Source organism: Enhydra lutris, unplaced genomic scaffold, assembly GCF_002288905.1.
Source record: "Enhydra lutris kenyoni isolate GAN:26980312 unplaced genomic scaffold, ASM228890v2 scaffoldscaffold54, whole genome shotgun sequence".
In the NCBI taxonomy this organism is placed as follows: Eukaryota; Metazoa; Chordata; class Mammalia; order Carnivora; family Mustelidae; genus Enhydra; species Enhydra lutris.
Window position 1 is genome coordinate 326,588 of NW_019154138.1, and position 72,089 is coordinate 398,676.

The following is a 72,089-nucleotide window of genomic DNA, read 5'->3' on the forward strand; positions in this document are numbered from 1 at the left end:
GATCATGACCAGAGCTGAAGGCAGAGGCTTAACCCACTGAGCTACCCAGGCACCCCAATGCCTACCCAATTTGACAGGCTTGGTGTGTTTAAAAGTTTTTGAGTTTGCAAATAAGCATATTAAATTTATTGACGGAGCCTTCAGGCAGTGAACAGTTATATGAGGACCCTGCTCCTGGAGGCAAATCCCAAGATGCAGAGGCCAAAAAGCAAACAGAATCAGAACAAAAGTTTTATGAAATGCCCACAATGCTTTGGAGAACATTAATGTGATTGGCCAAGGTTTGAAGCATCTCTTCCAGCACCAGCACAGGAGGTCATCAGCGTCTCCACACAATGTGCAACCATTTCAGGTAGATCCAGAACCTGAAATGGATCTGGAAAACCAGAACGCATGTGCTGAGATTGATGGTGTCCCCACCCACCCCACAGCTCTGAATCGTGTCCTGCAGCAGATCTGAGTGCCACCCAAGATGAAGAGGGGGACAAGCTTACATAATAGGTGGGGCAAAGACCCCAAAGGGAAGTCCCCAAATCAACAGGAAATCTGGTCAGATGGCAGCTGTTATACTGCCGGGCAGAGCCAGGTCTTTATCCACAACTGATACTCCAACCAGCTCTGCTATGATGGAAATAGCTTGTGCTGCTGCTGCTGCTGCCTGTCTGCCAGGGGATGAGGCAACTGCAGAGCAGATCCAGCGGATGGAAATAAGCAGCCTCGCCCAGACTTCCAGAGCAGTGGCCTCCAGCACCGATGGCAGCTTCCACACAGACTCTGTGGTTGGAACACCAGACCCTCAACACACAAAGGCTGCTCTTGCTCACCTGCAGCAGAAAATCCTGAAGCTCACAGAACAGATCAAGATTGCACAAACAGCCCGGGATGACAATGTTGCTGAGGACGTGACTTGTCTGCCAACAATGCAGACAAGCAGCAGGCTGCCCGCATCGAGCAGGTCTTTGAGAAGAACCAGAAGTCTGCCCAAACCATCCTCCATCTGCAAAAGAAGCTTGAGCACTACCACAGAAAGCTCCAAGAGGTGGAGCAGAATGGGAGTTCCAGGCAGCCGAAAGTTGTCTTCAGGGACATGCACCGGGGTCTGAAGGATGTGGGAGCAAAGGTGACTGCTTCAGTGAAGGTGTGGTGGGCAGTGTCAAAGGTGGACTTTCTAGCTTCCCCCAGGTGACCCATTCAGCAGCAGGGGCTGTAGTCTCAAAACCCAGAGAGATTGCCTCACTAATTTGGAATAAATGTGGCAGTACCGACAATATCCCTAACCTGAAGGACTCTTTAGAGGAAAGGCAAGTGGATGATGGGGGGGAAGGGTTGGGGGGGTGATTTCAAACTTTCAATCAAGGCCAAAATATGGTAGTGAGGAAGATTGTTCTAGTGCCACTTCAGGCTCAGTGGGAGCCAACAGCACCACTGGAGGCACTGCTGTAGAAGCATCCAGCTCCAAAACAGATACCCTGGACATGCAGAGCTCAGGATTAGATGCACTACTACATGAGATCCAGGAGATCCAGGAAACACAGACCAGGCTAGAGGAATCCTTTGAGACCCTCAAAGAACATTATCAGAGAGTCTATTCAGTAATAATGCAGGCCTTCCAAGATGAGCGATATAGATATGAATGATTAGAAGAACAACTAAATGATGGAACTCCATCAGAATGAAATCTTAAACTTGAAGAAGGAATTGGCCAGCATGGAAGAGAAAGTTGTATTTCGGTCCTATGAATGGGCCTGGGACATCCAGGAGGCCCTGGGGCCGTTCCAGACCCGCATCTCCAGGATGGAGCTGTAGCTGCAGCAGCAGCAGGTGGTGGTATAGCTGGAAGGGCTGGTGAATGCCACTGCCCAGAACCTTCTAGGCAAACTCATCAACATCCTTCTGGCAGTCATGGTGGTCCTTTTGGTCTTTGTCTCCACAATAGCCAACTGCATGGTTCCTCTCATGAAAACTGGCAACAGGGCATTCAGCACTTTATTCCTTGTGGTTTTCTTTTTTCTTTTCTTTTCTTTTTTTAAAGATTTTATTTATTTATTTATTTGTGAGAGAGAGAGCAAGCAAGCACAGGCAGACAGAGTGGTAGGCAGAGGCAGAGGGAGAAGCAGGCTCCCTGGGGAGCGAGGAACCTGATGTGGGACTTGATCCCAGGATGCTGGGATTATGACCTGAGCCGAAGGCAGCCGCTTAACCAACAGCCACCCAGGTGTCCCGTCCTTGTGGTTTTCATTGCCTTTCTCTGGAAGCATTGGGATGCCCTCTTCAGCTATGTGGAATGGTTCTTCTCCTTCCCCAGATGATGCTGGAACGAGAAGGTGGTGCTCCCCTACCCTCTGGAGAGTGCATGCAGCAAAGAATTAGACAACAACTTATCTACTCTGAAGTTTTCTACAACAACAAAAGAGTTGAGTGAATCTGTTTGCACTTAGAATGTTTTTTTTTTTCTTCAAGAAACGTAATTGCAATAGTATTTTTTAGATTTTATCCAAGAAGTTTTTTGGGCAAAAATCTTGAATCATTTTTATGTAGCATGATATTCCTTGGGATGCAAATCTTAAACAGTCCTTTAATATGAACCAACAATCTGGAGCACACTGAAGGGCATTCTAAATTGTGGCTTGAAGGACTGCACTAAAACCCACTAAAAAGATGCAAAAATCTGATTAGGAGAAACCAGTTAAACCTAAAACCTTGCCTCATCTGGGCTCTCCCCTAGCCCAGACTAACTTTACTGTGAATTCCTGCTACATTCTATGGCTGAATTTTTGTATTCAGGGTGGACTGTCCTTGTCTGTGGAAGAACGCATGGATCTCTCCCTGGCTTTCTCATCCAAGTTGGCCACTCATGCTAACCCTGGAAGTATGATCACTTTTGAACCTCGTCCCTTAACCTTTGCTAGGATACAAAAGTGTCATGCCCCAAAGGATCACTGCAAAACCCTACTACAGTATTTTGAAGTATTTTGAAGTAGTCCTCTAAATACTTAATTTGAAGCAAAATCCCTTGGCCGCACTTTTAAGGTTTTTTAAAATATGTATATAGTCACCACCTTAAAAAAACAAAAAATCCAAACAGTATACTTGAAGAATGTAATACTCAAACTCTCAGTGATTGCTTATGGTTTCTAATAGGATTTTTTATTGTCATTATTATTATTGGGTTTTTTGGAAAGGTTCGGAGGGCCTTTTATTTTTCTTTTGAAATAAAGAAGTGATGTTTTTAAATGACAAAAAAAAAAAAGAATTCAAGGTTTTTTCAAGTCCTTACTCTTTCAGTTTAAAATTTTACTTTTTCCTTTTCAACTAGCTTATTTTATCAACTCTTTTTTATGTCTTTTTAAAATTTTCATTTTTACATTTTATAGATATAGTCTTCATTTTTGTGTTCTTTTCACTGTATTCAATTTTATTTTTGTATATATATGTTTTTCTTTCTTAATAATTCCGGGATGTAGTGTCTGTTAGATTATATTCTCTCTTCCCCCCAGCCCTTTTTTTTTTTTTTTTTTTGGTTTCTGATCTCTTTGGATTTATCTAGTATATATTCCTGTGGGGTCATGGTTTGATATTTTTTATTTTGTTCTCTCATTCATCTATTCTTCTCTAAACAAAATAACTAGAAGGTGAAATCTGCAACAAAAGAAAGAACCAGAGGCAATACTCTCTGCCATAGATTTAATAAATATAAATATAAGTAAAATGTCAAACCTAGAATTTAGAATAACGATTATAAGGATATTAGATGGGCTTGATAAAAAGCATAAAAAATGCTAGAGAATCCCATAGTGCAGAAATAAAATAACTAAAATCTAATCAGGCCAAAATTTAAAATGCTTTAACTGAGATGCAGTCTAAAATGGACGCTCTAATGGCTAGGGTAAAATGAGGCAGAAGAGATGGTCAGTGGCATAGAAGACAAGATGATGGAAAGTAAGGAAGCTGTGGAAAAGAGAGAAAAACAACTAACGAATCATGAGGAGAGGCTTTGAGAAATCAGCCATGCCATAACTGAAACAATAGTAGAATAATTGGGGTCCCAAAGGAAGAAGAAAGAGAGAGAGAGATAGAAGGTATATTTTAGCAAATCATAGATGAGAACTTCCCTAATCTAGGGAAGGAAATAAGCATTCAAGTCCAGGAGACACAGAGAACCCTTCTCAAAATCAGTAAAAACAGATCTACACCCGGAGGTGTAGATTTTAGCGGTGCCTGGGTGACTCGGTGGGTTAAGCCTCTGCCTTTGGCTCAGGTCATGATCTCAGGGTCCTGGGATTGAGCCTCACATTGGGCTCTCTACTCAGCAGGGAGCCTACTTCCCTCTCTCTCTCTGCCTGTCTCTCTGCCTAATTGTGATCTCTATCAAATAAATAAATAAATAAATTTTTAAAAGGTTAAAAAAAAAAGAACCTTGCAAATTTATATGAAAAAAGAGAAAATCTTGGAAGCAGCTCAAGACAAGAGGCTTCTTACCTACAGAGGAGGGGACATCAGACTAATATCAGACCCATCCACAGAGACCTGGCAGGCCAGAAAAGGCTGGCATAATATATTCAGGGCACTAAATGAGAAAAACATGCAGTCAAGAGCACTTTATCCTGCAAGACTGTTATTCAAAATGGAAGGAGAGATAAAGAGCTCCCAGGACAAACAGAAACTAAAAGAATTTGTGATCACTTAATCATTAATATTAAGGGAGATCCTCTAAGTGGAGAGAGAGCCCTAAAGTAACATAGACCAGAAAGGTACAGAGACAATACACAAAAACAGTGATTTTACAGGCAATACAATGGCACTAAATTCACATATTTCAATAGTTGCTCTGAATTTAATTGGGCTAAATGCTTCAATCAAACGACACAGGGTATCAGACTGGATAAAAACAAAAGACCCACCAATATGCTATCAAGAAGAGATTGATTTTAGACCCAAAGACAGCTCCAGATTGAAAGTGAGGGGTCTAGAACCATTTATCATGCTAATGGACATCAAAAGAAAGCTGGGATAGCAATCCTTATATCAGACAAATTAGATTTTAAACCAAAGACTGTAGTAAGGGATGAAGAGGGACACTATATCACACCTAAAGGGTCTATCCAACAAGGAGATCTAACAATTATAAATATTTATGCGCCTAACTTGGGAACAGCCAATTATATAAACCAATGAATAACAAAATTAAACACATTGATGATAATACAATAATTGCAGGGAACTTTAACACCCCACTCACAGCAATGGAGATCATCTAAGCAGAAAATCAACAAGAAAACAAGGGTTTTGAATGACACACTGGACCAGATGGACTTCACAGATATATACAGAGCATTCCATCCTAAAGCAACAGAATATAAATTCTTCTTTTTTTTTTTTAAGGGATATTCAATTTGTATTTTATTTTTTTATTAAGATTATTTATTCATTTATTTGACAGAGAGACAGAGACAGAGAGAGGGAGCACAAGCAGGGGTAGTGGGAGAAGGAGAAGCAGGCTTCCTGCTGAGCAGGGAGCCCAATGTTGGCCTTGATCCCAGGACCCTGGGATCATGACCTGAGCCGAAGGCAGATGCTTAATGACTGAGCCACCCAGGCACCCCACAATATACATTCATCTTGAGTGCACATGGAACATTCTCCAGAACAGATCACATATTGGGTCACAAAGGAGGTCTCAACTGGTACCAAAAGACTGGGATTATTCCTTGCATATTTTCAGACCACAATGCTTTAAAACTTGAACTCAATCACAAAAGGCAATTTGGAAGGAATTCAAATACTTGGAGGTTAAAGGGCATCCTACTAAAGAATGAATGGATCGACCAGGAAATTAAATAAGAATTCTAAATATCACAGAAACAAAAATGAAAACACAACTGTTCAAAACCTTTGGGGTGCAGCAAAGGCAGTCTAAGAGGGAAGTACATAGTAATACAAGCTTTTCTCAAGAAACTAGAAAATTCTCAAATACACAAGCTAGTCTTACACCTAAAGGAGCTGGAGAAAGAACAGCAAATAAAGCCTAAACCAAGCAGGAGACAAGAAATAATAAGGATTAGAGCAGAAATCAATGAAATAATAACCAAAAGAACAGTAGAAGAGATCAATAAAACTAGAATGGTTCTTTGAAAGAATCAGTAAGATTGATAAACCCCTCTTCAGACTCATCAAAAACAAAAGAGAAAGACCCAAATTAATAAAATCATGGATGAAAGAGAAGAGATCACAACTAACACCAAGGAAATACAAACTGTTATTTTAAGAATATAATATGAGCCTGAGTGTCTCAGCTGGTTAAGCAACTGTGCTTGGCTTAGGTCATGATCTCAGGGTCCTGGGATGGAGCTCTGGGTCAGGCTCCCTGCTCAGCGGTGAGCCTGCTTCTTCCTTTCCCTCTGCTCCTCCCCCTTCTTGTGTGCTCATGCACTCCATCTCTCAAACAAATAAATAAAATCTTATCAAAAAAAAAAAAAAGAACAGGGGCGCCTGGGTGGCTCAGTGGCTTAAGCCTCTGCCTTCGGCTCAGGTCATGATCTCAGGGTCCTGGGATCGAGCCCTGCATCGGGCTCTCTGCTCTGTGGGGAGCCTACTTCCCCCTCTCTCTCTGCCTGACTCTCTACTTGTGATCTCTCTCTCTGTCCAATAAATAAATAAAGAAAATCTTAAAAAAAAAAAAAAAGAACGTATTATGAGCAATTATATGCTAACAGATTAAACAATCTGGAAGAAATGGATAAATTCCTAGAAACTTAGAAACTACCAAAACTGAAACAGTAAGAAATAGGGAACAGTCAATAATATTGTAATAACATACTGTGACAGATGGTGGCTACACTTATTGTGGTGAGCACTGAATAATGTATAGAATTGTCAAATCAGGGGTGCCTGTGTGGCTTACTTGGTTAAGCGTTTGCCTTCAGCTCAGGTCACAATCCCAGGGTTCTGGGATTGAGCCCTGCATCAGGCTCCCTGCTCAGTGGGGGGCCTGCTTCTCCTTCTTCCCTCTGCTGTTCACCCTCCTCATGTTCTGTCAAATCAATCAATCTTTAAAAAAGTAAAGAACTGTCAAATCAATATGTTGCACATGTGAAACATGACATTGTATCTTTGTTATATTTTAAGAAAAAAACTTAAACCTGTGCATCAAGGACATTATCAAGAAAGTAAAACAACAACAACAACAAAGTAAAAACACAATGTACAGAATGGGAGGAAATATTTGTTAATCACCTGATATGCAGAAGATATAAAGAATTCCTATAACAAAAGACCATCCAATTTGAAAGAGGCAAAGGAGCTGAACAGACACATCTCCAGATATATAAAAATGGTCAATACGCACATGAAGATGTTCAACCCCATCAGTCATTAGGCAAATGTACATCAAAACTATAATGTGATACCACTACTAGGATAGTTATAATACTAAAACAAACAAAAAAGCACTGGCCAGGATGTGGGGAAAATGTTGAATCATGTACATTGCTGGTGGGAGTGAATCTGGGGTAATCAGTTCACCACTATGAAAAATAATTTGGCAGTTCCTCAAAAAGCAAATATAAAATAATCATATGATCCAACAATTCCACTCTTATAACCAAAAGAGGGACTCCAACATGAATTTGTATGTCAATGTTCTGTAATGGCATTTTCACAGTAGCCAAAAGATAGAACCCAAGGATCAATCAAAAAATGAATAGATACATGAAAATGTAGTAGTACATAATTACATATATATAATTGTACATTTAAAAATGGTTAAAATGGGGACACCTGGGTGGCTCAGTGGGTTGGGGTCCCTGCCTTCGGTTGTGATCCTTATTCAGGTTGTGATCTCGGGGTCCTGGGATCGGGCCCCGAGTCGGGCTCTCTGCTCAGCAGGGAGCCTGGTCCTCCTCTCTCTCTGCCTGCCTCTCTGCCTACTTGTGATCTCTGTCTGTCAAATAAATAAATATTTTTTAAAAAATAGTTAAAATGGCAAATTTTGTTATGCATTTTTTTTACTTTTTATTTTTAAACTTTATATATATATATATGTATATATATATATATTTTAAGATTTTGTTCATTTATTTATTTGACAGACAGATCACAAGCAGGCAGAGAGGCAGGCGGGGCGGGGGGGGGGGAAGCAGGCTCCCTGCTGTGAGCAGAGAGCCCCATGTGGGGCTCGATCTCAGGACCCTGGGATCATGACCTGAGCCGAAGGCAGAGGCTTTAACCCACTGAGCCACCCAGGTGCCCCTAAACTTTATATATTTTTTACTTTATCTTTTCAGTGTTCCAAGATTCATTGTTTATGCACCACACCCAGTGCTCCATTTAGTATGTGCCCTCCTTAATACCCACCACCAGGCTCACCTGCCATGCATTAGGCTCTCTGCTCAGTGGGGAGCCTGCTTCCCCTTCTCTCTCTGCCTACTTATGATCTCTCTCTCTCTCTCTCTCTGTCAAATAAATAAAATCTTAAAAAACAAAATCAATGTGACCTACCATACTAACATTCTAAGGGGAAAAAAAACTTTTCAATTTACATGAGAAATACATCTGACAAAATTTAACAAATTTCAGCAAATGAGAAGGGATTTTCCTCAATTTAATAAGGAGTATTCTACAACACAAAAACATCATACTTAACGCTGCAAAATTGAGTATGTTTCTCCCATGGCTGGAATCAGGCCCGGGATCTTCCTCTTATATTTTTTCAACATTGTGCTAAGGTCCTTGCCGGTGTAATAAGGGAAAGAAATAAAAAGCACACTGATAAAACATTAGGAGGAGGGGAGAGACACACTCAACAAGAGGATAAAATAGTCCTTAATAATACAAAAGGAAAATTTTTGAATGTGGTAAAAAGAATTATTCCAGTTCAGCCTAGAGCCTCTATATGTCCATATTTCTCATTCCAGAGTTTGATTTGTATGTTAGAATACTCATTATTATAGTTGTTATCTTTGAGCACTGTACACTACTAATAAACTAAAATAAGCAGATTAAAACAGCACAAAAAACTAGAAAAAGTATAATAGGTGTGTATGTGTGTATATGTATGTGTGTGTGTGTGTGTGTGTGTGTGTGTATTTTTTTTTCATCAGGCGGAACACACAGTTATTAAACGGACGAGGCCACCCTTTACCTTTGCGTGCTGACTTGGGATGACAGCTGACCTAGGTCAAGGAGAGCCATGCAAGGGGCAGAAAGCACGGACAACACACTATTGTTTGTGTAAAGAGTGGGAGAAAGTTAACATATACATATATTTCTGTCCTTGCTTGGCTATTCATAGGGAATGGGACAAGATCTGGGAATGGGACTGATCACAAAATGTGGTGGCTAAGGCTGCCTGAAGGGAGAGCTGGTGGCTAGAGGGCACAAGGAAGGGAAGCTTCCCTGTATTTCCTCTCGTACCTCTTGAAGTCTGAACCATGCGGATCAATAGATTCCTTACTCAAAAATAAATCAGATTAAGATTTCTCGACCAACCGCCACAGACAGCTAAGGGCTGTTTAAGAAGACTATGAAGTCTGGTTATCATGTCTTCTGGAGACGGTCCTCCTGCCCCCCCCACAGCCCCCCGCCCCCCAGTCCCACCCCCTTCAGGGCAGAGGGCAGCACCTGTGACATCTGGGCCTCTGCCAAGTCTAGGAGGGGCCACCTCTAACCTCTGATGTCCCTAGTCCTCACCCAACCCCCCATCGCCGTTTTTCAGCTGGGAACATCTTTTATTTAAAAATACTTTTTTATTTTAAACCCACCAATTCTCTCTCTCTCTTATACACACACACACACACACACACACACACACACACACACATCCCCACACTCATTCACAGATATGCACACATCCTGTCACCAACAGTCTTTGTTTTTCCAAAAGTTCCAAAAGATAGATAGATAGATAGATAGATATCACCAAATGTAAAAACAAGCCTTATAATACTCAAAGATGAAAACAAAAAACTGAACACAAAAAAAATAAAAATTCTACATATTTTTTTCAAAATTTTTAAAAAGATTTTACTTATTTATTTGACAGAGAGAGAGATCACAAGTAGGCAGAGCAGCAGGCAGAGAAGAGAGGGGAAGCAGGCTCCCGGCTAAGCAGAGAGCCTGATGCGGGACTCAATCCCAGGACCCTGAGATCATGACCTGAGCCAAAGGCAGAGGCCTAACCCACCGAGCCACCCAGGCACCCCTATAGAGCATATTTTTGTATAAGAAGCAAACAAATTTGATTCTTTTTTTAAGATCTTATTTATTCATTTGTGGGGCACCTAGGTGGCTCAGTTGGTTAAGCCTTCCACTCAGGTCATGATCCCAGGGTCCTGGGATAGAGCCCCATGTCAGACTCCCTGCTCAGCAGGGAGCCTGCTTCTCCCACTCCCCCCTGCTCTTGCTCTTTCTATCTCTCTTTCTCTCAAATAAGTAATAAATCTTTAAAAAGAAAAAAGATTTTATTTATTCATTTGTGAGAGAGCAAGAGAGCAAGCATGAGAGTTGGAAGGGTCAGAGGGAGAAGCAGACTCCCCACTGAGCAGGGAGTCTGACAAGGAACTCGATCCTGGGACTCCGGGAACGTGACCTGCAGATGCTTAACCGACTGAGCCATCCAGGCACCCATTTAATACTTTCCTATTAAGTATGCAAAGAGCTTAATTTTTCTAAATTTAAAGGATAAACATGGAGGTTGGAAGTAAAAATTAGATGTGTTACTAAGACATTTTTACAGTCATAATTAGAGATCAAATGCAATTAGCAGGGTTTAGAAAGTCAAACACTTTCCAAATTGAATTCTTATGTCAGAGAAAACAAATGTTTACTTTTAGGAAACATGACAGATGTCACGACATACTGAGCATTGTTTTTTAAACTACTTTTGAAATTTCAAGAAGTACCAATTAAGTCTGGGTAAATTTTTAAGTCATTTGTAATTTTTAATTTTATTTCATCATAATATAAATTGTCTCAAGATGTTTGATCATTTCCACTGATTGCTACAGAAGAAATAATTTGCAGTATTTCCTTCTTTTCAAATACCTTACATTGAACATACCTAAGCCTTCTCTGCCCATAAAAACTTAATAAATGTTCATGTTTAAAAAAACAAAATCAAATTTCAAAAACTTAAGTGCCTTCCCCAAAACATTTTTAATCGAGTGGGGTGGGTGGGGAGGTAAACATACAAATTTGTATTGTTTAGCCTAACTCCCAAATACCTTTTATTTAATCTTGTTCACGTTTAAGAATGAACATACCTTCAACAGATCTAATCTAATTATGGAATCATTTTAGGGCATTCTGAATAATCATATCATTTATAGGTATTAAAGCGGAATACATTTTAGATTATGTAATTAACTTATTATAATTATGTTCTTAGGACATCTGCCAAGAGAGGTTTCTTCAACACCAATGAATGACAAGCAATATGTTCCAAGACCTTTACAACATTCTTAAGACCAATTCAGCTTTATACTGAGATAACTTATAAAAATATCAGAGAACACAATTTTAGAGAAATTTCCTGTATAGGTTACATCAACAAACAGAGAAAGCCTAATTTGCCCCTCTGCCAAAGAACTTTTTAAATAACAATTAACATCATAAGCACCTGAAATAAATTACTTCTTTACATGGTAAATTCCAGCCTAGTCACCACTCTCCTTCCTTATTTTATCTATGACTATTCTAACATGACTTTCCTCTAAGGGTCTTCAGCTTTAAAGAAACAGACTCTGACATCAATAATTCTTTACAGAGATGCCTATTCCATAAGCTGTTCTTCCTTTTTCTGAGGACATACTCAAAAGCATTTTTAGATATTAATTACCTTTACAATTTTTTGTGAAAATGAAAATAGTTTTCTTATAGTTCAAAGACAAAAATCACATTAGCATGCTTGGGAATAAACTTTATTACTAGGGCTTTAAAATGCATACAAAGAGGCGCCTGGGTGGCTCAGTGGGTTAAGCCTCTGCCTTTGCTTGGGTCATGGTCTCAGGGTCCTGGGATCGAGCCCCGCATTGTGCTCTCTGCTTAGCAGAGAGCCTGCTTCCCCCTCTCTCTCTGCCTGCCTCTCTGCTTACTTGTGCTCTCTCTATCAAATAAATAAAAATCTTTGAAAAAAAAGTCTGTCTTTAAAAAAAATTTTTTTTTTTTTTAAATGCATACAAGATGATAGTAGTACGTACAGGTAAATAAAAGGACTGTGGGAAAAGAATTCTTAGAAAAAATTCTGCTTCCTACCTAGAGTACCTCTTAAGCTCCCTCTGCTGGCTACCATTTAAATAAAGTAAGAAAAAAAATGTCAATCTTCTTTCTTTTGAGAGGTGATGAGAGAGGCAGGATGAAGCTGACAATGCAACTATTGGAACTCAAAGGGAAATTTCTCTTAAAGCTAAATCTGACTGATAAGGCTTCTAGACTGCCAAACAGATTCAGCCACTGGGGTGGGTGTGGGGGGTACCTGAAATATGGGAAATTACTGTCAAGTTTGAATATTAAATTGATATGCAAAAATGCAAAAGCATTTACTGTAGATCAACTATAAGTAACTGGTTATCATTTATTACCAGAAAAATTAAGAATTTAAATATATTTCACAAACTTCATAGAACAAAAACACTATTAATCTATTAGTTTCAATATTAAGGTTTATTTTTTTCCAGAGTGAGATTAAGTAACAATTTAAATAATCATCAGGATGTATAAATGAACATCCACTCAGATAAAACATTACTGCTTTAAAAGTGGCTATCTAAGAAATATTTTGTATGTAATAAATATATTTTATGTTTAGGTTAACAGGCACCATCTTGAGAGCAGAAAAGGTATTTTTAACCAATAAATAAATTACATTCAAGAAAACAAGATGTTTATATCTGAAGTATGATATATCCTTAAATGTTTTTCTTCATATAGCACCCAAACTTCCCAAATGTCTAGAAAGTATCTCCCAAAATATAACTCATACCTTAAGTCATAAAAATAAAAGCCAAGAAAAAATCAATTTAAGACAAAATGTACAGTTTATATTCTTAATTCCCCATTCAATAAAATATCAATTGCCAATTTATTAAAAGTAAATGAACTGTATATATGCAATCTGTTAGTGCTGAAAATCTGAAATATAATATTTTTAAAAGTCACTCTTTCTCAAAGTACTTAAAATATTGCATCTCTGGTGGCAAACCTGAAAACTATCAAGCATTTTACTTCCCTAGTTTTCATTCTTCCACTCCCTCCTCTACCCCTGTATCCTTTAACAGCTATCCACTGTTTTTTTTTGTTTTTGTTTTTGTTTTTGGTAAATATACTTACTTATATCTCAAACACAAAACACTGACAATACTCCTTGGTAAACAAGGAAATCCCAGAACAGTCCAAGCCTATAGCTTTGCTCCCAAAGTGTGGCACAGGCTAAATGACAGGGAAAAAAACAATCAATGGCCCTTATTGATGCAGTCAGAATGCTCCTGAGAGTCCACAACTGTGTGAGAATTTGCTGATGTAATCCTGAAGACAGTTTCAACATATTTTGCAGACAAATATCAGAGAATAAGTCTTTGATTGATAATTTTTCTATTTATTTCTGCCAAGGCAACTGAAAACACAAAAGCCTTCTCATCAGAGAGGTTAGCATAGATGTCAATTTCCTTTTCCTGTTTCTCTGTTAAAAAAAAAAAAGAGAAAGCTTAATGCAAATATAGTAATTAAAAAATACTTGAGGCTTTTAAGTATTTCTTTAGATGACAATAAATATACATAATACTAACAACATATATTAAATGTTATACAGTACCACGCTATTAAACTGAAATTTTTAAAAAATTACACAAAGGAGTTATTGAAATGCCATGAACTAAATGGAAACTGTGTGTGTGTGTATCTGTGTGTGTGTGTGTGTGTGTACACACACTGTCTATAATATCTACACCATTTCTGTAAAAATCTCAAATATTTCTTTCTCTTCAGTAGGATAAGCTCACTGTTCCAATCAAAATGAATTTTCTCACCCTAACGATGGTCCTTTCTGAAAATCCAATAGTGCCTTTATGAATATATTAACTTCTTTACCTTAGCCCTGCTATAAAAAATAAGAATAACCAACATTTAATTCAATTTTCCCCCCCTGCTGATTACAAATGCAATCCAAGTTCATGGTAGAAAATTGGAAAGTACAAAAAAAACAAAAAAGAAAATAAAAACCACCTACATTATCTCAGAGGTAGTTGAAAACACAATAAACATGGGGTGCCTGGGTGGCTCAGTGGGTTAAGCCTCTGCCTTCGGCTCAGGTCATTATCTCAGGGTCCTGGAATCGAGGCCCGCATCAGGCTCTCTACTCTGCAGGGAGCCTGCTTCCGCTTTCTCTCTGCCCTGCCTCTCTGCCTACTTGTAATCTCTCTCTCTGTCAAATAAATAAATAAAATCTTTAAAAAAACACACACACACAATAAACATCTTTGTGTACATTCTGCCAATTTCTTTTTTCAGGCTCTTTTATGATTGTACTTTGGTCTGTTTTTTGTTTTGTTTTGACTTTTTAATCAAAGTTAAATATATAGAGTCAAATCGTTTTTATTCAACTTGCTACAAAATATAGAAGTCTTCCTTCCCCCATGCACATTTCCCACACTCTAAGTGCAACTACTCAACTACTTTTTTCCAGTTGTTTCTTTTTGTTTTTACCTCTCTAAGCTAAGTTTTTATGTGATGCTACTTCTTGGTTTTAGGCATTATTAACTGACCTTCCACCATGAAAAGTCAGGATCTTATTGTTTTCCATATTTTAAGCCCCATACTCTTCCTATCCCATCTTCCCATTACAGTTACATCACAATTTTAGTGAGATCAATATTCAATGTTTACATTATTCTTCTATGTAAATGATTTGACTTTTACTGCATATTGTTTTTTTTCCTGAAGAGATTCTTTTTCCATCTGCTTAGTTTTCATTAGTAAAGAGTTGTATAGATCTTTCAGAATGTTTACACATACTAGGTATTATATCAATTTTATCTTCTTGAATAAGTCTCTCCAGGTCTTCTGCTCCAATCTGAAATGGTTGATTTCTAGACCTGCTACACAATTAATTACCACCAAGATCTCTCTTCAACATCATGCTGGATATAAATGTCTTTCTCTTGAGTTGGACCAGGTGTCCTGGATCCCAGGACACTTTCTTGGTTTACTTCTTCCTTTTGATACCAGGTATCCTATAGTAGCTTCCTGAGAAAGGGAGTATAGGTAGCAAAATTTTTGAGACCGTGAATGTTAGAAAGTGTCATTAGTCTACCTTCGTGCTAATTCCTAGTGTGGTTCACTGAAGACTGATAGATTTCCTGAGTAGTATGAAGGCAAAAAATTGTCTTCCAACTAATATGCCACTGTTAGAAAGAGCTAATACCTTTTTTAACAGCTATTTAAAACATTATTGCTAAATTTACACATAGTGAAATACACAGATCTTAATGTACAAACTGGATGAGTTCTGATAAAATGTACATCTACATAACCCACACCACAATCAAGATACAGGAAATTCCTCATGCTCCTTTCCAGTCAATTCCTCCCCACCTCACCAGCAACTACTGTTCTGATTCTATCACCACAGATTCATTTGCCTGTTTTTGGACTTCATATAAATGGCATCATCTAGCATGAACTATTTTGTGTCTAGCTTCTTTCATTCAACATGTTTTTAAAATTCATGGATGCTATTTGCTCATATATGAGAGTTTGTCCCTTGCTGGGTATTACTCCCCTGTATTAATTCCAAATACCACTTCCTTCTCTTGTTCTTTTCTCCCTGAGCACTTGAAGGAGTTTCCCTTTAACCAGAGATAGGATTTCCGAAGATATGCTTCAGTATAATCTATACTTTTAATCATCCACTCATCTGGGAATTTGGTGGGTCATTTCCAGTGTGGAAAATCAATGTCCTTCAGGTTTGGAAAAATATCTTGAATTATTTCAGCGATGACTTCCTTCTCCTCCATCTTCTATGTTCTTTTTTGGAACATCAGTTATTTATAAATGTTGACCTCAAACTGATCCTCTAAATTTCTTATCTTTCCCATTCTATTTTCTCATCTCCCTCCCTCCCTTCCTTCCTTCTTTCCACCTGCCTGCCCTCCCTCCCTCTCTCTCTCTCTTTCTTTTTAGGGAGAGAGAGGGAGCGAGAGATTCCTAAGCAGGCTTCCCACCCAGCATAGAGCCTGACATGGAACTCGATCTCACAACCCTGAGATCGTGACCTGAGCCGAAATCAAGATGGACGCTTAACCGACTAAGCCATCCAGGCACCCCTTTCATCTCTTTTTCTATTTCTTTACATTCTGGTACAATTCTTTAATTCTGTCAATAAACCTGTTAAAGTTTTTCATTTCCGCAATCTTAATACACACACATTTTTTTTAGATTTGTATTTATCTATTTATTTGACAGAGAGCGAGAGAGCAAGAGAGAGAATACAAGCAGGTGGAGTGGGAGAGGGAGAAGCAGGCTTCCTGCTGAGCAGGGAACCCTGGGATCATGACCTGAGCTGAAGGTAGACGCTTAACTAAACTGAGCCACCCAGGCACCCCTAGATTTGTATTTTAAAGTTCATTTTCTAGTACTTTTTTGACACCGCTATTCCATTTAAATATCATCTTTTTCTTGTTTTATGACTACAGTATCTTCTCTTGCTAAAAACATTAAAAATACACCTTCGTTGCTCAGTCAGTTAAGCATCTGCCTCTGGCTCAGGTCATGATCCCAGGGCTCTTTGCTCAGCAGGAAGCCTGCCTCTCCCTGCTTGTGCTCACTCTCTTGCACTCACGCTCTCTCTCTGGCTTATAAATAAAATCTTTTTTAAAAAATCAACAATAGTTTTAATTTTTTCTCTTTCCTGCAAAAACCTCTTTTATCCATGTTATTGTTTTTATTTTATTTTAGTTATTTAGTTATTGTTTTATTGTTTGGTCTTAGCCTTTCATATAGATACTTTCTTCTGTATATCTGAGTAATTCTTGATAATATGTGCATATTTAAGAACGGGATCTGAAAAGCTGATGAGCTCATACATATGTGGAGCCTGACTGTGATCACCAATTTAGGGTGATCGGACTGGGCCATTTGTGAAACCCCTAATAAAATGTATCCTTATTTTAGGTCCTTTCTCTTGGGTTTTTCACATTTCCTAGAGAAGGTGCTGCTAATCTCCTAACTTGAAGATTCACGCCTGACCACAGATTTCAGTATTTACCCTCTCCAATTCTCAAGTAATCTTCCTGATCTCAATATAGTATCCCTGTCCTCAGTGATACCTGGTGTTACTAAGTCAGAGACTCTGTTTTGTCTAATCTTTTTAAAAGGATAAATCTGGAAGGAGGGGAAAATGAGGTAAACAGTCCTAGCAGGCCATTAAAAAACAGACTTCCAAACAATCTCATTTTTAGCCACAACTTTACCCCTATACTTCTAAACATAACTAATCCACCAACTCCTGACCTTAGGGGCAGTTGTGTAATAAAAATCAGGTTTTTTTTTTATTAGTTTTTCCTAAAGGGGCAAACAATTTAGGTTTCATGGGTCTACTAAAGCAGTTATCACTTTCTAGAATTTTGTTGCTTTTCCCATTTCTTATCCTTATGGAATTTGGTCCTTTAAAAAAAAAAATCCCTTTACTAATAATTACTTAGGATTTGAGGATGATGGAAAGCTTGGTGGGGTTATTCAATCCAACAACTTTAACTTGAACTCTACATAAATTTTGTATGTTCATTAATAAGATATTCAGAATTGCCCATTATATTTTAATCTTAATGTCACTCCTATAATATCCAAAATAATCATATTCCCCTCATATAAAATGGAAACTTATCTTAAACCAACAAAAATTTTTAAGTTTAATGATTTGTTTTTATGATTCTATAAAAATATTTTGCTATCTAGATGTCTAACAAGCTTTCCTTTTCCATTCTTTCTTCTTCCTATTCTTTTTCAAAATATAGAAAAGAAAGTCAATTAAAAATGTGATTTTTATACACAAACTGTCCTTACTAAAGGTAAGGCTTGCTTCAAAGTTTTCAAGTACCCTATGAGCAAGAAATCAATAAAAACTGAATTACAGTAAATAGTTACTTAATACTAAGAAGCATACGAAAGAAGTCTGTTCCAAAATACACAGAGATTTCAAAAGTTCATATTTCTTATCCGTATTATATTTAGAGAACATGGTCGGCCTCAAGAGTTGGTAAAATGCAGCCCAAGGTCAAATCTGGCCTGCCACCTGTTTTTATAGTCTTACTGGAACACAGCCATGCCCATTCATTTACATATTGTCTATGGCTGCTCTCCAGCTACAATGACAGGGCAGAGTAGCAGCAACAGAAGGCTGTATGGTCCACAAAGCCTAAAATATGTATTATCTGGCTCTTTACAGAAAAAGTTTGCTGACCTCTTCCCCACCCCGACCCCAAAGCCTACCTGAAAAGATCCATTTATTCTACAAAAATTGTTTTGAGTGCCTTCCTGTTTGTATTAAAAATAAATCAAAAGTGTGTCTTACTCCGGATATAGCTTAAAACTTTTCTATTAATAAGCTCAAAATATCTGAAAAAAGATAGCTAACTAAATTCTTTTCTCAAGTTAATATGAATAAAAATTTAGACCAGCATATAAAAACTTCTAGCACAACTATCTAGATTTCATTTCCCCAAGTAAAAGACCGTCATTATCTGTTTTCTCATCTCCTCTCACTCACCACCAGAAGCATTCCTTCTCCATTCTTTGGGTTATATTCCCTTTACTTCAACCCGAAAGAATGTTCTGTTTTCTGGGCCAAGCAGTATTTCTCTGTTTTGTTTTTTGTCTTTTTTTTTTTTTTTTTTTAGTTTTCCTTTTGAAGCAGTTTTTAGCATAGATTTTTCTGATCATCCCATGTTAAAAAACACATTCAAATTTTAAAAATAATTCAAACTCTCTGGAAGAGGAGCATAAGAGAAGGAAAAAGGAAATGGAGTAAAATTTCCCCAGGAATTAAGGAGTATCTAACTATTCTTCATAGAATACTGTCAAATATGATATAAGCCTTATTCCTTCAGACACACAATAGTAAGAAACCATTAACTCTGAAAAAGCTAAGGACAGCTATACCAGTGAAGTTATTTTCCCTAACAGTCATAACTTTGTTGAAATAAAAGCATACAAAGCAGAAAGAAATGGTAAACAGGTTTAAAAAAATTTTTCAATGTCTAAAATTAGAGAAATTTAAATTTATGCTTGAATATAAAAAACTGAGTGTCTGAAAAAGCAAAGCATAACTCACCAACAAGGTAAGAAATTATAAATGCATTTCATTGAAGATGAAATTATTTTGATGGAGGTTTTTAAGTAATTATAAAGAGTATGCATCCCTTTTTTCCATTAATTACAGGCTTGAAAGTCTCAATTGCAAAAGATACTCATTCAAGGCCATACAGGGTTTCATTATCCTAGTCTAGTCTCTCTACTCTTGTGTCATCTTTGAAATTTTCCATGATAAAAGGTTTTTTAGAAGATGTACAAAAAAAGAAGCTGAAGTTTTAGTTAATGTTTAAAAACAATTTATTGGCAGACATATTACTTATCAGAAAAAAGGAGAAAACCTGTAAGGAGAAATTTGAATATATTTTGGACCAAGAAGAATTTACCTAACTACCCAAATTCTGCCTCAAAGTAGAGAGGACACAATGAGCAATTTTAAAAATTCATACTGAAGAATATTTCAATAGTAATTTTAAAACTCATAGTGTAACAGTTTGAAAGAAGTCTAACAGAACTCAGATTTATCTCTAAAAACAAACCAAAAACAACCATTTTAACAGGCTTCTCTAGGTTGTCATATACAAATTATTATCTCTGAATAAACATTAGTTTATTGCAAGGTGAATTGTTCCCAATTTGAGATTTTAGCTTTTCAATAAGAATTAAATTCTGTGATTTAAAACAAAAACAAAAAACAAAAAACAAAAAAAACAAGCATCTACCCTGGAGGAAATGTTTTCAAACTAAAATATGAGTTGTGATTTTAAGTCCAGGAGCTCATTGCCTACCAAACACTTTCTTTACTATTATCTAATTAAGATCTAGAAAAGTTTAATACTTGAAAAACAAAACTGCTTGGATTTATTCATACCTCTTTCTTCCTCATGTTTTTTGGCAGATGCAGTTTTAGGTCTTCCTCTTCCTCGTCTGATATGATCTGAATGGCTGTTACTTCGAGACCTCTTTCTGTTTTCTAAATCCTTATTTACTGTAGAATTTATCTTCTCTCGCCTAACTCTCTCTGTTCGCCTCCTCTTGGCCTCATGCTTGTTTTCTGTATGGATGAATAAAAGTGATATATTTTAGGGCTTAGCAAGAACTGTTTGCCCCAGTTCTCATTGTCTTCTTTTTCTTTCTAAATAGCACTAGAGTTTGCTGCCTGGCATATTTTATAAAACTACAACCATAACATCTATGTTCCTCACGCCCACACAGGAAAAAAAGAAGTTCAACAGAATTCAGATCCACATTAACTCATGAGGTAGGAGGAAGTGTAACAGAAGACCAGTTTCTTTATTTGACACCTTTAATTTCAACCCCTACATGTTCACACAATTTCACAGTGATCTTTCTGCCTTTTTCCTTCTCTCTGCTTCCAAGCTAAAAATGGTAAAGTATTAGAAAAGCAAAAAGAAAAAAATTCCATTCCTTTTTGTCCCCTACTCAAATTATAGACTGAAATATGTCAAATATACAGAAGCAAAACTGACCTTAGCCATAATACATTAAGGTCACCAATAAAAAGCAAACAGAAAACATCCACAAAAAATATACAAACACAGGGAAGTAATAAGTAGTTTTCACTTTAGCCACAGATGAGATCATTTCTGACATTCTCAGGGCATGCAGATCCCTAAATGGAAAAGCAAAAGAGGAACTTTACTCAATATGGTGATTTAATTAATGCCAAGAAGCCATCCTTTTCACTCCAAACAATTCAAAATGTTGGATAAGACAAACAACAAATTAAAAAACAAAAACAAAAAACAAACAAACAAAAAAAACCTTGCTTTAATATATACCTGAACTCAAAAGCAACAAAGAGAATTCCCCAAAACCTAAAACCACATGGTAAAGGGCCAAAATAGATAAAATTCATATTCCAAGAAGGGAGCAACTTAAAAGACTGTAATATAAGTATAGGCTCTTAATAGGCTATTAATAGTATAGATTTAAAAAAAAAGACTTTTTAAGTAAAATGGTAATGGTTATTTCCAAATACTGTACTCTTAGAGAATTACTTAATTCTAATCTCAGACATATACCAGATGATGCAAGAACACTTAATTATTCCAGATTGCAAGACAGTTGTCAAAGACAACTAGGGTCTTGTTAAAGAACCCAAGGATAACTTGAAAAGGCTCCCACTGACCACTGTAGGACAATTTGAGCATCAGTACAAACAGTAACTGTAATAATAAATTGGAACATCAGATATACTTAAAACCACATGACAGGAGCGCCTGGGTGGCTCAGTTGGTTAAAAAACTGCCTTCGGCTCAGGTCATGATCCCAGAGTCTCGGGATCGAGTCCACGTCAGGCTCCCAGCTCCTCAGGGAGTCTGCTTCTCCCTCTGACCTTCTCCCCTCTCATGCTCTCTCTTACTTGCTCTCTCTCTCAAATAAATAAATAAAATCTTAAAAAAAAAAACAAACAAACACATGACATAAATTTAAAAAAATACAAGCAAAAACGACTTGGCAACCATAAGAAGATGTGTAAGAACCAACTCCCTATTTTGAAAACTTAAATAGAATAGAAAGAAGAAAAGATTTTATCCTGCTTTTTCTATTCAAACTGTATCACTCACTGGGTAACAACAGGACAGATAAAGAGAAGTTTCTAATTTAAGAAGTACTGTGGCTAAAAAACAAAGAACGACAATAAGATAAAGATTTTATTTATTTATTTATGTATTTGAGAGAGAGAGCGAGCGAGTGAGCGAGTGAGCACAAGTAGGGGAGAGAGGCAGAGGGAGAGGGAGAAGCAGGCTCCCCACCAAGCAGGGAGCCCGATCTGGGGCTGATTCCAGGAGCCCCGGGACCATGACCTGAGCCAAAGCAGATGCTTAACTGACTGAGCCACCCGGGCGCCCCAATTATCACCATTTTCAACGAGAAATGAACTAAAGCATGTAAGTGTTAAACATAAACAGCTGCTAAAATTACAAAAACAGAGACAAGCGGACTTTTATTTGTCACCTGACAGAATACCTATTAGGTAGTCTTGTCAAGAAAATCAAATCCCATCAAGCCTTTGAATCCAAATTATAATTTATAAAAAAAATAAAAGTCACTGGAGGAACGTGTTATCCTACATTCCTACACCATGAAGACCCAAATAGCACATCCAGATGTACATGTGATAGCTTCTTTAACACACAATTTGCATGGAAAAACAAGAAAGAAAACAATAGATGAAAGAGAGCTAAAAAAAAGACATTGCCCATACATAATGTATGGACCTTACATAATCTGTTTTTTAAAACTTTAAAAAAGTTTTTATGAGAAACCTGAAAATGTCAACACACGTTGGGTATTTAATATTAAGGAATTATAGGGGCACCGGGGTGGCTCAGTGGGTTAAGCCTCTGCCTTCGGCTCAGGCATGATCTCAGGGTCCTGGGATCGAGCCCCGCATCTGGCTCTCTGCTCAGCAGGGAGCCTGCTTCCCCGCTCTGTCTCTGCCTGCCTCTCTGCCTATTTGTGATCTCTGTCAAATAAATAAATAAATAAATCTTTAAAAAAATATTAAGGAATTATTGTTAATTTTAATTGTGCTTACATTTTTAAAGGTCTATCTTTTAGAAATATAAGAAATATATAATAAAACATCTATAACAAATTATATGAGATTTGCTTAAAAATAATATGCAAGGGAAGGAGTAAACATGGGTATGAATGGGGCCAGGTTGGCCATTTTCTTCCTGCTCTTGAGTATGCCTAGAATTTCTCAAAAAAAAAAAAAAAATAGTGATAGGTAAAGCTTTTTATAGTATGCCTTTTAAAGTTCAACAATGAATTTAGATTTGTTCCTCCGGCTACCCACCCATCTCTACAAAATTCTCAAAAAAGAGCTATCTCTACTTTCTGCCACTACAATATAGATGCCCACTCAATGAAACTGATCATCAAGAAGGACAAAAAATCTGTTATCAAATCTAGTAGTACCTCTCTTTAACCATCTTAATGCCATCTCTCAAAAATTCAACAAAGATGACTATTCTATAAATTATTCTTCATTTGCTTTTCAGGTTTCCAGGTTTCCCAGCTCACCAGTCATTTCCTCTTTATCTCCTTTTGCTGTCTTCTCCCCCAGGTTCTTTCTCATCTTTAATATTACAGCCCTAGACCTCTGACCTGAGCCCTCTTCTCTCACTTACATTCTGTCAAGATAATCTATAGAACCAAACATTACACTCTTATTATTTATGATGGTTCCAAAATTTATACTTTCAACTCTGGCCTCTTCCCAAAGTTCCAGACTGCCTACTTGACAGCTTTACTCTAATATCTTCCAAATATTTCAAATATATCAAAAAAATCACTCTTGATTTTCCCTTCTCCAAAGCTTCACTATATTAGTAAGTAGCAGCACCACCCAGTTGCAAAAGCCAAATAATTTGTGATTATCTGTGACTCAGCCTGCTGTTTCTTGTATCATCACAAATGTCCACAGGTACTTCTTGCAAAATATATCGACAATTTCTTCATCTTTCTACCTCCATGGACAACACCCAAACCAAATATGTTTCCTACATAGCTGCCAAAGCTATCTTTAAAAAATTCAAACTGTATAGCCCCGCTTCTAAAATCTTTCATTAGCTTTTCATTGTATTTAAAAATAAAGTCAAATTTCCTTACCAAAGACTACAAGTGTCTATAAGATCTGACATTTGCCTCTCTCTCCAGTCTTCTTTCATACTGCAACATTTTGTTCATTATACTCCAGACATGCCTTCCTTTTAATAAAACAAGTTCCTTCTTCCCTTAGGTATCTGCATTTACTAATCCTTCTGCCTAGAGTTCTGATCCCAAAACTTTTAATGAGACTACTTATTTACTCCAAATGTTGATTTATAGGTTACCTTCCCATGAGTCTTACAGCCCAAATTACTTTTTTTTTTTTTAAAGATTTTTATTTATTTATTTGTCAGAAAGAGAGAGAGAGAGAGCACAGGCAGACAGAGTGGCAGGCAGAGGCAGAGGGAGAAGCAGGCTCCCCACAGAACAAGGAGCCCGATGCCAAATTACTTTTTATAATCTAATATTATAATCTGTTATTTACTTATATGTTCAATCTCTCATTAGAATATAAACTCCATGAAAGTTGGGATGCCCCTGTCTGTCTCATTCACAGAATCTACAACATTAACTACACATATTAAGTAGTGCTGAATAAATAAAATCAGACAGAGCACATGCATCCACCTCCCCCTTTCTGGAAAATCCCACTGAAAAGAGAATAAACATGGGTAAAAGATAAAGAGAAAAAGGAAAATAGATATGTACTGATGGAAACAAGGATACTATCATGCCCCTGAAATTACAGAATTTCAGCAAATGAGCAAGTTCACAGATTCTGATTAAGAAACCAGAACAGTGGGGCGCCTGGGTGGCTCAGTCAGTGAAGCCTCCAACTCTTGCTTTTGGCTACTAAGGTCATGGTCTTGGGATTGTGGGACTGAGCCTGGTATCAGGCTCTGTACTCAGTGGGGAGTCTGCTTGAGATTCTCCCTCTCTTCCTCTGCCCTTCCCTGAGCTCTCTCTAAAATAAATAACTAAATCTTAAAAAAGAAAGAATGGAAGAAACCAGAATAGAAGACACTACAATCCAAAATAGAAACAAAAGATGGCTCCTATAGAAGGGAGAGCTGTTCTTCCCCAAAATACTCCCAGGACAGAACAAAAAGTACAATAAGGGAGAACAGGCCACAGAGTGATCATCAGAATAGCTACAAGACTACTGCATAGAAAATGATACAAGGAAGTAAAGCTCTCAGGAACCAAGCAATGTTCAAAAGAACAGTGAACCTCCAAAACATAGAAGACACAAACAAACGACAGCTTCTCATAAAAATGAAATAATATAAGGAATGTCACATTCTATCCCAGGATGAAGCTTCCCTTATTTTGGTCATCATGGAATTCAACAGTGTCTCCCAGCTCATGTAATTTATACCCAAAAGTCTGCCAACAAGCTCCTCCCAACTATACACTAAAGAGATCTATAATCAAAACAGACTTTTAAAACAATGTAAGATAGTCATGCAATTTATCTACACTGAAAAATCCTTCATTTATAAATATCAGTAGGCAATTAAGGATCACCAGCAATTTAAGGAAAATAGAAAGTGTAATAGAGAAGGAACAAGTTAAAACAGGAAGAACAAACATAGTTCAAGAAACACGAAAAAAATAGGGCCGCCTGAGTGGCTTAGTTGGCTGAGTGTCCTGTCCAATACTTGGTTTCAGCTCGGGTCATGATGTCAGGGTTGTGGGATCCAGCCCCACGTAGGGCTCGGTGCTCAGTGTGGAGTCTGCTTGTTCCACTCCCTCTGTTCCTCCCCTATCCTCTCTCTCTAATAAATACATAAATCTTAAAAAAAAAAAAAAAAACAAGAAAAGATAATCTAAAAACATTCTAATGCATACCTTCAGAGAGATCTGATTAGACTTTATATCATTAAGAATAAGATCCTTTTGATCAAAAGCTTTTGCACAGCAAAGGAAACAGTTAACAAAACCAAAAGACAACTGACAGAATGGGAGAAGATATTTGCAAATGACATATCGGATAAAGGGCTAGTGTCCAGAATCTATAAAGAACTTAGCAAACTCAACACCCAAAGAACAAATAATCCAATCAAGAAATGGGCAGAAGACATGAACAGACATTTCTGCAAGGAAGACATCCAGATGGCCAACAGACACATGAAAAAGTGCTCCACATCACTCGGCATCAGGGAAATACAAATCAAAACCACAATGAGATACCACCTCACACCAGTCAGAATGGCTAAAATTAACAAGTCAGGAGATGACAGATGCTGGCGAGGATGCGGAGAAAGGGGAACCCTCCTACACTGTTGGTGGGAATGCAGGCTGGTGCAGCCACTCTGGAAAACAGCATGGAGGTTCCTCAAAATGTTGAAAATAGAGCTACCCTATGACCCAGCAATTGCACTGCTGGGTATTTACCCTAAAGATACAAACGTAGTGATCCAAAGGGGCACATGCACCCGAATGTTTATAGCAGCAATGTCTACAATAGCCAAACTATGGAAAGAACCTAGATGTCCATCAACAGACGAATGGATAAAGAAGATGTGGTATATATACACAATGGAATACTATGCAGCCATCAAAAGAAATGAAATCTTGCCTTTTGCGACGACATGGATGGAACTAGAGGGTATCATGCTTAGCGAAATAAGTCAATCGGAGAAAGACAACTATCATATGATCTCCCTGATATGAGGGAGAGGAGATGCAACATGGGGGGTTAAGGGGGTAGGAGAAGAGTAAATGAAACAAGATGGGATTGGGAGGGAGACAAACCATAAGTGACTCTTAATCTCACAAAACAAACTGAGGGTTAATGGGGGGGTGTGGGGGGTGGGATTATGGACATTGGGGAGGGTATGTGCTATGGTGAGTGCTGTGAAGTGTGTAAACCTGGAGATTCACAGACCTGTACCCCTGGGGATAAAAAGATATTATATGTTTATGAAAAATAAAATTAAAAAAAAAAAAAAAAAAAAAAAAAAGAATAAGATCCTTTTGCAAAAACAGAAAACTCAATCCTAAAATTCATATGGATTCTCAAGTGATCCGAAATAACCAAAAGAATCTTGAAAAACAATGTCAGAAGTCTCACACTTCCTGATTTCAAAACTTACTACACAGCCACAGTAATCAAAAAAGTGTGGTACTGCCATCTGACAGATACATAGACCAAGAGACTAAAATAGCCCAGAAATAAATCCTTGAATATTTGGTCAAATGATTTTCAAAAACAGCGCCAAGATGATTCAAGGAGAAAAAGATAATATTTTCAGTAAGTTGTATTGGGAAAACTGGATATCCACATACAGAAGAAAATATAACTGGATCCTTATTTTATGCCACATGCAAAAATTAATTCAAAATAAATTGAATACCTAAATATTAATGCTAAAACTATAAATTGTTTAGAACAAAAAGAAGGGGAAAGCTTCATAACACTGGACTTAGCAATGATTTCCTGGATATGACACTGAAAATACAGGCAACAAGAGAAAAAACAGACAACTTGGATTTCAACAAAATTGAAAACTTTTGTGCAACAAAAGACAGTATCAACAGAATAAAAAAGGGCAATTCATGGAAGGGAAAAAATATTTGTAAACATTTATCAAATAAGGGATTAATATCCAGAATAAAAAGAACTTCTACAACTCAATAACAATCCAATTCAAAAATGAGCAAAGAACTTGAATAGACATTTATCCAAAGATGACAGGCAAATAAAAAGATGTTCAACAAACATCACTAATCATTAAAGAAATACAAATCAAAACTAAAAGTTATCACTTCATACTGATTAGAATGGCTCTTATCAAAAGCACATAAAATAAGTGTTGATGAGGATGTGGAAAAATTGGTAACTCTGGGCACTGCTGCTGCTAACTTAAAATGGTGCAGCTGCTGTGGAAAACGATATGGCATTATCATATACATAGAAATACCATAACATCCAGCAATTCCACTTCTGGGCATATATACAAAAGAAATGAAAGCAGGAAATTGAATAGATATTTGAACACCCATGTTCATAGCTGCCTTATTCACAATAGCCAAAAGGTGAAAGCAACTCACGTGTCCATCAATGTATGAATAAACAAAATGTGGTATATATGTACAATGAAATATTAGAAAGGAAGTTCTGACACAAGCTACAACATGGATAAAGTCTAAAGACATTATGCTAAAGGAAACAAGTCAGACACAAAAAAAAATAAATGTAGTATGATTCCAAATAGGAAGTAACTACACTAGTCAAATTCATAGGTACAGAAAGAACAGTGGTTGCCTTGGAGCAGTGGGGAAGGGGAATGAAGAGATTATTGTTTAATGGGTATAGGGTTTCAGTTTGGGAAGATGAACATAGTCCTGGAGATTAATAGTGGTAATGGTTAGGTACACAATATGAATGTACTTAATGCCACTGAAGTGTACATTTAAAATGATTAAAACAGAGGGTGCCTGGGTGGCTCAGTCAGTTAATTCAGCTCAGGTCATGATCCCAGGATCCTGGGATCAAGTCCAACATTGGGCTCCCTGCTCAGCAGGTCGTCTGCTTCTCCCTCTCCCTCTGCCCCTACCCCCTGCTCTCTCAAATGAATAAATAAAATCTTTAAAATTATTAAAATACTGATTTTATGTTATATGTAATTTACCACAAAAATATGAAAAAAAAAAGATTCAATGAGAAAAGAAGAAATCAGAAAACAAGATGAACTACTCAAAATTAAAGTGCAAAAGACAAGCTAAATAATGGACACCTCTGAAAGACAGAATTATAGCTCTAGAAAAGGAAATCAATGAAATTTCCTGGAGCCCCAAAAACAACAACAAAAAAAGAGAATAGGTGACACTAACTGAAGAAAAACGAAGGAAAGATCCAAAAAATCTAATATTCATCCATGACATAATTATTAATTATCTACCCAATATTCATTCCCCCCTCTTCATTAAGAACAGAATGTTCTGATCACAAGGGCAATGGGTCCAGCTAAAATACATACATTCAAAGACCTTCTTGCAGATGAAGTGGCTATGGAGTTTTGTTCTGGCCAATGACAAGTAAGTGAAATTGGGTAAGATTTCCAACACAATTTTTTTAAAGCTAGAATGTCCCTTTGTCCCTTTGTCCTTCCCTCTTCTTCCTATTGGAATGTACAAGGAATGCCTATGGGTACAATAGCTACCTTGTAACAATAAGGATGAAAGCCAAATCTCAGGACAGAAGGAAGAAAGGAAAATAGGTCCTTGATGATACTACTGAATCACTAGTCTTGTAGTGCCAACTTCATCTGTCTTCACTAAATAGTGAAAAAAAACCCACAAACTATCTGTCCAATCCAGTGTCTGTCTCTGTGCATGGTAATCCTGATATATCATCCAACAAGTATGCAATCAGTATGCCAGGAGGAAGAAAAAAGAGAATGGGGAAGAAATAAATAATAGGTAAAAATTGCTCTAAAGATTTGAGCCCTCAGATGGAAAGGAAGAATGAGAATGACATTTAAATGTGAGTATAGGGGGTGCGCCTGGGTGGCTTGGTTGGTTAAGTGGCTGCCTTTAGCTCGAGTCATGATCTCAGGGTCCTGGGACTAAGCCCCGCATCCGGCTCCCTGCTCAGCGGACAGCCTGCTTCTCCCTCTCCCTCTGCCTGCTGCTCTGCCTACTTATGTTCTCTCTCCATCTCTCTAATAAATAAATAAAATCTTCAAATAATTAATGTATGTATGTATGTATGTATGTGAGTAGTGAGTAATGAATGTATGTGAGTACAGGGCTCCCAGGTGGCTCAGTTGATTAAGTGTCCAACTTGGTTTTGGCTCAGGTCATGATCTCAGGGTTGTGAGATCTAGCCCCACAACAGTACCCATGCTCAGGGAGGAGTCTGCTTGGGATTGTTTCTTTCCCTTCACCACTGCCTCCCCCACAACTTGCATGTGTGCACACATACTCTCTCTCTAAAATAAATAAATAAACAAACAAATAAATGTGAGTACACAGTAAAGGCCTTCCACACAATGGAAAACAGGAAATGTACCACCACATACTTTCTATGAAAAAAATTTTTCCCAGGTCTGAAGAAACTTTCTGGAAAATTTCTTTCATAAATAAAAACACACGAGTTAAAGAAAAAATGGTACTGAAGAAAAATAGGATTATCCTAAGAGTATGAAGGAAGGAAATCTGAGTATAACAGCTATGCACCAGACCTCAAATCAGTCAGTCTTAATCAGAAGAAGTCAGAAGATTCCACAAAAAAGTCTGAAAAATGAATATACTCATCATTATATAAACTACATGATCAAAAATGTAAAAGTACAGGCACAGAGGTAAATAAAGGTATGCATTCTTCCACCAAAGGCAAAAAAAAACACCTAAAGCCATGTCCCACATATGAATGTATAGCAATTTTAAGTGATTAGTGTTTTCTGAAATAATAAAACTAAACCTTTATTGCCAAGTAATTCAGAATTAATGTTTAATCACTGGGTTTAAAATACTACTGACAACTGGCAATAATCATTTCACTTTTTTCTCTTAACTAAAAGTGAGTATGTCATTTATAGACTTCTTGGCTTATTTATCAGCCTTTGCTTGTTAACTTATCTTAGACAATAATTTGAAAAGTAAGTTTAGGTTTAAATTTTTTATGCTTTTTTCCTTCCCCCAATTAAAAATGAGGAGGTTTGGGGCGCCTGGGTGGCTCAGTGGGTTGGGCCGCTGCCTTCGGCTCGGGTCATGATCTCGGAGTCCTGGGATCGAGTCCCGCATCGGGCTCTCTGCTCGGCGGGAAGCCTGCTTCCCTCTATCTCTCTCTCTGCCTGCCTCTCCGTCTACTTGTGATCTCTCTCTGTCAAATAAATGAAATCTTTAAAAAAAAAAAAAAAAAAGGGGGCACCTGGGTGGCTCAGTAGGTTAAAGCCTCTGCCTTCGGCTCAGGTCATGATTCCAGGTCCTGGGATCGAGTCCCGCGTCGGGCTCTCTGCTCAGCAGGGAGCCTGCTTCCTCCTCTCTCTCTCTCTCTCTCTCTCTCTGCCTGCCTCTCTGCCTACTTGTGATCTCTGTCAAATAAATAAAATCTTAAAAAAAAAAAAAAATGAGGAGGTTTGGGGTGCCTGGGTGGCTCAGCGGGTTAAGGCCTCTGCCTTCGGCTCAGGTCATGCTCCCAGGGTCCTGGGATCGAGCTCCGCATCAGGCTCTCTGCTCAGCGGGGAGCCTGCTTCCTCCTCTCTCTCTGCCTGCCTCTCTACCTACTTGTTATCTCCATCTGTCAAATAAATAAATAAAATCTTTAAAAAAAAAAAATGAGGAGGTTGTTATTTATCTGACTAAATTTAATCTAAAACTCATATCCATTGAGAAACATACAGTTAAATACTAATAAGCTACTGAATTTCTTACTGTTTTAAATCTTTTTTTCTTACCTTTAGAGGAAGTCTTTTATGAACTAGTATGTCATTTAGAATTTCAGCTTACTTTTTTTATAGTTTTTATAATTAAAATTTTAGAAGGAAAAACGTATACTCATAATTATTAAACGCAAAATGGCAGCCTTGATATCACAAAACACCTGGCAAAGCCATCAGAAAAAGACAAATTTAGGGATGCCTGGGTGGCTGAGTTGGTTAAGCATCCAACTCTTGATTTCGGCTCAGGTCATGATCTCAGGCTGGTGAGACAACCCACTAGCAGAGGAGGCGGACTCTGTGCTCAGCAGGGAGTCTGCTTGTCCCTCTCCCTTTGCTCCTCCCCCGACTCTCTCTCAGATAAATAAATAAATAAATAAATATATTTTTAAAAAAAGGAAAGAAAAAGAAAAGTCAAATTTAAACAGTTGGAACAAAGCAGAGTTTGTTCTCATCAAAAACTGTTTCTGTCAGAATTTGGTGACTGATCAAATATTTGAATAGTGCTCAAGGTTTGGTCTATAGTATGGATATTCTCAATTTTAGGAAACACAGTATTTCCTTTAATCCCTTTTTAATTTTATATTTTATCTTTTTAAAGATTTTATTTTCAAGTAATCTCTAAAACCAAAGTGGGACTCAAACTTACAACCCCAAGAACAAAAGTCATGTGCTCCACTGAATGAGCCAGCCAGGAGCCCCTTCTTCAATCTCTTTTTAAAGAAATTGCTTCAAATTGACAGTTTAGAACTTAATCTCAAGGCTATTTTTTAAACACTTAGGCAAACACTCAATTTAGAAATGAAATCCTGGGGGCGCCTGGGTGGCTCAGTGGGTTAAACCCTCTGCCTTCGGCTCGGGTCGTGATCCCAGGGTCCTGGGATCGAGCCCCACGTCGGGCTCTCTGCTCTGCAGGAAGCCTGCTTCCTCCCCCCTCTCTCTCTGCCTGCCTCTCTGCCTACTTGTGATGTCTCTCTCTGTCAAATAAATAAAATCTCAAAAAAAAAAAAATTTAGAAATGAAATCCTGCATGAACAAGACAGTCAATTTTTAAAAATTTATCTCCATTTTATACTGGCCCCCCAAAGACAGTAAAAGAAACAACACATACCTAGCTCATTTGGCAAGTTGTCAAAGAATTAATAATTGCCTTGAAGTTCTAGGGCTCCTACAAAACACTGAGCATTTCTTAATACAGATTTATTTGTAATACTCCTCTCTTCCCCTCATCAAAATTAAAAAACTTTTAAAAATCCTTTAATTTCCATAATAAGTTTTATTTAAATTTATTTTGAGCTAGATAAAGTTTATACAGGTCTAGTATGCTAACTCTCTATTTTTACTTCATTGTGAAGATACACAGAACATATTTGAAAAATGTGAGTTTTGAGCAATTCAAGCTTAGGTAAATTTGACTTGACAGCTTATTTTCCTCCTACATGTCACAAAGTTACAAAAGAAATTTCAACCCACTGAAATTTAAAATTATCTTTTATAGCTTTGATTTCACTTTTAAAATAAGTGCAATTTGAACTTTACAGATGGCTCTCTTTCTTGTTTTAAATGTTTAATTATGTAAGTAGAAGTCTTCCTTGATTCCTTTGTTATTTAGTGATCTATCCATTTACGCATTACATGTAGAAATAATTTTGTGGGGTCTTAAAAGCAAATGGAAAATAGAATGAACATATGATACAGCAATTCTAATTTGGGTATTTATCCAAAGAAAATGAAAACACTAACTCAAAAAAATATACATATCCTATGTTCACTGCAGCATTATTTACAATAGCCAAAATATGGAAACAACTTAAATGTCTGCTGATGGATGAATGGATAAAGGTAATGTGGAGTTTTATTCTATAAAACTGAAACCTTGCCATTTTTGAAAACATGGATGGACTGTGAGGGCATTATGTTAAGTGATATGTCAGACAAAGAAAGATTAAATACCATATGATTTCATTTATATGTGGAATCTTAAAAAACAAACTAGAGCTCATAAATAACAGAGAAAAGACTGGTGGTTGCCAGAGGTGAGGGTTGGAGGGGGAGGAGGTGGTGAAATGGGTGAAGGGAGTCCAAAAGTACAAAATTCTAATATTAATAAGTCATGATTGTGTAAATACAGCATGGTGACTATAGTTACTAATACTGTTCTGCATATTTGAAAGTTGCTAAGAGTAAATTTTAAAAGTTCTCATTACAAGAAAAAAAATTTTGTAAAACAAAAATGATTTCATGCAAGTACTGTTTTATACTTTTCCTTAAATTAATTCTTCCTTAAATTAACTTTAGAGATTTCTCCATGTCAGTACGTAAAAATCTGCATCATTCTAATTAGCACATACTGTTGTTCCCTAAAAGATGTACCCTACTTAATCATTCCCCTACTGATGATATTTGGTTTAACTTTCTGCTATTATAAACAGTGTTGCTTATAAATCCTAATAAATATTTCATGTGTATTAAAAACAGTTGTATCTTGAGGATACATACTTGTTGATAAAATGTCTAGATTCTAGGTTTTGTGCATTTAAAACTTTTAACAACTACAGTCAGAGCGTTCTGCAAAAAAGTTATGCTGATTTACAACTTCATCACTAGTATGAGACTTCGGATTCTGCCATACTCATAAAAGCACTTGGAAATCCTTTACATTTTTGTCAGAATATGGGTAAAAAGAATGGTATTTTAATTAAACTGCATTTCCCTATTAGGGAAGTTCATTATCTTTCCAAATATATATTATCCATTTTCATTTTTCTTTATAAGTTCTCTAATTAAAACGTTAGTTCTGGATCCCACTGACAATGTTCAAGTACTTAATATAACCACTGAGATATTAAAAATTATGTACTCAATCTCCAACATACTACAAACTATCCAAGGCAAATCATACTTTTAAGAAATTTAATTGTAGAAATGAATATTTTTTAAAGATTTTTATTAATTTATTTGACAGAGAGATCACAAGTAGGCAAAGAGGCAGACAGAGAGAGAGGGGGAAGCAGGCACCCTGCTGAGCAGAGAGCCCGATGCAGGGCTCCATCCCAGGACCCTGAGATCATGACCTGAGCCGAAGGCAGAGGCTTAACTCACTGAGCCACCCAGGCTCCCTAGAAATGAGTATTTGAGTACCTATAACATACTAAACTTTGTTTACATTAGTGATATTCATCTGCATATCATTTGGACTTCAATTCTCTAAGGCTTACATTATAAACCTATCTCATACTCAAGTAAATAGCAGCTGCTCACAGAGGCTAATTAACTTGTTAGTAACAAAACTGGAATGTGAATCTGAACCCAAGGTTTCCAACCCCCATGTCTGTGCTATCCCAAACTGTTCTCTAGGCTTTGAGTACTCTTAACCCTTCTTAAAACCCTTTCCTCCTTTAGTTTCTATGGCACAGTCTACTCCTGATGTTCCTCCATCCTTTTAAACTATTTTTTCCGTTTCTTTCCTGGTTCCTCTTCCTCTTCCAGGGAATTTCTAGGCTTTAACGTCTCATCTTTAAGGTCGCAAGACCACTGTCAGTAAACAACAGAACCTGAGGAAATTCTAAATATAAAATAATAATGAACTGCTTCTTACTCATCACCATGACTTATGTAACACCACTCTTCATTGGCTGTTCTCCTACAGCTGACATGTACATGTACATCTTCTCAGTTGACCTAAACTCCCTATCAACCTCCACCCTTTAAGACTGGAGTTTGCCAGAGTTTAGTTGCTGAACTTCCCTTCCTACCCTACCAACCCTCTGGGCACAAGCTCATCCATTTCTATGAGATCAACTACTATCTATTCACTGACAGCTCAAAAGATTTATCTCCAGTTGAGGCTATTCTCTGAGCATCAGACTATATGCCTAACTGGGCGGAAAAAAATCCACATGGATGATATTTCCTAACCACATCCAAAACTTAATTCTTCATCTTTCCCTCTTCCTTTTTACATTTCCTTTCTAACCAATAATCCAAGTCATTGGGAATAATTGTAAAATCCTTCCCTCTGGTTCAAGTGATTCTGATTCCTTAATATTTGCAGCATCTGTCCCTTCTCTGTGTCCTTGTTGGGTTTCTTCTTTACCTCGTTTCTCACCTGAATCATTGGTAAATAGAAGGAGCTTGAAAATATTTACTGAATAAAAAAATAAACACATTTGTCCTGCTAAGGACAAGAACCGTGTCTTACTCATTTTGGAGACCCAGAACTGAGCCACCCAGATATCTACTGAATGATCATTCAGGCTTCTCATACCTGAATCAAACACTTAGGGAATAAGACCCAGAAATCCATTTTTAACAAGCTCTCTGATTCCTATATAGTTAATCCAGCCAAGTCTTTATTCTCATGATGAAAGGGAACAAACTCAAAGACAGAAATGGAATTAAATAACTTTCTTGCCACTTCTATACAGACCTAGGATAAAGAGACCTCTCACAGACATAAATATAATTTTTGAATCATCTGCTACTATAACCTAAGCACTCTCTAACTCAGCATTCTCACTTAGTTAACATACTGCAATAGCCCACTTCTATCTTGTACACCCAATAAACTATTCTCTAGACAGCAGCCAAAACAGAATTTCTAAAAGACAAATCAGAGCATGCTACTTTCTCCTCACCACACTCCACATTCTAGGAATAGTTTGTACTCATATTTTAAGAAGAAAACCCAAAACTTCTTACTCTGGTTTATAAAGCCTTACACAATCTGGCCTCTGCCTTTCCCTCTGGCCTCATCTCCCACACTCCCCTGCTCTTACTGTCTACACTGCAACCACACAGGCATTTTAGTTCCTAAAATACACCAAACTTTTTCCAACCCTAACATTTTTGCATTTGCTATTTCATCTGTCAAGGATGTTCTTCTCCTTGATCTTATCATGGGTAGCCCCTTGTTTCAATTCAGCCTCAGTTTAAATGTCCCTTCTCAGAGAGGCCTTCTCCAACCACTCAAAAGTAGCCTTCCAGTCATAGGCTAGGACAACAATCTATTTTAATTTCCTACAAGGCATTTATCACAAGCTGGTATTCTCCCTGTTTATTTGTTTATTGCCTATCTCATTCCCACAGATCGTAAGCTCCATAACAGTAGTGAACCTGCCTTGACAGTAAATTCATTCGTTCCTTTATGCTCAAGGCTTGAACAGTGCCTAGCATGCAGCAGATACTCAAAATTTATTTGTAATCAATCTACTCTTATTTGGAGATCATCACTGTTCTGATTTTATCTAATTTCATGTTTTTGAATTTCAAAATTTAATCCATCGAATAAATCCAATTTGTCTGCATTAACGGGAAAGCAAAATGCAAAAAAAATATTTTTTAGATATTCTAAATCAGATAATTATAAAAAAACCCAATATGTCTAAAAATTATATTCACATTGTTATATTTTTCCAGTCACTAGTTCAAAAAAACTTTTTAAGTCATTATAAAGTTTACTAGCACTGAGGAGGATAAAACCAAATGTCCATCAACCAGTGAATGGATAAACAAATTGTGGTATATCCATATAAAGAACAATATTAAGCAGTAAAAAGGAATTAATTCTTACTGATAGACACAAAGATATGGCTGAATCTTAAATTATGCTCAATGAAAGAAGCCAGGCAAAAAAAAAAAGAGTATAACTATATGATTCTATTTATATATAAAGTTCTACAAACAATGACAGAAAGCACCTCAGTGGTTATCTGGGGGTGGGGGTATCCAGGAGAGAATAACAAAAGGGAACTAGAAAACTTTGGGGAATGATAAACATTATTCATTATCTTGATTGTGGTGACTGGTATAATCATAGGACAAAACGTATCAAGCTGCATACTTTAAATATGTGCAATATATTGAATGTCAATTACACCTTAATTAAAAATTTTTTATTTTTTAGAAATCAGATCAGATCACTCCCTCGCTTAAAACCCTTCAATGACTTTCCATCCTCCAATAATAAAAAACAGAAAATTTGCTGTAAGATTTATCATTATAAGGGAGTTAACATTTAAATGGAATGAAGAGCAAACTAATGTCATAAGCTGGTTACCAACAGCTAATAAAAACCAAAGGCATACTTCAATAGGTTTTAACTTTTACATTCAAAAAAGATATAAATAATATATTCACAAAAATTCATTTTACACTTCTAAATCAGAAAGCTAAATATGTGGTAAACTCTCACAATTACCTGTAGAAGGTGGTGATTTCTCTGGGTGTTTTGCATTTAAAAGTTTTCTGCTAATAAATATATAACCACAGGGACACGATTTACATGCAACAGGAACCTGTATAAAAATAAGAAAAAGTGTATTATTATTATTTTTCTATTAAACTTTTCAGTGTTTATGTAGTCTTCTGAATTGAATGATAAATTACCAAAGCAGGAATCATAGACTTATTAAATACCACTTCCTTACTCAAATTGAGACTGGTATTGTGTCTTGTACATCTTCACATTCTCCTAATACTTTACAATACCATGTATATAGAAAATGCATGATAGGGGCACCTGGGTGGCTCATGGGTTAAGCCTCTGCCTTCGGCTCAGGTCATGATCTCAGGGTCCTGGGATGGAGCCCCGCATCGGGCTCTCTGCTCAGCAGGAAGCCTGCTTCCCCCTCGCTCTCTCTCTGCCTGCCTCTCTGCCTGTGATCTCTGTCAAATAAATAAATAAAATCTTAAAAAAAAAAAAAAGAAAATGCATGATAAACATGTGCTCATGGGAAAACAGTAACAGAATCAGAACAAGGGAAAATATGTGGAAAAAGGTAGTATTTCCTAAAATATCTGTTTGATAGCAGTTTATTAGCACCAACTGGAAAAGGGAGCATGGCTGTGGAAGTAATTAAAGTAATTCCAGAATAAAAATGAGGACCCAACTGGAAGAGTGAGGATGGAAATAGAGAAAAGGTAGATGGGCCAGATATTTCAAAAGGGGAAAATACTTCCCAAAAAGAACAAAAACATTAATTTGAAAAGATATATGCACCTTTAGGTTTATTGCAGCATTATTTATAACAGCCATGATATGGAAGCAACCCAAGTGTCCATCCATAGATAAATGGATGAAGATGTGAAACACACACACACGCGCGCGTGCACACACACACACACACACACACACACACACAGGAATATTACTCAGACATAAAAAAAGAATGAACCTTTGCCAGTTGCAACAACATGGACAGATCTAGAAAATATTATGCTAAGTGAAGTACGTCAGAAAACGACAAATATGAAATTAGATCTAGAAAATATTATGCTAAGTGAAGTACGTCAGAAAACGACAAATATGAAATTATGAAATCTAAAAAATAAAACTAATGAACAAACAAACAAAAGCAGAAAACAGACCCATAAATACAGAGAACAAACTGATGGTCCCTTGCGGGGGGGTGGGTTAGGGGAACAGGCAAAATGGGTGAAGGGAGTGGGAGGTATAGGTTCCTAATTTTAGAATACATAAGTCACTGGGTTGAAAGGTATAGCACAGAAAATACAGTCAATGGTACTGGAATAGCCTTGTATGGAGACAGATGGTAGCTACATTTATCGTGAGCAGAGCATAACCTACCTATAGGATTGTCAAAACACTATGTGGTACACTTGGAACTAATGTATGCCAACTATACTTTCCTTAAAAAAATTTTTTTTTAAGAGAAAACACTGAAAATTACTCTGGTTCTAATAGGAGAGGACAATTACCACTAACAAATTAGAGAGGACAAATTACCACTAACAAAAAAAAGAACAGTTTACAACAACTACTTTGTGGGACAAAAGTATAGCACAAACAGAAGAGAATGTAGGAGGAGTCAAGATCAAGGATCTTTTAGTCTCAGCTCCAGGAAGGACATTGGATAAAACTTAAGCTTTTCAAACTTCTGTTTCTAAATGTGTACATTACAAGTAGCTCCTTTCTCTATTTCAAGTCTATGATTTTTCAAAAGCCAAATGTCACTAAAAATCATTTTAAAAATGTTTTGATTTCTCCACAATCATTTCACTCATATTAACTTTAATGATCCTTGAAATCAAGACATGTTCATGAAAAACCAGAAATTAATCTCAAAAAAAAGTACTCACAAAATACTTTATGGTCAGAAAATTGCAATTCATCTTTTAAGATAAATTCCATTTGCCCACTGTTCTGCTTGTGTAAAAGTTTAGTTACAATTATAAAGCTTTTTATCCAGGATCGCCTGTGTGGCTCAGTCTGTTAAGTGGCTCACTCCTGATTTTGGCTCTGGACATGATCTTGGGGTCCTGGCATTGAGCCCTGTGTAGGGCTCCATAATCCGTGGGGAGTCTGCTGAAGGATCTCCCTCCCTCTTCCCCAACCTCAGTGCATGCTCTCTCTCTCTCAACTAAATAAATAAATAAATAAATAATAGTAATAATAATAAAGCTTTTTATCCATGTATGTAAAGAATGCTTCACAGTCTGAAATATAAATACTTGATCTAATTAAGCTAAATTAATATTTTGGCAGAATTCTTTTTCTTTTCATAAAAACACTGAACAAAGGATCTCTAGTTTGCGTTTAAGAAAAATAACAATGACTCCTATAAAAATAATCACACTCCAGATAGGTCAAATAGCATGCTTTATTAAAAATGTGATGAGATTCTTTCATGCCAGGACAGAAAATGAAATGTTACAAATGTACCCAAAATAGATGTTTGTCATTTTAAAAATTTCACATCTTCATAGAAACTAAACTCAAAGGTACTGACTCATTTCCTTTATACTTACACACATTATTAAGGACATTCACTGTAATATAAATTGTTTTAAATTACTATTATCCAAAAAACACAGAGTCATGATGTTCTTATTCAAAAGATCCTTTGCTAATTTGCAAGCATTTTCTTCCAGCTACTAAAAATGAACAAATTTAAATTTAGGTCTTTGTCTTACACACAAGAAAAATACATCAACACATATCCTAAATTAACAGAGGGCTGCACTTAGGTATCTGAGACATGTACATATGGCTTTGGGATGAAAGAATGCACAAACACTAATTGATAAGCTGATTTTCACTCCTTAGAGAGTGTTTTCTGATCAAGAAACATTTATGTGCCTGAGCTGAGTCACCCAAATAAAATTTTAAAATGGAAAGCTCCTTCTCTCAATCCCAACTCTAAAAAAAATACAACCAACCACATCACACCCCAAATCCTAGAAAAAGAAATATTAAATAGGGTGGACTTCAGTAATATTAATCTCTTCACATTATCATTTGGTTTCAAACAAAAAACACCCCTACATCTCCTTCAAATTTCAGTTGTAATGCCAACAATGATACTAACAAAAGTTCTAATGCTATACTCTCAGGGTTTTGAAATAGGGGGAAAAAAACCCCCAAGGTTTTGTTTATTGATGACTTATTAATAGTTCATCAATTTATTCCTTGAAAAGTACATTCAGGGGCACCTGGGTGGCTCAGTGGGTTAAGGCCTCTGCCTTCAGCTCGGGTCGTGGTCCCAGGGTCCTGGGATCGAGCCCCGCGTCGGGCTCTCTGCTTGGTGGGGAGCCTGCTTCCTCCTCTCTCTCTGCCTGCCTCTCTGCCTACTTGTGATCTCTAGCTGTCAAATAAATAAATAAAATTTAAAAAAAAAAAAAGAAAAGAAAAGTACATTCAGGTTGTTTTTATGTTTACAAGTAAAACAGCTAAAAACAAGTAAAAGGTTAAAAAAAAGGGTTAAGGAAAAAGTGCAGGAAACCAGATCCTGGTCTTACATTGTTTCACTGATTCTTAAAAAAGTTTAAAATAACCACATTATAGAGAACTCATTTACATTCTTACTGCTAAGACAATCAAAGTGACCTACAGTAGACATATTTGCTACATAACACATAAAATTTCCTATAAATGGAAAGAAAAAGCTGCTCTATTTTTAAAAAAAATTAAGGCAAAAACAGAAACATACACAAAAGAGACAAGAAAACTAACAAGAATCTTGAATATTGCTACACACAAAATGGTTCAGTAATTTGAGCTACTGCATGTGAAACCACTCGAAAATGAAAAGTATTGTGGTTTAGATGTTTCAGAATGGTATTTTCAACGGAGACATGTAAAGATGTTATAAAACAACTGAAAATCTAGTTCTTTCTTGTTTGCTGATCTCTGTACCTGTTTTTAAACCTACACACAGACACAGAACATATGTAAATCTATTTAAGTGGTGCAATCGCCTCAAAATTTAAAGATTTTACATACCCTTTTATGTTTATAAACTATTCCTAAATTCTATTTTAATATTCATCAAACAACTAAGAATAACAGTAATCTAATTATGTTTAAAAAATGACTTCTGGATTATAATTTTTTTTAAGATTTTATTTATTTAGGGGCGCCTGGGTGGCTCAGTGGGTTAAAGCATCTGCCTTCAGCTCTGGTCATGATCCCAGGGTCCTGGGATGGAGCCCCGCATGAGGCTCTCGGCTCAGCAAGGAGCCTGCTTCCCTTCCTCTCTCTCTCTGCCTACTTGTGATCTCTGTCTGTCAAATAAATAAATAAAATCTTAAAAAATTTATTTATTTATTTATTTATTTATTTATTTATTTAATTGACACAGAGAGAGACAGCAAGAGAGGGAACACAAGCAGGGGGAGTGGGAGAGGGAGAAGCAGGCTTCCAGCTAAGCAGGGAGCCCAATGTGGGGCTCCATCCCAGGACCCTGGAATCATGACCAGAGCCGAAGGCAGATGCTTAATGAGTGAGCCACCCAGGTGCCCCTATAATTTTTTTCTTATTTATAACTACAAAGAAGCTTGTACTCTCCAATAATTAGAAAGTTAAAATTAATCTTTCATTTCCTTCAAACCAGTCACTTTTAGTAAAAGATATATCAATTTTAAGAATCACCAAAAGTTTTAGGGATGCCTGGGTGGCTCAGTTGGTTCAGCCACTGCCTTAGCTCAGGTCATGATCCCAGGGTCCTGGTATCGAGTCCCGCATCGCCTCCTTGCTCAGCAGGGAGCCCGCTTCTCTCTCTGCTTCTGCCTGCCACTCTGCATGCTTGTGCTCTCTCTGACAAATACATAAATAAATAAAAATCTTAAAAAAAAAAAAAAAAAAAAAAAAGGGGGCCTGGGGGGCTCTCTGCCTTCAGCTCAGGTCATGATCCCAGGGTCCTGGGATCAAGCCCCACATCAGGCTCTCTGCTCAGCGGGGAGCCTGCTTCCTCCTCTCTCTCTGCCTGTCTCTCTGCCTACTTGTGATCTGTCAAATAAATAAATAAAATCTTAAAAAAAAAAAGAATTGCCAAAAGTTTTAATTAGTCCTTATATTCTCTTAAATATTTACAATAAAGAACAAAACTAACATTCAAAATTATGTAGTAGCTTCCCCCCACTCCCAAAAAATTCAGATGTTTAAGTCTTAACCTCCAATCTCAAGGTATTTGGAGGTTAATCAGATTTAAAGTCATGGTGGTGGGGCCCCTCGTGATGTGATTAGTGGCCTTATAAGAAGGGAACCAGAAAGCTCTCTCTTTGCCAGATCTTGGACTTCCAGCCTCCAGAACTGTGAGAAAATAAGTTGCTGTTGTTTGAGCCAGTTAATCTATGGTATTTTGTTATGGCAGCTGAGAGAAAGGGAGGACATATTGTGTGTTTATAACAAAATTAATGTATGTTTATAAACAAACTGCTGATCACATTTTGTTGTACGATTACAGGAACTCCTAACAAGTTTATTGTCCTTTCTTTTTTCTTTAACCAGGATATTAAAAACAGGTTACTTTTCCCAAAAGATTACTTTATGCCAAGTAAAACAAGGTCAAGATTTGCAGTAACTTACGCCCTACAGACACTGGAATACATAAAGCATAACATGTCAACCTTATACTTCAGCACAGTTAATTGGAACAAATGGAAATGATTTAAATATTGATACAATGTCCTGCAAAGAGACTTAAATCACGAAGTCCATTTTTCTTAGAATTTAACAAATTTAGTTTATGTGGTAAACTAAGTCAAATGGTAAGAATGGAAGTTTAACTCTACTTCGGAAAACATAACTAAATTGTTTTTTTTTACTGCATATTCAATAAACTCATAACATCAATAAACTCTAATTCTCCTTGCACAATCTTCCTTCCTTGAATTTCTACCATGCCCATAAAAGATACTGAATAAAACATGTAACATTTTCGTTTACAAGATTTGATCAAGGCACAAGATTGCTCTTAAAGAATGTTCCGACATCAGCATGCTATTTTTAAAAAAGTCTCCAGCCATTTCAAATTACTCCTGATTTAAAGAAAAAAAAAATTAAGGGGGAGGAGAGAAGTATTCATTTTGAGAAAATTCTCTTAGTAGAAAAGAAAAAAATCACACCCAGAGCTGCACACGGGCATGAAATAAGGGCCTTCGGATGGTTTTAATTGAGTTTTAACTCAATAGGTTGTAAGGAACGTCCATTATTCCAGTAAAGAATGAGACATGCATAAAACTAAGAAACTGTAAAATGAGATTTTTAAATTACAACTATGACACTATTAATTTTGTGTAGAAAGAAGTCATTTAAATTTCATGAAACTACATATAAATTTTTAAAAAGATCATGAAGCAGAAACGCCAAATTTTTAACAGCGGATACGGTGGCGGGTGCGGGAAGTGAAGAGAGCCCAGAAGGAAAAGGCTTCAATGGGGGCGTTATTCAATAATGTTCCACAAAAACAATCTAAAGATCCACGATTATTTCCATCAAAAATATAAGAAATATATTTAGGAGGGAAAATGTCCAAATTCACCTAAACTTCAAATCATTGATTGCGGCCCCTTTTGTCACATTTAAGCGTCCGCCCAGGTCGCGGTGGAACAGTTTTGGGGTTCACAGTATACATCTGATGGGAACAAAGCAACCCTGCGTGGCAGGAGGGGCTTTCAGAGCCAGGAGCCTGGAGCCTGGTCTCGGGAGTCGGGCACACTGGGCATTCTCGTCGCGGCAGAAGGGGGCTGAAGGGGCCGTGCTCGTCCACTTAGGCCACTGCCCCCACACTCCCTCCGCTGTCACCCAGAGCCGGCCAGGCGACTCTGGGAGGCTCCGGACAGGGAGCCCGGTCCGCTCCAGACAAACCCACGCCTCCCTCCCGCGCCACGGGCCGCAGGACACACACAGTTGCCCGGCTAACGCCTCCAGGTGGGGACCAGCCACTGCAACCCCGGGAGTCCCCCTGGCATCCCCTCGGCTCAGCCCGGCCTCCCACCATGGACACCGAGCCCAAGGGCCAGACCACCCGGCGAGGCGGCCTCTCCACAGCCAACCGCCGCCGACAACGGCCGCCCGCCCGCGCACCCGCCCCGCTGGCCCCCGGGCCGGCCCCCGGCGCCCACCTGTTGGTCGCACTCGGGGCACGATTTGGTGGCCATCTTCACTTTCTTGGCTCTAGTTGCAGACATGCTCTTCTCCAGCGGCGGCGGCGGCTGTGGCAGTGGCTGTGGTGGCGGCAGCTCCGGCTCCTCCGGCTCCTCCCCTCGTACCTCAACGGCCCAGCCTCCACCCGCCCGGTCTCCGCGGGCCAGACCGAGGCTTGGACGGGAGCGCGCGCGTGTGCGCGAGCCCGGGCGGAGCCTGAGAGCAGCGGGGGCGGGGCAAGGCGTGCGCCCGCCGCAGCCACGGGCCTCTCGCGCCTGCTCAGCGGGACCGCGAAGCGCGCTCCCACCAGCACAGCTCAGGTCCTCGAGAGCGTCCGGATTCTCACCAGAGGGAACCTCCTGAACCGTCCGGCAGCACGGTTATAGCCACGCCTTCTCACGGCCCCGCGGACGGCGTGGGGGCGTGGTTGGGGCGGGACTCGGCCGTAACGGGCGTCGGGTTTGACCAACGAATGCACAGAAGGGCGGGCCTGGTACGGGGCACGCCCTCTCCCCGGGAGGAAGGAGAACGTGGGTGAAAGAGGTGGAAGGGAAAGTGCTTACACAGGTCCTGGCATTTAAAACACTTCAATAAATGTTAGCAACTGTAATCACTGAGGAATTGTAATAGACACCTGCTGAGTCTGCTATATACCAAGCCCTAGACTCGACACTAAGACATAAAATTCATCGTTAAGTCAAATATTTATTGAAGAAAGGCCAATACTGCCCGACAACTGTAAATACTAGGAAATGCCCGCCCTCAAAAAATATCCAGACTACTGTGGTACACGGTCTAACTAGAATACAGCAGAACTGGATTGTTGATGGGAGGAGTAAATCGGTTGACTATTTAGAGCTGTATATAAAAATTTACAATCCTCAGGATGCCTGGGTGGCTCAGTCGGTTAAGCAGCTGCCTTTGGCTCAGGTCATGATCCCAGGGTCCTGGCATCAAGCCCCACATCGGACTCCTTGCTAGGCGGGCACCTGCTTCTCCCTCTCCCTCTCCCTCTGCTTGCCTGCCTGCCAATCCCCCTGCTTGTGCTCTCACTCACTATCTCTCTGTGTCAAATAAAATCTTAAGAAAAAAAAATTTACAATCCTCTTGGTCTTTGACCTAGCCTTATAATCTAGCAATTCCGCCCTTAAGAATCTGTGCAAAAGATATTTTCCACCTGTACTCAAATCCATTTGTGCAAAGACGATGTGCTTTGTGGCACTGCTTGTCAGAGCAAAATGAGAAACACCCCAGATGTCTAACAACAAATTGCTTGAGCAAGTTAAGATATGCATACAACAGAATATTGCTGCAACTCTTTAAAGAATGAAATAGGCCTATGTGAACTGATACAGTGATCTCCAAAATACAGTTAATTGGAAAAACAAGGTATAGAACTCCCTTAAGGTTGTGCAAAAATAATGCGAAAATATATTTATACTTGAATATGCATTAAGAAACTGGAGAAAAGGAACTGGGGGACAGGCGTAGGACGGAGACTTATTTTTCATTCTATATCCTATTGTTTTATTTGATTTTTCTACTAGGTAAACCTAGTATGGCCTTTTCCCCCACAAAGGGAAAAGGATTTGAACACAACTACTGAGGTACTGAGGGAGCCAGCAGACCCACCGTTGAAGGAGTTAGTAGTCCTAGAAAGCTTTCTAGAAAAGTTGTCACAAAAGCTGAATCCCTAAGGATGTCAAGTGGTGTTCTTAATCAAAAGTGAAGCCATACTGGGCAGATGGGACAGTGTAAGCAAAGGCAGAGAGGTCAGCAATTTGGTGTTGTGTAACACCAAAACCAGAGCAAAGAGTTAAGGCTGGGGAAGTGGGCCATATCTACTTATGCAGGTTTTTGCTACCATGGGAAGAAGTTCAAGCCTCATCCTGAAGGCAATGGGGCAATAAGCGTTTTAAGTTAGGGAGTAATAGGATTCTATTTGAATTTGAGAATGATTGGTCCTGCAAAACACGTCAAGTATCAGACCTGAGGAAAGAAAGGTCAGGGGCACCAGGATATCTCAGTCGGTTAAGCGGCTGCTTTCCAGCTTGGGTCATGATCCCAGAATCCTGGGATGGTGCCCCCCACATCCCACTCCCTGATCAGCAGGGAGTCTGCTTCTCCCTCTCCCTCTTTGCCCCTCCCCCATGCTATGCACACACACACACTCTCTCTCCCTCTCTCTCTCTCAAATAAATGAAATAAATATAATGAAATATATATATAATGAAATCTTAAAAAAAAGAAAAAGTCAGTAAAGGAGGAGAGGGGAAGGATTAAAAAAAGAATGAAGTCCATAGTATTAGAGCTTGAGGAGCCATTTTGCTGGGGCAGGGAGTGATCAGAGATATTTCCAGGATGACTCTGAAGTTTCTACAGTAAAGGACTGGAGGAATAGAAGTAACAGTGGAAGATAGTGCTGCAGCTTTCCAAGAATGGTGTGGGGCATAAATCAGAAATCTAAGCCCTGCAATCCAGACCCTGAGGAGTTTTCTGAAAGTTTCATTTGAATAGGTCCGTTTTCTGGAAATTTCCTCAAAAGGCCACTTGGCTGGCGTAGGTGTTAAGGAAGAGGTCTTTTTTTTTTTTTAATTTATTTATTTGACAGAGATCACAAGTAGGCAGAGAGGCAGGCAGAGAGAGAGAGAGGAGGAAGCAGGCTCCTCGCGGAGCAGAGAGCCCGATGTGGGGCTCAAACCCAGGACCCTGGGATCATGACCCGAGCTGAAGGCAGAGGCTTTAACCCACTGAGCCACCCAGGCACCCAAGGAAGAGGTCTTTAACTTTATGGGGTTTCTGAAATGGTTCATGTGCCAGAGACTGAGAGTTGGTTGATGTAAACTCCATCTAGGTCCCCCTTTCTCTCTAGCCACCTTCTAGCTAAGACTAGAAGATCATGGCCATGATCATATATGTGGTGTTATCTCTGGCCTATTAGATATAAACCTGTCTGCTGAGTGGGATTTTTTGGAAAGGTTCTGAGTTCTTGATAAAAATGAACAGATTAATGTCAAAAAACTTTGTCTTTTGCCTTTTGCACTTTTTGTGCTTTGCCTTTCACACTTTTTCTTACTATCTGTGGAGTAATGAACCAGAGACCCTAAAGGTACAGAAGCCATCTTATGACATGAGACAATGAGATGTCGTGCTAGTTATCTGCTGTTATGTAACAAATTACACCAAATTTGGTGGCTTAAAACAGCAAACACTTATTATCCCACTTTCTGTGGGTGAGAAATCCAGGTGTGGTTCTACAGTCTCACTTCCTGTTTCTCTGCCTACTTGTGAACTCTGTCAAATAAATAAATAAAATCTTAAAAAAAAAAAAAGAAAAAAGAGAAAGAACATGCATGAAAGAAGCCACATTCTTTTTATAACTTAATCTCAGAAGTGGCATCCCCTTACTTCTGCTATATTCCATTAGAAGCTAGAGGTGCCTGGGTGGCTCAGGCAGTTAAGTGTCCAACTTTTGATTTTGGCTTAGTCTTTGATCCCCCCACCACCCACAGGAGTCAGGCTCCGTGCTCTGCAGGAAGTCTGCTTGAGGATTTCCTTCCCTCTGCCTTGACACACCCCCTTGCACGCATATGCTTGCACGCTCTCTCAAATAAATCTTGTTTTGTTTTTTTAAAAGATTTTATGTACTCATCTGACAGAAAGAGACAGAGAGATCACAAGTAGGCAGAAAGGGAGGGGGAAGCAGGTTCCCTGCTGAGCAGAGACCTGAAGCAGGGCTCAATCCCAGGACCCCAAGATCATGACCTGAGCCAAAGGAAGAGGCTTAACCCAGTGAGCCACCCAGGTGCCCTCAAATAAATCTTAAAAAAAAAAAAAAAAAAAGCTAGTCACTAAACTCAGCCCACACTAGAGGAGATTACACAAGGGCAAGAATACCAAGAGGCAGGGCTGTCTACCCCAGATGTCATGCATGGAACTATGATCAATCCACTAAGGATGAACAAAAAGCTAGGAAGTGGGGCGCCTGGGTGGCTCAGTAGGTTAAAGCCTCTGCCTTTGGCTCAGGTCATGATCCCAGGGTCCTGGGATCGAGTCCCGCATCGGGCTCTCTGCTCAGCAGGGAGCCTGCTTCCCTCTCTCTCTCTCTCTGCCTACTTGTGATCTCTGTCAAATAAATAAATAAAATCTTTAAAAAAAAAAAAAAGCTAGGAAGTGCCTGGGTCCCTGACTGCATTGTTAAGTAACTACCCCAGTTATGGCCTGTCTTCCTAGATTCCTTATAATGTGAGAGGGAAAATAGTTCAAAATAAGACAGCTCCACCCCCACCAGAATAGATAAGAAGAATAACATCAAATGTTGGGGGGGAGTGGGTATAAAATGGTGTAATCTCTTTGGGAAAAGGTCTAGAAAACTAAATATACACATAGCCTATGACCCGGTATTGACAATCTTAGGTATTTATCCAAGAGAAATGAAAACAAATGTCCACAAAAAGACTTGTGCAAGAATATTCACAACAGCTTTATTTATAATAAGATCAAACTGTGAAAAAATTTCCACAAATGTTTCAAAGAGGTAAATAGAAAAATTGTTATATTCATTTCATGGAATACTAGTCAGCTTTTAAAAGGAATGAAATATTGGTACATACAACAAAATGGATTAATTTCAAAAACATGATGCTTAGTAAAAGAAGCCTTACACAAAAGAGCACATACTATACAATTCGGTTTATGTGTAGTTCTAGAACAGCCAAAACTATTTCATGGTAGGAAAAAATCAGAGCAGTGTTTGCCTTTAGGGGTAAGAGTGGGGATAAAATGAAAAGGTATCAAAGAACTTTCTGGGCTGACAGTAATAGTCTGTATCTTCATAGGGGTTTGTGTTACACAAATATTTGCATTTATCAAAACATACTAAACAGTACAATTAAGATTTGGACATTTTATTAAATTTAAATTTACAAGAACAAGAGCCTGAAGGCAATATTGAACTCTAGGTAGTGATAGGTATGTTGAAGTATTTAGGGTAAAATGTGCTAATGCCTACTACTTTACATTACAGTGCATTTTTTAAAAAGGATAGCTACATGAGTAGATAAGTGATAAAGCAGAGTGAAATGTCAAATGGTACAATCTAGGTGGTTGGCATACAGGTGTTCACTGTAAAATTTGGGTATTTTGTATGTCTGAAAATTTTTGTAAGTTACAGTAAACAAAATCTACTTATTTAAGCCACGGTTCGTTAGGTTTTCAATGATCTGCTATCAACATATTCCTTACTTAAACTGATACCAAAACAACGGTTTTCTACAAAGTGGATGAGACTGGCCCTAACACTTATTCATTCATTCAACAAACATTTACTAGGTACTTACCATGAGCTGGACCTTGTGCTCTTGATAGGGGTATGATCTTGCGAGCAAAAAAGTCCCCGCTGTTGTGAATTTTATAATCTAGCACAGAAGATGACAAACACATACTATCACACAAATAAACATATAACTACTGTGGTTATAGTTATGAAGGAACCATCCTGGAGTCCGAAGGCCATGACAAGGGACCTGACCTACGGTATGGTGGGGTAATCAGGTAAGACGTCCTGAAGGAAATGTGTGTGACAGGCAGAGTTAATGACATGAAGACCAGTAAGCAGCATGAACAAATTAACTGAGGTCAAAGGAAGTGAAAGGAGGCTACTGTGGCAAAAGCACCAACAGAAAGAGGAAGACAGAGTCCAACACACTGACAGGTCCTAAAAGAGTCCACTTTCCACTGGCTTTGGACGCTATCTCTGTGCCCAAGATCTTTCACGCATACTATTAAAGTGGCTATAGGTGCTCTAGTCTCACTTAAGCAATTAGATCAAGGTAGGAAGTTCTTTAATAACAGCTATTATGTATATAATAAACCAAAATTCAAAGTCACTTTTTTGTTTTGTTTTTAAGTAAACTCTACCCCAGTATGGGGCTCTAACTCATTACAACAAGATCAAGAGTTGCATGCTTTACTGACTGAGCCAGCCAGATGCCCCTGAAAGCCACTACTTACTCCTTTTTTTGGTTGTTGTTAATTTATTTATTTGACAGACAGAGATCACAAGTAGGCAGAGAGGCAGAAGGGCAGAGAGGGAGGGAAGCAGGCTCCCCGCGGAGCAGAGAGTCTGACTTGGGGCTCCATCCCAGGGCCCTAGGATCATGACCTGAGCCAAAAACAGGCTTACCTCACTGAGCCACCCAGGTGCTCTGCCACTTCTTACTACTTTTGCAGTCAGGACCCAAGCTACCTAAGGGACATGGTGGGAAGATGAGATGTAGCAACCTCCACCTCCACTCCTTTCTTTCAACACTCAACCAAGGAGCTTTTGAAAGCTTTGTTTTTGGAGCGCTAAAGGGTATTTACTATCTCACATAACCAAAATACACTAATAGTAGTTCAGGCACAACTCATTCCGTGTTTGCTCACAATGAACAAGGGTTCATTTCTGCCTCTCAAGTCTACACCCCTTGTTGGAGGGGGTAAGGATAATTGATAGGATAATTCAACATCCTATAACTGCTCCTTTCCCTCTCTCATCACATTTCACTGGCTCTTCTTGGAAGAAACCACTCATTTGGAGTGAACAGAGATATCTGCTGACTTTTTTTTTTTTTTTTAAGATTTTATTTATTTGACAGACAGAGATCACAAGTAGGCAGAAAAGCAGGCAGAGAGAGGAGGAAGCAGGCTCCCTGCTGAGCAGAGAGCCCGATGCAGGCTAGATCCCAGGACCCTGGGATCATGACCGAGCTGAAGGCAGAAGCTTTAACCCACTGAGCCACCCAGGTGCCCCACTGCTGACTATTTTAAACCAAAGTCCATCATCCAGCTCTGGAAGTCTAACGAGAGGTCTGAGAAGTGAGGGAAGGATGGATGGCCACAAAGCAACTACTACCCAGACAAAGTAACTATACAACACCACTTTCTTCCACATTGGCCAACCTTCTGTGACCATTTGACATCACCTCTGGTTTTAGTCTTGTTACCCTATCAGTCTGAGCTAAGTCTCAGGCTTCATTCTTGATTCATTCTTCATTCTTGAGAAGGAATTCACAAAAACATTGACTAGATTCCTTGACTACCCAAGGATGGAGCAGTAAAATCAGCAGGTGACTCCACAGATCAGGGCACCCAGCCAGGGGAGTAAATTAGAGCTGAAAGACAAAAACACTCTGCTCACAAAGCTTTGTGTCATAGTACTTGGGCTGCTTCTACCCAAAGGAAGGGACTTTTTTTTTTTTTTTTTAATTTGCAATAATGCATCCCGTGGCCTTTAATTCTTTGGCTCACAGTCAAATTCTACTTTAGGGGATTTCCATTCCATCTTTCCCTCCATTCCTTGCCCTCCCTCCTTCCCTATATGTCTCTCAAGTAAAATCCATTCCAGATGCCTTTTTCTCACCTCTTAGCTTTTAGGATTCCTTAGCTATCCTTCACAGATTAGACACAGTAGATCATCAGAAGGGAGAGAAGCAGGAAGAGAACCAACCCAGTATCTTTACCCCAACTTAATCCATGAATGCCAGAACTGCAATCTAGCTACATAATCATAAAAAGGCCATTAATTATGGTCTCTGATAGGCCACTTACATTTTTTTTTTAAATAAAGAATCATGGACGAAGGACTGGCTTTGTGTGACAGAATAAGTATTATCACTCAAAAGCACCAGTATGCCATGTCTTCTGTGTGCACGGCTCTTGTATCAGAAACATGCTTTCACTTCTTTATTCAAAAAATATCTTCCGAAAGCCTGAGAGCTTTTGCTTATTCCCCTAAAATCCTCTTTACCCAGATTTTTGCATGGCTGAGTCCTAAGCATCTTTCACACACACATACACTCTGGGTTGTTCCACATTCCTCCAATGAAGAAGCTCAAAACTCAGGGGCAGCCTGTAGTTTTCTAGTATATTAGGTATCTTTCAGTCTTCATGTTCTGCCAGGGTCTGGGAAGGTATTAAGTTGAGCCATATGAAACTGCCTTTATATAAAAATGAAAATGTTGTGTTTTTCAGAAAAAGAAAAAAATTTTATTCAACCAAAATATACACTATTAGCATTAACTGCTTTTCCCCAATGATAAATTTCTCCAAATATATTTAAAATTCAGCATTGTTAAAATTTATTCAAATCCTTCCATTACTGTTCTCTATTAGAGAATGCTCTGTTTTTTGGAGTTTCAAATGATGACAAATGATACATAATTTCAACTTCTTTACAATAAGATGCTACTGTTAGTTTTGCCTGAGTTAAAAGAAATGAAATACTCTCTTTGCAGACCACCATACAGTTACCAGAACCTTCTTTTTGGTTGCAATGATGGTTTTAACACACTTGGTAATTTCTCCAACATCCAACCATCATCCAGACCATTTTCATTTTTTGTCAAAGTTTATGATATTCTCTAAAATAGGTCTCTGCTCTTTAAAATCTTAAGGTATGAGCACATCTCTAATCATCTCAGTTTGTGATCATCCATCAGTTGGTGTTACCTACCCATTTGTCCAACTTTTTCACCTTTCCTATTGCAGCCAGGTGTCGAGAAATTGTTGTAGCAGAAACTCCTAAGTCTGCTGCGAGGCCTCGAATTGCTGTTTTGGGATTAGCTTCCACCATGGCTCTCAACTGATCTTCATTTAAAACAGATTTGGGTCTCCCTCGAGGCTCATTTTTCAGACTCAGATCCCCAGAACGAAATTTTTCGAACCACCACCGGATAGTCCTTTCACTAACAGAGCCTTTTCCGAAGACAGAATTGATGTTTCTACTTGCTGTGGCTGCACTGTGTCCTAGTTTAAATTCATATAAAAATAGTATTCGCAAATCTTTCAAAGATATGGTACTGTTCACTTCTGTGGAGGAAATAAAAAATAAAAATTCAGCCATCAAAGAAAACCGAAGACCATAATATCATTATGAATACTAAACAACACAACTGAAAATAGACCTGACATCAACTTTATCAATCATGGTCAAGTTTCAACTAGTCAAATATCAGCAATTTCATCTGAAGGATACATGTTTTCATCACTGTGTTCTGCTGCCATCAGTTTTTATCAGGCAGATGACTTTACAGTAGGAATACAATTTCCAGTGATTTTATAAGCATCACCATAAAAGAAATACTTCTGAACTAAAATATGAGTTCTGCTTTTAAATCTAGGAACTTAGGCCTGCCACACAATTTTTTCAGTACTATCAAATTAAGATCTCAGATCAATTTAATGCTTGGAAAAAACTTCTCCCATAATGGCTTGATAAATACCTGCTTCTGATGTTTTCTGACAGAAGTATTCATAGGTTTTCCTTTCCCCCATTTCACATGATCTGAATGACTGCTACTTCACAAGTTCTTTATATTTTCTAAATCCTTATTTACTATGGAATTTTTCTTCTTTTGCCTAGTTCACTTTTTTGGGCTTCATAGTTAATTTTGGTGGAAATGAATGAAAATAATATTTCAGGTATATGAAAGAACTGTTTTCCATTTTCTCCTGGCATTCATGTATTCTAATGGCCCTAGGGTCCACTGTCCAGTGGACTTTTTTAAAACTACAACCATAACATACATGTGCCCTAAACCTACCAAAGGTTAAAAAGGAGAGGGAGAGAGTTAGAGGGATTAATTCAGCAAAATTCCAATCTGGACAATGTTTGGGAGAAATCTTGGGGTAGGAAGGGGAAGTTTTTCTTTTCAGCAGCTTTAATTCTAGCCCCTTTTAAGTATATATTACTCCAATAGTAACTTTTCTGCCTTTTTCCTCCCCTATGCTTCCAAGACAATAAAGTGGAAAAGAATTATATTTCTTTCTACCACCACTTGAGTTCTAAACTGTTTGAAATAAGCTGATAATCTTCTTTACAAAAGCAGAAAAAAAAATTCTGACCTCAACCATAATATATTGTTACAAATATATATATATATATATATCTAGATATATATATATATATATTGCAATTGTAAGATAAATATTAGGAAGGTGAGCAGCTTTATTTCAGCCCCTAGGTCACTGAAAGCAATTACCCTATTATTCATAAAGGAAACAGGAATAGGGAGAGAGGTTTCCCATCATATACTACTATATTAGTAGGTTTAATTAATGCAAGAAGCCACCTCTTCCACTTCTAACACACTACTTGAGATATAACCAAAAAACAAAACTTGTTTTAATACAGAGCTAAATCCAAAAGCAAAAGAGAATTTCCCAAGTGCAAAAAAGTAGGAAACAGTAAAAAAAAAACCCACAGTGGTGAAGGGGCACGTTAACAGAATTCGTATCTCAGAACTACATACAAATAATGGAACAATCTGAAACAGAGACATTTTAAGAAAAAAGTATGACATTTTAAAGCATGCCTTTAATGTTCAAAGAGAAAATAAAGAAATAGATTTCACTAAGCAAGAACAGGCCATTGTAAAAGAAAAAAACTCCCACATTATATTTAGTTGTCACATTTCCTTAGTTTCCTCCAATCTCTGACAATGCCTTGGTATTCCCTAATTTTCATGACCTTGACTCTTGAAGAGTACTGATTGCTTTACCTTGTCAAATACATTTCATTTGGGTTTGGCTAATGTTTTCTTTTCTTTTCTTTTTTTTTTTAAAGATTTTATTTATTTATTTGAAACAGAGAGAGAGAGATCACAAGTAGGCAGAGAGGCAGGCATAGAGAGAGAGGAGAAAGCAGGCTCCCCGCTGAGCAGAGAGCCCGATGCGGGCCTTGATCCCAGGACCCTGAGATCATGACCTGAGCCGAAGGCAGAGGCTTAACCCACTGAGCCACCCAGGCACCCTGGCTAATGTTTTCTAATGACTGAACTAAGGTTATACATTTTTGGCAAGAATACAAAGAAATGATGCATCCTTTATCATAGGTTTCAAGATGTGAATATGTTTTGTTATTGTGATGTTCACCTTGATCACTGACTAAGATAAATTTTGGCAGGCTTCATCCCATTAAAATTACTATCTTTGTCTTTGTGATTAATGAAGATCTTGGAGAACATACTTTGAATCTATACTTTTCCTCAAATTTTCACTCACTAATTTTAGAATCAATTGGTGGATCTTGTCTGCAACAATTATTACTGTGTTTAGCTAATGCTTATTTTCTACTTCCCTCAATCCATCCAACCTTCCACAGTTATTAACTGGAACTTACTATAAGTGAAAACTGCTCATTTCCCCATTTATATCTATATCAGTATGGACTCATGGATATTTACTTTATTATTCCATGGGTTATAATCCAATGATTTCATTATTTCTTTTGCTAAAATTGCTCCAGCTCTGGCCATTAGAACTCTTTCAGTATGGTTCTCAAGTTCTTTCACACTATCCCCCCATTTTTTTTCTTTAAGCATTTTGTTACCTGGCATACATCAAGATGTTCCAGGCACCTTTACCAACCACTTCTCTAAGAAATGGAGAATCAGAAATAAAAAACTGGAACCTAGGTTTGTTCATTAGTCACTCTCAGTGGAAACAGCTAAGAAACATGCATAGTAACCAATACATATAATATCTCAGATTCCAAACCAACCCACCAGAGTTCATTTTAGCCTTCTCCTTTCTCTACTTGTGAGAAACCCAGTTTTTGTTGTCTAAAACATATTTGCCTATTTGTTCAGTTAGAGTACACACAGAATTGTTAATCTATGCCCTTGTGACAAATATATTTACTGACTATATTACAGCATTAATGTGCAATTCTTTTTATCTTTACCATTACAGTATCCAATCAAGATGTTATTTTCCAAAACAACTTGGAATAAAGTTCTTTTCTTCCCCATCCCCTCTAATGTCACTCCTTCCTCACTAGTTCCCATATCCTCACTTTTTGGCACTCCTTTCCCACCTACCCCCTGTAGATTACCAATAATCACTTTGGTTTCCATTTTATCCTCCCAATATTGATTCTACAAAAACAAGCAGATACACATGTACTGTCTCATATCTCTTTCTTTCTTACACAGAAGACCATATACTATACTCTTGTGTTTTATTTTTGTCATTTAACAGTATATTATCTCAGAAACACTCCATATTTGTTGATACAGACCATTCTCATTCTTTCTTTTTCAACACAGCCCCATTACTCTACTGAATGGATATATCACATTTTAATCACTTTCTATGTATGGACATTTAAACAGTTTCCAATATTTCGCAATTACATTATATTACACTGTGGTAGTGAATATCTGTGTGTATGTATTTTTATATTGTTAGAGGTGTATCTAAATGGTAGAGTCCCAGAAATGGTTTTGCTGGGTCAAAAAGTAAAAATATATATATATATATATATATATATATATATATAATATTTTTTTTAAAGATTTTATTCATTTGACACAGAGAGAGAGATCGCAAGTAGGCAGAGAGGCAGGCAGAGAGGTAGGGGGAAGCAGGCTCCCTGCTGAGCAGAGAGCCCAATGCGAGGCTCGATCCCAGGACCCTGAGACCATGACCTGAGCTGAAGGTGGAGGCTTAACCCAAGGAGCCACCCCGGTGCCCCCATATACAATATTTTTAAGTATTGCCACATTTCCCTTTGGAAGGGCTATAACAATTCACATTTTCACCAGCAATGTATGAGAGTGCCATTTCTCCACAGCTTCACCAACAAAGTATATTGTCATATTTTAAAGTTTTTGCCATTAATAGGTATTATTTTAATTTGCATTTCTTTAATTATGAGTAAATTTGAACTTTTTTCCATATATTTTAGGCCATTACTATGTCTTATTTTTTTGTGAGTTGTCTCTTCATATCTGATTCCCATTATATCAGACTTTTGTAACTTTGCCCTCAAATTTTTTGTTTTGAAAATCTCAAAACCACTGTTTATTATCAAGGTGAACTCCAGGCTTCATGACGGACTTATCAATAGAATTTCTGGTAGCAAGTATGAGCACCAGGGTCCCCAAACTTTTTGAAGTCACTGAAACAGGGATCAGCTTCCCCCAGCAGGGTTTGGTCATACTGAATGAAAATGGCTTTGAGCTCCTTCTTGGAAGTCTCATCAATGTATTTCTGATAATAAGGACCCCAGGGCTTTGGAGTTGTGCTAGCAGATTGTGCAAATCTGGGTCATATGACCACTACCCTTCACACAGACTCAGATGCCCACCCCAAGAAATCATTCCCTGCCCAGAAGCAGAACAGATTCCAGAACCTTGTACTGCTGTGTGCATTGCTGGATCATCTCCAGGGGCTGCCCATTCACCTGGATAAGGCTGCTGCCCCATCTGCTACCACAGCTGTGGCCATCTGCTTGTGTCCAAGGACCTGCAGAGACTGCAGAAGGCCCTTGGACTGCACAGCTGCCAATGTAGACAAGAACTCCTCACCACATGGTGACACAACCAGAAAACCTTTTGTCCCTCAAATTTTAAGAGCTGTTTAAATATTAAAAATATTGTCCTTTTTGGGCGCCTGGGTGGCTCAGTGGGTTAAGCTGCTGCCTTCGGCTCAGGTCATGATCTCAGGGTCCTGGGATTGAGTCTCTGTCAAATAAATAAATAAAATCTTTAAAAAAAAATATATTGTCCTTTTTATGTGGTATATATTGTGAATATTTTCTCCCAGTTTCTTCTTGACAAACTTTTATTTATAGGATTTTTTATTATCTAAGAATTTATTATAGTGAAATTTATCAGTCTTTTGTTTTACTGCTTCTGTATTTTAAGTAACAGCAAGCCTTTTTCTACACCAAGATTATAAAGGAATTAACTCATAGTGGTGGATAAAGATAGCCATTTTTTTTTAAAGATTTTGTTTATTTATTTGACAGAGAGAGATCACAAGCAGGCAGAGCAGCAGGCAGAGAGAGAGGGGGAAGCAGGCTCCCCATTGAGCAGAGAGCCCAATGCGGGGCTCGATCCAAGGACCCTGAGATCATGACCTGAGCCAAAGGCAGAGGCTTAATCCACTGAGCCACCCAGGCACCCCAAAGATAGCCCTTTTAATAATACTGCAGGGACAAGTGGGCAGATTTGGAACATGCTAAAAGTGGGTCACTCATTATTCCATGAAAAAGAAAGCAGATCATCTTTCAAAGAAGTTTCCAAAAACTTTCCAAAGTTTAGCAAAGATGTAGGGTACAAGAGCAAAAATCAGTTCTGTTTTTATACACCCGTGATGAATAACCTGAATAAAAAATTAAGAAAGCAATTCCATTTATAATAGCATCAAAATAATAAAATACTTAGGAATAAATCTAAGGAGGTAAGACATTTTTTTAATATTTTATTTATTTATTTGACAGAGAGAAAGAGAAAGAACACACAAGCAAGGAGAGGGAGGCAGAGGGAGAAGCATAGTTCCTGCAGACCAAGAACCGGACACAGGGCTTGATCCCACAGCCCTGGGATCATGACCTGAGATGAAGGCAGACACAACCAACTAAGCCACCCAGGTGCCCCAGAAGGTAAGACTTTTATGCTGAAAACCCTGTTTAAAGAAATTAAACAAGATCTAAATAAATGAAAAGACAATCATATTCATAGGCAGGAAGACTTAATATCATTAAGATGTCAATATTATCCAAATCAATCTAAAGATTCAACACAATCCCTACCAAAAATCCAACAGCCTTTTTGGCAGAAATGGCAAAGCAGATCCTCGTTTTCATAAAAAATTGCAAGGAATCCTGAATAACCAAAATAATCTTGAAAAAGAGTAAAATTGGTGAACTCACACTTCCTAACTTTGAAACTTACTACAAAGCCATAATAATTAAAACAATATGATATGGGCATAAGAACAAACATAAAGACCAATGGAACAGAAAGCCCAGAAATAAACCCTACACATATGGTCAACTGATTTTCAACAAGCATGTGAAGATCATTTAGTGGGAAAGGATGGTTTCTCAACATGGCACTGAGAAAATTGTATATCTTCATGCAGCGTGAAGCTGGACATAAACCACACCACGTACAAAAATTAATTCAAAAATGGATCAGAGGGGCACCTGGGTGGCTCAGTGGGTTAAGCCGCTGCCTTCGGCTCAGGTCATGATCTCAGGGTCCTGGGATCGAGCCCCGCATCGGGCTCTCTGCTCAGCAGGGAGCCTGCTTCCCCCTCTCTCTCTGCCTGCCTCTCTGCCTGCTTGTGATCTCTTTCTGTCAAATAAATAAATAAAATCTTAAAAAAAAAATGGATCAGAGACCTAAATATAAAAACTAAAATTACAAAAGTCTTAAAGAGAACATTGAGGAAAATGTTCATGGCATTGGGATTTGGCAACAATTTAATGAATATGACAACAAAAGTTAAAAAAAAAAACCAAAAATGGGTAAACTGGACTATATCTAAATCTAAAACTTCTGTGCCTGATTCAATCAATAGTGAAAAGGCAACCTACAGAATGGAATATTTGCAAACCACGTATCTGATAAGGGGTAAATATCCAGAACATATAAAGAGCTCCTACAACTCAAAAACAAAATACAAATAGCCTGATTTTTAAATGAGCAAACAACTTACATAAATGTTTCTCTAATAAAAATATACACATGGACAAGGATTTGAAAAGATGCTCAATATCATTAATCATTAAGGAAAGGCAAAACAAAACCACAATTATCAACTCACACCCATTAGGATAGCTACTAACCAAAGAAAATAACAAGTAACAGCAAAGATGAAGAGAAATTGGAACGCTTGAGCACAATTGTTGGGAATGGAAAACGGTGCAAGCCTCTATGGAAAACAATCATGTTATTGGCTTCTCAAAAAATTGAAAATAGAATTACCATATGATCCAATAATTCTACTTCTGGGAATATATGCAAAAGATCTGAAAACAGAGTCTCAAAGAGGTATTTATACACCCACATTCATACCATCTTTATTCATAACAGCCAAAAGGCAGGAACAACCCAAGTGTCCATCAACCAATAAATGTATAAACAAAACATAATAATTGCATATAACAGAGTATTATTCAGCCTTGAAAAGAAAGGAAATTCTGACACATGCTACAACATACATGAACTGTGAAGACATGATGCTAAGTAAAATAACCTGGTCAGAGAAAGACAAATACTGTATGATTCTACTTATGACATACCTAGAATGACATACCTAGAATAGTCCTATTCTTAGAGACAGAACATAGAATAGACCTTAGCAGGGGGCCAGGGGGGTGAGGGCAGGAAGGAATGGGAGTTGTTTAAGGTTATAGAGTATTCAGTTTTGGGAGATAAAAAAGTTCTGGAGATTGATAGCACAAAGATGTGAAACTACTTAACACTACTGAACTACATACTTGAAAATGGTTAAGATGGCAAATTTCATATTTTTGTATGTTACCACAATTAACAATAAAAATCAAAGAAAAATTAGATAAGTTGGATCTCATCAAAATTAAGATTTTTGTTCATCAAAGGACACTATCAAGAAAGTGAAAAGAGGGGCACCTGGGTGGCTCAGTGGGTTAAGCCTCAGGTCATGATCTCAGGATCCTGGAATCGAGCCCGGCATTGGGCTCTATGCACAGCAGGGAGCCTGCTTCCCCCTCTCTCTCTGCCTGCCTCTCTGCCTGCTTGTGATCTTTCTCTGTCAAATAAATAAATAAAATCTTTTTAAAAAAAAAGAAAGTGAAAAGACAAATGGTAAAAAAATACTTGCAAATCATACTTCTGACAAAGGCTTAATACAGAAAATATATAAAGAGCTTCTACAGCTTAAAAAACAACCAAAACAACCCAATTAAAAATGGGCAAATGAGCTGAATAGACATTTCTCCAAAGAAGATATACAAATGGCCAATAAGCCCATGAAATGATGCTTAACACTGTTAGTCTTTAGGGAAATGCATATCAAAACCCAGTAAGGTGACACCTGGGTGGTTCAGTCAGTTAAGCGTCTCCCTTCAGCTCAGGTCATGATCCCAGGCTCCCAGGATCAAGTCCCGCAACAGGGTCCTTGTTCAGTAGGGAGCGTGTTTCTCCTTCTGCCTGCCGCTCCCTCTGCTTGTGGTCTCTCCCTCTCTGACAAATAAATAAAACAAAATAAAATAAATCTTTAAAAACAAAACAACAACAAAAACCAGTAAGATTAACAGTTACACCTACTAGGGTGGCAATAATTTAAAAAAAACAAATAACAAACAAACAGAAAAAGACATCAGGGGCACCTGGGTGGCTCAGTCAGTTAAGCATTAGACTCTCAATTTCAGCTCAGGTCATATCTCAGGGTCATGAGACGGAGCCCAGAGTCAGGCTCCTTGCTGGGCATGGAGCCTGCTTAAGATTTTCTCTGCCCCTCCCCCACCTCCTCCCACCTCTGCTTACACACTCTTTCTCTCTTAAAAAAGAAAAAAAGGGGTGCCTGGGTGGCTCAGTGGGTTAAAGCCTCTGCCTTCGGCTCGGGTCATGATCCCAGTGTCCTGGAATCGAGCCCTGCATCGGACTCTCTGCTCCGCAGGGAGTCTGCTTTCTCCCGTCTCTCTCTGCCTGCCTCTCTGCCTACTTGTGATATCGTCTGTCAAATAAATAAATAAAATCTTTAAAAAAAAAAAAAAAAAGAAAAGAAAAAAATTGGAAAATCTAACAAATTTGGTAAGAATAAGATAAATTGGAACCTCTGGGCCTTGCTTGTGGGAATGTAAAACAGCACAACCACTATGGAAAACAGTCTGGCATTTCCTCCAAAGGTTAAACTCGGAACTACCATATGACCCAGAAATTCTACTCCTAGGTATATATCCAAAAGAACTGAAACCAGGGGTTTGAACAGATATTGCTACACCAATGTTCATTACAAGAACCCTAGTTGTTGCACATCAGCAGATGGATTTAAAAATGTGGTATATACATAAAATGGTAATTTCTCAGACATAAAAAATAATGAAATTTAAATATATGCTACAATATAGGTAGACCTTGAAAACATTATAATTAATAAAATAAGCCAGACATAGAAGGACAAATATTGTATGATCCCACTTACATATGAGGTGCCTGGAATAGGCACATTTACAGAGATACGAAGGAGAGATTGCCAGGGATTGGAGGGAGGTGTGTGGGGGTGGGGCAGAGGTGTGGAGGAAGAGATTGTTTAATGGGTACAGGGTTTATGTTGGGGATGATAAAGTTTGAAGTAAAACAACAGTAATAGAGACACAGTATTGTGAATGTTTTTAATGCCACTGAATTGTACACTTACAAATGGTTAAAATGATAAATACGTTATATATATTTTACCACAATAAAAAAAAGAAGTTCAACTTTACCCTAGTGGTTTGAAATACCGCCTTTGTCATATACTAACTTTTCATATGAATTTGGGTCTAATTCTACACTTTTTATTCTTCTCTACTGGTCTATTTGTCCCTGCCAATCCCACAACAATGTTTTAATTACAGAGGCTCTATCATATATATACATATTTTTAATTATTTTAATTACGCAGGCTCCACATACCATGTGGGGCTTGAACTCACAATGAGGAAAATCAAGAGTTGCATGCTCTACCAACTGAACCAGCCAGGTACCCCAAGGCTTTATATTAATTTATATTTATTTTAATGACTAGTACAGCTATCCAACCCTGATAGTTTCTGTTTTTCAATATTTTCCTGGTTATTTCTAAAATCAGTTTTATTGGGATGCCCAGATGACGCAGTCAGTTAAGCAATCAACTCTTGATTTTGGCTCAGGTCATAATCTCAGGGTCCTGAGATTACGCCCGAAGTCAGGCTCTGTGCTCAGCATGGAGTGTGCTTGAGACTGTCTCTCCCTCTCCCTTTGCCCCTCCTTCTCATGCTCTTTCTCTCTCTAAAGTAAAAAAATCTTTAAAAATAAATAAGTAAAATATAATCAGTTTTATTGAGATATAATTCACATCCCATACAATTTACCCATTTAAAATGTACAATTCAGTGGTTTGGGGTTTTTTTTAAGATTTTATTTATTTATTTGACAGACAGATATCATAAGTAGGCAGAGAGGCAGGCAGAGAGAGGAAGGGAAACAGGTTCCCTGCCGAGCAGAGAACCCAATGCAGGGCTCGATCCATCATGACCTGAGCCAAAGGCAGAGGCTTTAACTCACTGAGCCACCCAGGCGCCCACAGTTCAGTGGTTTTTAGTACACTCACAGGATCGTGAATCCAATTTTAGGACATTTTTCCACCTCCAAAAGAAACTCTGTATCAATTAACGATTGTTTCCCATTCTCCCCATCTCTTTCCCAGCCCTAAACCATTAATCTATTTACTATTTATAATTTGCCTACGTGGACATTTTCTATAATTGGAATCATAAAAGTATGTGATCTCTTGTGACCAGCTTCTTGCACAAAGCACATTTTTGAGTCATTCATGTAGTAGCATATAACAATACTTCCTTTCTTTTTACTGTCAGATATTATTCCATCGTATGGATATACATTTGTTTTTCATCAGTTGATGGATATCAGGACTGTTTCTACTTTTTAGCTATTATGAATAAATCTGCTAATAACATTCATGTATAAGTTTTTGCATCCACCTCTGTTTTCAACTCTCTTGAGTTTAAACCTAAGAGTGGAATTGTGGATCATAACTCTATATTTAATCATTTGAGGATTAAATCATTTGAGGATTGTTTTCAAAGTATCTGCATCATTTTGCATTCCTAAAAGCAGCATATGAGGGTTTCAACTTCTCTACTTCTTCATCAATACTTGTTATTTTCTCTTATTATTGCATCTTAGTGGTGTGAAGTAGTATCTCGTGATTTTGATTTGCACTTCCCTAATGACTAATAATGTTGAACATCTTTTGGTGTACTTACTGGTCATTTGCAGATCTTCTTTGGAGAAATTCCTTCAAATCCTCTGCCCTTTTTTTAAATTGGGTTATTTCTCTTTTTATTATTGAGGAGTAAGAGTATATATTAGGGGGGCACCTGGGTGGCTCAGAGGGTTAAGCCTCTGCCTTCTGCTCAGGTCATGGTCTCAGAGCCCTGGAATCGAGCCCTGCATTGGGTTCTCTGCTCAGCAGGGAGCTTGCTTCCCTCTCCCTCTCTGCCTACTTGTGATCTCTCTCTGAATCAAATAAATAAAATCTTAAAAGAAAAAAAAAAGAGTATATATTAGGGATACAAGTCCCTTATCAGATATGTGATTTAAAAATAGTATTTCCCATTCTACGAGTTGTCTTGATATCATCTGCAGAAAAAAAAAGTTTTAAATTTTGATATAGCCGGGGCGCCTGGGTGGCTCAGTGGGTTAAAGCCTCTGCCTTCGGCTCAGGTCATGGTCCCAGTGTCCTGGGATCGAGCCCCACATCAGGCTCTCTGCTCAGCAGGGAACCTGCCTCCTCCTCTCTCGCTCTGCCTGCTTCTCTGCCTACTTGTGATCTCTATCTGTCAAATAAATAAATAAAATCTTTAAAAAAAAAATTTTGATATAGCCCTATTTATTTACTTATTTATGTCACTTGAGCTTTATATCTCATATTTAAGAAACACTGCCTAACCCAAAGTCACTAAGATTTACTGTTATGCTTTCCTCTAGGAGTTTTATAGTTTTGTTAGCTCTTACATTTAGGTTTATAATATATTTTGATTAATTTTAAGTTTTTTTTTTTTAATTTATATTAGAGATACAAAGTGAGAGAAAGAGTACACAGCAGAGTGAGAGGGAGAAGCAGACTCCATGTTGAGTCCAATGCAGGGCTTGATCCCACAACCCAGAGATCATGATCTGACCTAAAATCAAGAGTTGGATGCTTAACCAACTGCACCACCCAGGCATCCCATATTTTGAATTAATTTTTATGTATGGCATGAGATAGGGTGCCAACTTCATTCTTTTGCATATCCAGCATGGTATATCAATACCATTTGTTGAAAAAACTATTCTTTCTCATTTTATTTCCTTAGACCTTTACTAAAAGTCAATTGACAATTTTTGTGGCTATTTTTGCGTGTTTATTTTTCCATATGAACCTTAAAATCAGCTTGTCTAACTCAATAAAACAACTTCTTAGGATTTTTATTAAAATTGCATTGGGGTGCCTGGGTGGCTCAGTTGTTAAGCATCTGCCTTTGGCTCAGGTCATGATCCCAGAGTCCTGGGATCTAGCCTTGCATCGAGCCCCACAATGGGCTCCCTGCTCAGCCAGAAGCCTGCTTCTCCCTCTCCCACTCCCCTTGCTTGTATTCCCTCTCTCTCAGTCCCTGTCTCTGTCAAAAAAATAAATAAAATCTTTAAAAAATAAAATAAATAAATTTTAAAGAATAAAATTGCATTGATTTCATAGATTAATTTGGGAGGATTAACATCTTTATGATGTTGAATCATCCTATTCAAGAACAAGGGAGGGGCGCCTGGGTGGCTCAGAGGGTTAAGCCTCTGCCTTTGGCTCAGGTCATGATCTCAGGGTCTTGGGATCGAGTCCCGCATCGGGCTCTCTGCTCGGCGGGGAGCCTGCTTCCTCCTCTCTCTCTGCCTCTCTCTCTGCCTATTTGTGATCTCTGTCTGTCAAATAAATAAATAAATAAAATCTTAAAAAAAAAAAAAGAACAAGGGATGTTTTACCATTTGCTTAAATCTGCTTCAGTGTCTTTTAGGAGTGTTTAAAATTTTCCTTGGATAAGTTTTAGGCCATTCTTACTAAATTTATTCCTAAAGATATAACTCTCCATGTTGCTATTGTAAATAGGCTTTTCTCTAACATTATATTCAGTATAAGCTATTTCTATATATGAAAGCTGATTTTTTATGTTAATTTTAAATCCTGATCCTTCACTCAATTCTTTTACTGTATTGAGGTACTTTTATTATCAATTTCCTGGAATCCAGCTATACTATGATCTGCAAATAGATATTGTTCTACTTGTTCTTTACCACTTCTATGCTTCTTCTTGATTTCTCTTATCTAATTGTCTTGGCTACTTTACCTCTAACATAATGCAGAATAGTAGTGAAGATAGTGACAATGTTTGCCTTGTTCCTGATATGAAACTGAAATGGAAATGCCTGTAGAGGTTCCCCATGTAAATAAGATACTACCTTTAATGCTAAAATATATACTTCATCAAGTTAAGTAAGTACTCTTCAAATCCTATTCTCTTAAGTGTCTCTATCATGAACGGGTACTTAATTTTGCCAAAGGTTTTCTCAGAATCTACAGAGGTAATCTTATTGTTTTTTCTTTATATTTATTAACATGGTATATGATACTAATAGGTTTCCTTATATTGTACTAAGACTGCATTCCTGGAATAAATCCTGCCTTAGAACTTCTGCCTTTGTTTTTTCCTCTGCCTAGAATCTACTTTCTCTGGTTTTCATATGTCTAGCCCCTTCATCTATTCAGACCTTATAAAATATCTCCTCCTCAGAGATGCATTCCCTGGACCACTCAATCAAAAGTAACCTTCTAGTTAATCTATAGGACAGTACCCTATTTTAATTTCCTACCCAGCACTTATTACTATTCTCCCTGTATATCCCATATGTATACTCCTATGCAAATATCTTCAACCACTACAACAGTACTAAACCTGTCTTAGAAGTAGATTTATTGCTGTATGCCCAAGATATATAGTACCTGGCATATGTTAGGTGCTCACCAGTTGTTTGCAATAAATCTACTATCATTATGGGCTCACTACTGATACAACATGTGATTTTATCACAGGAATAAAAAAGTAGTAAATAAACTCACCTTCAAATACACTTAGGGCATAAGTCTAGACTTAACATCAAAGAGAAAGCTAGAAACTCAAACAAAATTGAAGTGGGCAATTTTTTAGATAGTCTAAATCAGCGAATCAAAAAAAAACCTGCTAATTAAAAAAGTATGATACTAAAATCAAGGTTTCCTTTCTTCCAATTAACATTTACTAATTAAAATTTCTCATTAAGGGGCACCTGGATGGCTCAGAGGGTTAAAGCCTCTGCCTTCGGCTCAGGTCATGATCCCGGGGTCCTGGGATCGAGCCCCGCATTGGGATCTCTGCTCAGCGGGGAGCCTGCTTCCTCCTCTCTCTCTCTCTGCCTGCCTCTCTGCCTACTTGTAATCTGTCTGTCAAATAAATAAATAAATAAATCTTTAAAAAAAATTCTCATTAAAATTTGTTATAAAATTTATCAGTAAAGGAGTTAACATTTAAATTGGATGAAGAATAAATCAATGTAAATGACTTATTGTATCTAATAAAAACCAAAGGTACTGAGTGTATAAGCCTAATGATTCACAAACCTGTACCCCTGGGGCAAATAATACATTATATGTTAATAAAAATAATTAATAAAAAAACAAAAGTATTCTTTAATAGATTTTAGTATTATAATTCCACCAGCAAAAAAAAAAAATTTTAACTCACAAAAATTAATTTTAACTTTATATAATGGAAACCATAAAAAACAGAAAGGTGGTAAACTCTCTCAATTACCTGTAAAAGATGATGATTTCTCTGAGCATTTTACTTTTAGAAGTTTCCTATTAATAAATACATAACCACAGGGACAAGATTTACATGCAACAGGAACCTGGAGGGGGAAAAAAGGGAAAAAAATATTACTGCTTTACTATTTATAATTTCTGAAGTATTTATGTGACTTTTCAACTAAGCAATAACTTACTTGAAGGTAGAGATCACACTTTTATTAAAACTCCACCTCTTCATAAAAATTATTCAAGACAGGAAATCACACCCATCCCATTCTCCTAATCCTTTATAGTTCCAAGCATACGGTAAATGTTTAATAACAACTAATGTGAGTGGCCACAGGAAGAATGTAAAGTAAAAAAAACTATTTGCTGGCTGGGGTAGGAGTCAAGATAGCAGAGGAGTAGCAGACTGAGATGACATCAGGTAGCATGAGTTCAGCTACATAGTTATCAAACCATTCCAAACACCCACAAACCCAACAGGAGATCAAAGAGAAGAACAGCAATTCTAGAAACAGAAAATCGACCACTTTCTGAAAGGTAGGATGTGCAGAGAAGTGAATCTGAAGCGACAGAAAGACAGACCGTGGGGGGAGGGGCCCGCTCCCAGCAAGTAGCAGGGCAACAAAGCAAAAAATCTGAACTTTTAGAAGTCTGCTCCACTGAAGGACATTGCTCCAGAGGTCAAGCGGGGGTGGAGTCCATGCGGGGACAGTATGGTCTCAGATCCCACGGGGTCACAGAAGGATCGGGGGTGTCTGAGTGTAGCAGAGCTCGCAGGTATCAGAGCAGGGAAGCCGGCTACAGAGACGGAGCCAAGGAGTGAGCTCTCAACTTGGGGTTACCTTAAACCATAATCCGTGGCACAATTGGGCCACTGCTCTTTGAGCAGGGACCCCACAAGTGGCAGATCTGGGGAGACCCACTTTCCTTCTCTGAAGGCAGGAATCTGCTGAGTTTGGAGACTCCAAATGGACCTGTGTGCCAGAGACGGAGGTGCCTGATCGCAGGCGGGTGACCTCAGAGTCAGCCAAAGACCAGGGAGATGGGAGTGACTGAACGCTTTTCTCCAAGGGCACACTGAGGAGTGGGGCCCCGAGCTCTCAGCTCCTCCAGGCCAGAGACTGGGAGGCCACTATTTTCATTCCTGTGCTCCAGAGGTCTAGAGAAAGCGTTCAGGGAACAAAAGCTCCCCAGAGCAAACCCAAGCAGATTATTTAGCCCTTAGCCGAGCCCCTGGTAAGGGCAGCACAATTCCGCCTCAGGCAAAGACATTTGAGAATCACTACAAAAGGCCCCGCCCAGTAGATCAGCAAGAACATCCAGCTAAGACCAAGCTCACTGATCAAGGAGAAGAGCGGAATTCCAGAGGAGGGGGAAGCAAAGGATGGAATTCATAACTTTGTACCCATGATTCTTTAGTCTTGCAAAGTTAAACTTTTGTTTGTTTGTTTTATTATTTTTTTTAAGATTTTATTTCTTCCTTTGACAGACAGAAATGAGAAGACGGTAGAGAGAGGCAGGCAGAGAGAGAGGGGAAAACAGGCTCCCTGCTAAGCAAAGAGCCAGATGCAGGGCTGGGTCCGCAGGCTGGTGCCTCACCACGTCCACCGTGAAGCCCTGCAGCAGCTCCCGCAAAGTTAAATTTTTTTAGTTTTACTTTTTTCTTATTCTAATTTTTTTAACTTTTCCTCTTTTAATGTTTTTTTAACTAGTTTATTATAACAATACCTTTCTTTAAAAAAAAACCTTTTTAAACCTTCATTATGATAGTCATTTTATCCTTCATTGTATCTAACTTAATTTTTTGTATACATATAGGGTTTTTTCTTCTAAAAATTTTTTGGGATACAAACTCTTCTAATAGATCAAAATATACCCTAATCTAGCACAGGACTTTGTTCTCATCTCCAGCCTGAGCAAATTCTCTCCACTTTCTTTTTCTTTCTTTTCCTAACCAACTTATCAATACCTTTATTAGAATTTTTTAAAATTTTCATCTTTACAGTCATATTCCATCCCTTCATCATGTTGATCCTCATTTTTGTATATATATAAGTTTTTCTTTCTTTAAAATTTTGGGAGGTAGTTTCTTCTAAGAGACCAAAATACACCCAAAATCAAGTGGGTGGCTCTGTTCTATTGACCAGTCTAATATACTTTTTTTAATTTTTCTTAAACTTCTTTTTACCCCCTTTTTTCTCCCCGATTGGGGTCCCTTCTGATTTGGATAGCATACATTTTTTCTGGGGTCTTTGCCATCCTTTTAGTATTTTATTCTCTTGTTCATATATTCTTATCTGCATAAAATGACAAAGTGGAAAAACTCACCAAAAAAAAAAAAAAAGAACAAGAGGCAGTACCAAAGGCTAAGGACCTAATCAATACAGACATTGGTAATATGTCAGATCTAGAGTTCAGAATGACAATTCTCAAGGTGCTAGCTGGGCTTGAAAAAGGCATGGAAGATATTAGAGAAACCCTGTCTGGAGAAATAAAAGCCCTTTCTGGAGAAATAAAAGAACTGAAATCTAACCAAGCTGAAATCGAAAAAGCTATTAATGAGGTGCAATAAAAAATGTAGACTCTTGGGCGCCTGGGTGGCTCAGTGGGTTAAGCCTCTGCCTTCAGCTCAGGTCATGATCTCAGGGTCCTGGGATTGGTCCTGCATCAGGCTATGCTCAGCAGAGAGCCTGCTTCCCCCCTCTCTTTGCCTGCCTCTCTGCCTACTTGTGATCTGTGTGTGTCAAATAAATAAATATAATCTTTAAAAAAAAAATGGAGGCTCTTACCACTAGGATAAATGAGGCAGAAGAGAGAATTAGTGATATAAAAGACCAAATGAAGGAGAATAAAGAAGCTGAGCAAAAGAGAGACTAACAACTACTGGACCATGAGGGGAGAATTCAGAAGATAAGAGATACCATAAGACGAAAAAATATTAGAATAATTGGGATTCCAGAAGAAGAAGAGAGAGACAGGGGGGCAGAAGATATATTGGAGAGAATTATTCTAGAGAATTTCCCTAATATGGCAAAGGAAACAACCATCAAAATCCAGGAGGCACAGAGAGCCCCTGTCAAAATCTATAATAGGTCCACATCCCGTTATCTAATAGTAAAACTTACAAGTCTTAGTGACAAAGAAAATCCTGAAAGAAGCCGGGACAAGAAGTCTGTAACATACAATGGTAACAATATTAGATTGGCAGCAGACTTATCCACAGAGACCTGGCAGGCCAGAAAGAATTGGCATGATATATTCAGAGCACTAAACGAGAAAAACATGCAGCCAAGAATAGTATATCCAGCTAGGCTATCATTGAAAATAGGAGAGATAAAAAGCTTTCAGGACAGAAAAAACTAAAAGAATTTGTAAACACCAAACCAGCCCTATAGGAAATACTGAAAGGGTTCCTCTAAGGAAAGAGAGTCTAAAAGTAGTAGGCCAGAAAGGAACAGAGACAATATACAGTAACAGTCACCTTACAGGAAATACAATGGCACTAAATTCATATATTTCAATAGTTACCCTGAATATAAATGGGCTAAATGTCCCAATCAAAAGACACAGGGCATCAGAATGGATAAAAAACCAAAACCCATCAATACGCTCTCTACAAGAAACTCATTTTAGACCCAAAGATACCTCCAGATTTAAAGTGAGGGGGTGGAAAACAATTTACCATGCTAATGGACATCAAAAGAAAGCTGGGGTGGCAATCCTTATATCAGACATTTAGATTTTAAGCCAAAGACTATAATAAGAGATGAGGAAGAACACTCTATCATACTTAAAGGGTCTGTCCAACAAGAAGATCTAACAATTTTAAATATCTATGCCCCTAACATGGGAGCAGCCAACTATATAAACCAATTAATAACAAAATAAAAAAAACACATCAACAATAATACAATAATAGTAGGGGACTTTAACAGCCCCCTCACTGAAATGGACAGATCATCCAAGCAAAAGATTAACAAGGAAATAAAGGCTTTAAATGACACTCTGGACCAGATGGACATCATTGATATATA

At 38.0% G+C, this 72,089-nt stretch overlaps 2 protein-coding genes and 2 pseudogenes across 3 annotated transcripts in view; 1 reads left to right on the forward strand and 3 right to left on the reverse strand.

Annotated features, from left to right (window-relative positions):
• The first annotated feature begins 457 nt into the window (after positions 1-457).
• Positions 458-2,309, forward strand: LOC111157414 (annotated as a pseudogene).
• Positions 2,310-12,641: 10,332 nt separating this feature from the next.
• On the reverse strand, positions 12,642-44,838 carry LOC111157379 (UPF0547 protein C16orf87). Of its 2 annotated transcripts, XM_022518740.1 has the most exons (4): positions 44,634-44,838; positions 37,468-37,564; positions 20,168-20,350; positions 12,642-13,672 (listed from the first exon to the last, which is right to left on the reverse strand). In XM_022518740.1, the coding sequence occupies exons 1-4, from the start codon at positions 44,697-44,699 to the stop codon at positions 13,554-13,556; spliced, it is 465 nt and encodes a 154-aa protein (XP_022374448.1). In that variant the 5' UTR covers positions 44,700-44,838; the 3' UTR covers positions 12,642-13,553. The 2 variants fall into 2 exon arrangements, with proteins under 2 accessions (XP_022374448.1, XP_022374449.1); XM_022518741.1 differs by lacking the exon at positions 20,168-20,350.
• A 7,046-nt stretch (positions 44,839-51,884) lies between these two features.
• Positions 51,885-72,089, reverse strand: part of LOC111157330 — a 38,860-nt gene continuing 18,655 nt past the window's right edge. Inside the window, exons 5-6 of the mRNA XM_022518654.1 lie at positions 68,054-68,150; positions 51,885-53,505 (exon numbers count right to left, since the gene is read on the reverse strand). Coding sequence (XP_022374362.1) covers positions 53,132-53,505; positions 68,054-68,150 — 471 coding nt within the window. The 3' untranslated portion in view covers positions 51,885-53,131. The remainder of the gene's footprint in view (positions 53,506-68,053; positions 68,151-72,089) is intronic.
• LOC111157435 lies at positions 57,541-64,448 on the reverse strand (annotated as a pseudogene).

What these genes read in the sequence shown, in the direction of transcription:
- LOC111157379 (XM_022518740.1), bottom strand. Translation starts at nt 44,699, where the DNA reads ATGTCTGCAACTAGAGCCAAGAAAGTGAAGATGGCCACCAAATCGTGC. An exon ending in GCCCCGAGTGCGACCAACAG is followed by an intron (nt 37,565 to 44,633) that starts GTGGGCGCCGGG and finishes ATTTTTATACAG; the next exon opens with GTTCCTGTTGCATGTAAATC. An exon ending in AAAACATGAGGAAGAAAGAG is followed by an intron (nt 13,673 to 20,167) that starts GTATGAATAAAT and finishes TTTTTTTAACAG; the next exon opens with AGAAACAGGAAAAGGAAATT.